Consider the following 71268-nt stretch of genomic DNA (forward strand, 5'->3'; position numbering starts at 1 on the left):
TGTGGGGTCAAAGCTGTGTGCTCAGAGGAGACGATGAGGCTGAACGGACCAATCGGGATGGAGGCGACGACTCAGGTCGAGCCCTGCCCCCTGGTGGTCATTTGGTGGCATCAGCTGGTTAAGCTGCAGATTAAAAAGCATGTTTGAGATAAACCGAAGCACGAGGTGAGTCGACACAGAGCTGCGGCTTTAACGTCATTCACGGACACGTTTAAACACGTCAACCTGACAGGAAGCTTTTTTTCAATTTCTAGTACTTTAAAAATATTAAATATTTTCTGATATTTTAAAATATTTTAAAAACTATTTTAAAAAATATGGTTGTTGTAATACTTCTGGAATAATTTAGTGGGGATAGTACAGATACAAGAAATTAAAGGTTTTCAGTACTAATTGTAAGACTAATGAAATGAATCAGTGTTGTTGGTATTATGCAGCGTCCACAGTCACATGATTTGATGGATGTGCAGGTTGTGTTTGACGTGTCAGCTGTTTTATACTCAAACCTATTGTAACATAATTACACATTTACAGCTGTTAAAGTCCTCTGATGTACAATAAAACAAACCTTACTTTAGAATAAAACAGTTAAAACTTATAAACCTGTTTAATGTTACGATGACCAAAGCAGCGCTGCTGGTTTCAGCTTCACTTTTCATCTACAAGCCTAAAAGTTCATTTAAAACCAAAAACTTAGTGTTGAAAAACAAAGATTCGATTATTTAAACAGGTTACAAGTTTGTCCTTCTTGCTCGGCAGTAAATATTTTTACAACTTGAGATCACGTCATGGAGCAGTGACTCCATCACATTCAGCTGTTTTGTGCAGTAACTTTAAGAAGATGTTTAAATGTTTACTTTCAAACGCTGAAAAGCATCTTTGGGCGTCGATCTGAAGCCTCGACCAGCGCGTCACTGAGCCGTGTGGATCCTGATCCAGCAGGGAGACCTTCCCTCTGCTGTGGCCTGTTCTAAGCAGCCCGATATGAACCTTCAAATTTTACCCAGAATGCACTTTGTGAAGTTTTCTCCGGTGAATCAAATCGATCAAACAGCGATGCTCGTTCCTAGGGATGGGTATCGTTTAGGTTTTATCCGATACCGGTGCCAAACCGGTACTTTTGAAACGGTGCCGGTGCTTAAAGAATGGAGAACACAAAATTGGTCCAAAAACTTCTCATGTTCAGCTGTTTTTTGTAAAAAGATAACAATGTTAGCCTTTTCTGCAGCTATGGGGCATATATGGTATCACTCTTGGCTGGAAGCAGTGCTTAAACAATGGAAAAAACACTAACTTTGTCCTAAACCTCTCATGTTCAGCTGTTTTCCACTTTTTCTTTGGTCATTTTAGCCTTTTTAGCCAGGGTGAAGGGAGTATCTGCCATCAAACAAGAAGACAGCCGCATGTAGCTATGATGATGTTTGCTAGTTCACCTTACATGCATTAATGTAATAACGTGGTTAGCCTACTCAACGTAAATTAGCAACTCACGCAGAGAAGAACGGCTGCTGCCGCCATCAAATACGGCGCATTTCTGGGCTTTTAAAAAAACGCTATGCGTCGCCAGGTGTTTCATCAGTTTCGAGGTGTTACCTCCTTTGACAGTATCACAGTATCAGCTTAAAGCACTTGTTGCTGCTGAGTTTGCATCTTTTGCTGTGAAGTACAGCCAGACTTTGACCGCTTCGCCTTGGGCATTTTTAATCTGTAGCTCTGCTCTAAAAGAATGTACGTACCTGGCCCCGCCTACTATCCTCGGAAACGTAAAATGATTGGCTAGAAGTGTATCACAGCTCAGGAAAATAAAGCACCAAAATGTGCGCTGCTTTTCGGTCTGGTTACTACCGTTTATGTCAGAACCGATGCCATGACACCGGTACCCATCCCTACTCATTCCTGCTCGGGTGTCGGGGGTCGGGGTTAACGCCTCCACGTAGCCGGAGAACCTGCAGCTGTTACATCAGCTGAGTTTACTGTACAAATAAATCAATCAGCTGATTTTCAGCGAGCACTGAGACGTGATGCTGACGCTAAACGGAGCACAGACTGACGACAAACAGACGCGTCAATGTTTCAGCGTAAAGGCCGACATTTTTGTTTATTCCAGCTTCCAAACAGTTCATCTCAAACATTTTACAGTTTTGGTTTTTTAGTAACAGGCGTCACAAAGTCCACAAACCTGAAGCATCCACGTTTCAAACGTCTCAGCGGGAGTTCAGGCCATGCCTCCGTACTGAGTGTCACAGTGGGGCGTGTCCTCTAACGAGCCACACAGGAAAATAATAATAAGCCATAAAAACCTCGTCAGTGGTCGAACTGAGCAAACCGGTGTTCAGCGGCTGTTTAGTCCGAAGTTCAGGAAACTCGATTCCACGACTGAAACCTTCCGCCGCTCGTTTATGATCGACCTCGGTTCTGATCCAGACCTCGGACTTGTGCTGACGGGCGCGTAAAGAAAAGAAGAATTAAAGAGCGGCGAAGTCCAGGATGCACAAACTGAGGAACTGAAACACGGGAGGGAGGCGGGGACGAGTCCTCGCTCGGTCGGGTTTAGCCCTCGTCCAGAGTCACAGTGTTCACACCGAGACCTCTTCATCATCGTCCTGCTCATCGGCCGAGCTGCAGCCGGATCAGCGCCATGATTAAAGCGTTCATCATCCCGACGTGCCCGCTGCGCTCAGGCCGAACACGTGCCCGTATCACGCCGGATCAGACCCGTCGGGCTGAGCTTCGTTTCCCCTCAGACTGAAACATGTTCTTCAACAACGCCAGCGCACGACCTGCTGTGACTCTGAGCCGCATCACAGAGAACAAAAGGCTGAAATCAAAGAGTCACAATGAACGTTTTAAATCAAACGTATTAATGTTTACATGTGTCGAGTTTGCACGAAGGACCGGAAACTGTCGCACAAAGTTAAACACAGGCAGGGAAACATGGACGCAGCTGCAGGGTCACAGTCAGGAAACACCTTCACCTGCATTCTACCTGAACGCCACCAGAGGGCGACAAATACTTCCAGTCCTACAGAAGTCTGAGGAACCAATGACCTCTGACCTCTGCTCATTTTGGGTCATACTGAATAAATCATCAAGCCTGTAAATTTTGGTCACACCAGGTTTGACAGCAGCCCCGCCCGTGAAACACGGCGTCCCCGCCTCGCTTCTGTTCCTCGGTGACATCGATCTGTAGCAGACAAACAGCCCGGAGCACCTTGAGCATGCTGACAGAAGGGAAAGCGTGAAACGGGCACGTCTGTAACGTGTTCCTCGCAGGAAGTTCAAGCTTCACGTCGCCTTTCACAGGAAAACCTTTATCGGCGCGTCAGCCTGAACAACAAGCTTCATCCAGACGCTGATCTGTGTCAGAGGAGGGAAATGAGGAGAGGCGGGGAGGGGGGCGTGTAAACGATGTCGGGGGGCGGGTCACCGTCTCTGCTGGCTGTAGACGGGGAAGGCCAGCGTGACGTTGAGCGAGTCGTTGTGCTGGACCAGCGACGTGTGCTGGTAGTGCAGCACCAGCTCCTTCAGCGAGCCGTACAGGTTGTAGGGCTCGGCGAAGCCGTAGCCGGTGCTCGTCTTGTTGATGACGCAGTGCTTCACCTCGCCATCCACCCTGTGGGGGAGAAAGAGAGGTGAGGCTGATGTGCAGCAAACGGGTGAAGAAGAGGAGCAGGAGGAAGATGGAGTGTTGCTTACACCACGGAGCAGGCGTAGCAGCCCGGCTTGCTGCTGTCCCGCACCAGGAAGGTGCCGTCCCTCTTCCCTCGCAGCAGAGACTCCGCCTGGCTGCGGTTGATGTTTCCGAGGCGCCACAGACGCTCGTCGTGATGAGGAAGGTCCTCCTCATCCTCCACCATGCTGTACTCGCTGAGAGGGCGGAGACAGAGGACTGTGAGGAAGCTGCTTTACTCGAGTACTTCTACTTTCTGCTCAGGCTGAGAGCTGCCTGCACTGTGTGGGCTGGTGCCCCCTTGTGTGACCTTTGACCTTTCAGGTAAATTTAACGAGGTTTCTGTGGCTACACAGCGTGACCTGCCATCATCGTTTTACAGTCACACTGAATGCTAAAGGCTGGACTTATTTGTGACTCCTCCTCCTTTGGGTGGAGCAGCTGACGGAGGCTTTGGGCACTAAAACAAACAGTTTGAGCCGCTGGTGCGGTCGGTACTTACTCCTCTGTGGTCTCGTTCTTCAGGCCGAGCCACTCGTTCAGCCTCCTCTGCCGAACGCCTTTCTGAGTCAGCCACCTGTGAACGCACACACAGTTATTAGTCTATCACACCGGGCGTCACAGTGCTGCGCTCTGGGCGTCACCTACATCAGGTACTGGTCCCTGGTCTTGCGGAGCTGGATCAGGTCCGGTTTGATGCTGTTCATCTTCTTGTCGATCTCTCGGTAGTCGGCCGCCTGCTTCTTCAGGTCCACCTCCAGGTGGCGCTTGCTGTCCACGATCTCGCTGATGCGGGACTTGAGCTTGTCGTAGTTCTCCATGATCCTGCGGAGACACAGCGGGAGTTCACTGTCACGTGACAAACACGCCGCTGCACGGCGAGCGCGCAGACTCGTCGTCTGGATATAAAAACATTCAGATCAAACTGAGCTGAAGCTCATTTCTGACTCCAAACTTCGTTTACCAGCAGGTGGCTTTCCCCCTGCAGTCTCTGCTGCCATGGCAACCGGCTTCCTTTTAGTGTGTGTAGATGTGCTTTCCCCTCAACGAGCTCCGTCACAGTTGCCATGGTAGCGGCTTACCTCTGGATCTCCTTGTCGTTTCCCTCCCGGCGAAACTTCTCGATGTACTCTTTGCTGAAGCGCTCCTGAGTCTGACACTGCTCCTCGAAGATCTTTATGGTCTCATTGAACGCCTCGATGGCCGTCCTCTTCATCTGGATCTCCTGATGATGATGAGGAGGAATGTTTTATTTACCATAATTTAAATGTAATCATTTTAATTAACTGTAGTCTCTCAGTCCTCTTCTACTCCAGTACTCAGAGTTCCCCGTTAACACCCTTAAATGATCGAGCACTAAAAGTAAAGAATCAGCTCTTTCTTAAAAACCCTGTAAGTATCCTGATCATCACTGTTTGTAGTTCTGTTTGACAAATCTGTAGTTTTATTAGAGAACTTCCTCCGAGCGTACCTGCGACGTTCTGGTGTACTCCTCGTACAGCCTGTCGTACTCTCGGTTCTTCTCCTGGTACTGCAGGTGATACTCGTGCAGCTTCTTCCCCACCGCCTCGATGCTGTCCTCCTTCACCACCTGATCCTGAACGACAACAACGCAGCGGTCAGACGCCGTCGTTAACCAGACGCAGACTCTCGGAGAGCGCGACCCACCTGCTGGTGCTTGGAGACCGGGTAGAGCAGCTTGACGTCCAGTTTGGGGTTGTACTGGGCCAGAGACTCGTGTCTGTAATGGTTGATCAGCTCCACCACCGAGCTGAAGGTCAGGGGGTCGGAGAAGCCGTACTTCCCCTCCCGATGGAAGATCTTTATCAGCTTGTTGTTGCCTCCTTTCCTGCAGGTGACGAGAGAACGGAGAGCTGGTCAACTCAGAGCCCGCGGCATCGTCCAGACACAAAGCAGACAGTCGTGCTGTGGACGTTTACTGCACAAACAAGACTGTAACTGTGCAAACCACGAAATCTGTAAATCGGCTGGAAGGCGTAGAGCCTTGGCCCCTGGTGGACAGTGAGGGCGCTGCAGGTGAGCAGCCACAGCTCACGTAGAGTAAATTATTTTTAGAGGATTTTAAAAATGTGAATTAACGAGTATAAAGTTGTTTAACTTTGTATGAATGTTTTATTCTTACAAGATTAGCAAAGGTTTCATCCTGTTCCACATTCTATTCAACTGTTAATGTCGACTTTCAGCTGAACGTTTCTCTCAGCTTTATTTGAGCCTCGTATCCACGAGTTTTGGCTCTTCCACCCGTCACACCTGTAGATCATTCAGTCTTTACATTTAAACATTATTTAAACGCTTCATTTCTGCTCACTGGATTTTAAACCTGTGTTTGAAAAGCCGGTGATGCACTGAGAGCTTTACCTCAGAGTCAGAGTGTAATCTCCGTGCATCTTGGTGGAGGCGTCTCGGACCAGAAACGTACCGTCGGCCGTGTCCCTCAGCTTCTCGTTCACCTCCTCCCTAAAACGGCAAAAACAGACTCTGCATCACTCAGTACATCCTGCATGTCCTCCCACGGTGTGTGTGTGTGTTACCTGGAAATGTCTCCCCAGTACCACTCGGCGTCCTGCAGAACCATGCTGTTGTTGAAACTGGTGGAAGGAGCCGGAGCCGAAGACTTCACAGGTTTAGGAGGTAAAGCTGAAACAGAGAGCGAGGAGGAGGAGTCACACCCGGAGACGGAGCAGTTGTCTTTTTGATGGATGAATAATCAGGCCCCATCTTATCTTAATGACCTTGTAGTACCATATCACCCTATTAGAGCACTTCGCTCTCGCTCTGCAGGCCTACTTGTTGTTCCTAGAGTATTTAAAAGTAGAATGGGAGGCAGAGCCTTCAGTTTTCAGACCCCTCTTCAGCCTGAAACTTTCCTTTTTGCTAAAGCATATAGTTAGGGCTGGACCAGGTGACCCTGGATCCTCCACTCCCTCATCCTGGTTTCTTTTAATAGTTTTCATCCTATCTGGTCTTTAAGTCTGACGTTATTAGCTGTGTCTGGGCCCAAAGTCAAATGAACACTGCGGCATCACTGAGAGTTACAAACTGTCTTTCATCTGTAATAAAATCATCAGCATTGCTGCTTTACCAGGTGTAACAATTGAGTTTAACATCCATGAAAACAGGATTTATGACATTTAACAGAGTTAGAAGTTAGCAGAAGGTTAGCTCGCTAGCTTCCACCTAAACATGATATAACATGTTCTGACTGAGAGACTTCTGAAAATTCAAACGTACAGCTCTGCTGTCACTTCCAACATAAATGCTGGAGGACGAACACTAACACTTTTCCACTCGATGAAAGTTAACGTGAAGGTTCCTGATGGTTAGAGACAAATGCAATCGATGGCAGGATGCTGTAAACGGACCAAACTTCAGTCAGGAGAACAGCTGAGATAATCCATCCACAGTACGAGGTTAGTCATTAATGTACTGCTGCTGGGCTGCAGTTACATCGTAAGGGTTTAAACACTGAGCTTTAAAACGATTAGCGGCAATAAAAACAGGGATCACTGACTGTTTTTAGGGGCTTTTTGAGATTAAATAGAACAAGATACAAAACATGTTAAAAACACAACAGCTTATTAAACGCAGAGTAGTTTGGGCCTGGAAGCAGGTTTCATCACGTCATCACTTAAAGAGCGGATTAAAGGAGTTCTTCCTTCCCACTGTCACCAAATGCTCCTGGGTGAGTTTCTCTCATGCTGCAGAGCAGCAGTGGGCAACTCCAGGCCTCGAGGGCCGCTGTCCTGCTGGTTTTAGCTCAATGATCTCACTTTGGGCCAACACACCTGAATCAAATGATGAGTTCATTACCAGCCTCTGGAGAACTTCAAGACATGTCGAGGAGGTGGTTTAGCCGTTTGACTCAGCTGTGCTGGATCTAAGAACTGCAGGACAGCGGCCCTCGAGGCCTGGAGTTATCTACCGCTGCTGTAGAGTCTGTACTACATGAAACACCGTGAGGTAAGTGCTGTTGGGAACCGGTGCTCTCCTCCTCACAGCGTCACCTGTTCTAAAGTCACACCACCAGGGGGCGCTAACAGGTGAGCATTTGAGTGAACAGAAAGTATTTAAACCTTTGTTAAAACAAACATCCTGCGACTTGATTTATAGGCGCTCACTGACTCTGACGTTCACCCTGATGTCAAAGGTATCTGCAGTCATGTGACACATCAGTGACTGATGAGGGGAGGGGGGAGGGATCACTTTGTTGTGCAGACTATATCGAAGAAACCACAACTAACCAGCAGTGTGACCCACAGAAAGAACAGTGGGACTGTGTGAGCGCGTGCGCTGGCGGGGCTTTTAAAGCTCCACGCCAGATTTAGGGACGCGTCTTCATCTGACAGCACAACCAACAGAAACCTCAGCGACGTGCCGGCAGCACGGAGGAGCCTCCTCACTGAGAACAGGCGCTGCACAAACACCTGTGCACCTGCTCCACACGTCACCGGCTGCAGCAAAGTGAGCTCCGTCTGACACCATGTTTAAATCAGGCAGCAACAGGGCGGAGTCTAAAGGGGGGCTCGGGGGGTACCAGACCACAACTGTTTCAAGGCTTTAGTAACTTTATTTTCAAGATTCACATAAATATGAACAAAATGTTTATTAAATTGTCTTAATAACTGAAAATTATTCTTAACATTGATTAAGTATTTATATTAACTATTAATTATTAACACCAGCAGGAAACGTTGCATCACAGCAGAGAGTAAAACTCTGAGAATGTCGATGTTCTTCAACACGCGCACACACACACACCTGTCAGAAATCCTTTCTTATCCAAATACTCGATTATTCGACTGAATACTCGAGTACTAAAATAACGGAGCATATTAGGACCGAGCTGTAGAGAAAGAGCGCCATTTCGTTTGTTAAAGAGGAAGTGAAACTGAGCTTTTGGTCACTCACAAATAAAAGTGACAGCACGCTGCGTTCAGCCCATCCGGCCTGAAAACAGCAGCCTCCAAATCGACTGTCTGCTTCACCAAAATAAAGTTTAACACGTTTCATGTTTCTCTGAGGAACACCTCGCCCTCTGACTGAAGCTTCACTTTCTGCTCAACTGAACAGCAAGTGAGTCTGAGCTTTTAGAGGAGGCGCACGGGGAGGAGGCGCACGGGGAGGAGGCGCACGCCATTGATAACAAGTGAAAACCAGAGCTTTGCAGCACAAAACACCTGAAACTAAACTAAGCGTCGGAGCAGTTTCTCGGAGCTCGCTGCGTCTCGTGGCCATTTTTAGGTCTGAACTTTGAGCTCAGATCAGGTTTGACACCATTTTTCTTTCTCACGCGTGGCAGGAAATCGCTTCAGACGCATCTGTGCTTCGGGAAACACTCCGACACTCGCTCTGGTGAAATCACCACGAGATGAAGATGTGCCGACTCCTGAAGCACACAGCGACGTCACATTTTTAACCTCGACTCCATCGCACATCTGCATTCACACGTGCACCGCCGGGTTGAGCCTGATCATGGTGACTTGGGTGGGATGACGAGAACATCAGGAATAACATGGAAACACATTTTGAGGCTTCACAGCAAACAAACTTCCAGCTCCTGATGCAGATGTTTAACCCGACACAGATGTTTAACCCGACACAGGTTTAGTCTCGCCGCTGCGGCCATCTGATCAGGCGCTGCTCCCTCCAGGTGGGGGTTTGACTCCTACCTGGGCTCTGCATGTTGATGTAGCAGAGGATCTTGTCTCGTCCCCTCAGCGCCTCGGCCCTGCCTCCCTCCTCTCGCTCCATGTCGGCCCCTAAACCGTCACCTGTCGAGTCCTCAGAAACGAACGGACGCCCGGCTCTCATGTCCCGCTGCTTTCAGCCCGTTCGGCCGCCAAAAATCTGACGTCATCTCAGCTACATCTTCATTTTCGGTCACCTCGCTCGACTCGGGCCTGCTGGACGTGGCTTCGCTCTGCACCTGCAGCTCTGCTCCGCCTCCACGGCCTCAAAACCTCCTTTTTTATTTTTCCAGCTCGCCGTCCGCGGCTCGGAGACGTTTCCAAACGACGCAACTTTCTCCCATCCGTCTCTCTCTCCCTCTCTCTCGCAGTCTCGGTTCAAAGCTCAGGAGAGCAGCTTGGAGATGTGTGACATCACCGATGGCTCCAGCCAATCCTGTGATGGCAGTGATATCACCAAGGCAACACCCCCCTCCTCCCTCCCCTCTTCGTCTGCTGCATCTCTCACTCTGTGGACGGGTGATGTCATCGTTTCAGCTGCTGACCGGCTGACTCAGAGCCGAGCAGAGTGGATGGATGAGTCGATGGATGAGTGACTAACGCAGTCAGAGCTGCTCGTTGACCCACTTAACTGACCCAGAGACAAACGCCAGCGAGCATGTGTGCTTTTTTTAAATCAGCTGATTCAGGCTTTAAATATTCCCTCCCGTCACATCTGAGAGGTTTGATCTGCTGAAACCTTCCATTTCTCTCCAAATCCATCTTTGCTCTGTTACCCACAGCACCCGATGCTTCAGCCAATCATCATCCTGAAATAACAAAACAAAGAAAAAAAAACTCCTTCCTTCCTTAATGGGACAGGAATGAGCTGCAGAATTCCTGAACCCCCAAAATGGCAAATGTATGACAGAAATCCTGCCGAAGAGCCAATCATCTGCTTTCTAACAGCCAATCACGTGTGCCGGTGCACACATGAGGACCAATGTTAACAACAGCTGCCAAAAACGATCCAGAGGAGTGAGGCCGTAATTACACCGTGACACATGATAAAGTAAGCATGAAATAATAATAATAACAATAATAAAGACAGAACAGACGTTCGGTGCTCTGGGTCATCCTCGCTGTGAAAAACATGAAACAGGAAGTTCTGGAACCACCCGTGAGCTGCGCTGCTTTCATCACGAGCATCATTTCAACCGTTTCCACCGTCTGCTGAACAAAAGTACCAGACTGTACCTCAGCACAGGCTGATCACTTCCTGTCACATCTTAACCCAAAGGCCTCACAGATGTTGCCAAAGTAACCGCGAGCTTAAACGGCGCCTGATTCTTCTGTACGACGTGTAAAATGTAAAAACAAACCTGTCGTTCGACAGTGTGAGGACGGCGCTCAGGCCTCATAACGCTCTAAACACTCTTGGATCTGCGTGATGTCAGAGAGGATGGATAAGCCCCACCTACTTCATGTTCACGAGGAGCAGCCAATCGGGAGAAAGGCATCCCTGATCATCTTAAAGGAGGAGGAGCCAAAACAACTTGAGTGTAAGAGAAAGGAGGAGGAGCCAAAACAACTTGAGTGTAAGAGAAAGGAGGATAATTTTTGGACTTCAGCAGAGTCCGAGAATAAAACTGTGGAGCTGGAAATGAGCCACAGTGGTCAGGCTGAGAGCTTCAGTACTTCCCTGAGTGAAACCAAAGCCTCGTGCAGTCTTTACCAATAAACCCCGTCATCAAATCTTTGTTGCTGCACTTTTTCAGACTCATCTTTCCACCGCCGTCTCATCTGAACCGTTCGATTGAGCAACAGCTGTGCGTGACAAACTAAACGTGACGGCTGAGAGCAACCATACGGGAGTTTCACACACATGCACATCAACGCTCAGCCACTCGAACACAGGCAGGTGTGTTACCTGGTGCGGCCTGGTTCATGTTGAGCTCGCTGGTTATCAGAACCTCCAGGACCTGAACCAGAGGATCCAGACCCGACTCAGACCTGAACACAGAGACAACATCATCAGTGCCGTTAACAAAATGGGTCAAAGGTTTTCTCTGCTTCATCTTATTAATCATCACACTTCCTGTGAGTGTGGCCTCAAATATGTGCATGTGCCAGGACCTGCGAGCAGCTCACGTCCTTCCTGCCATCAGTGACTCCCTGAACCAGAGCAGCGTGACCCATCGAAGCTAAGCTTCAGGCATCGGGGTTTGCAAGCCAGACAACACGACAACCTTACCTCTCCATGTTAGCTGCTCTTACGAGTCATAAAATGTGTTATGAAACATTCCTTCAACTTAGTATGGAAAAGAAAATAAAGTCTGTATAAATAACCCGTCACGTGTGTGTGTGTGTGTGTGTTAATAACCCGTCACGTGTGTGTGTTAATAACCCGTCACGTGTGTGTGTGTGTGTTAATAACCCGTCACGTGTGTGTGTGTGTATAAATAACCCGTCACGTGTGTGTGTGTGTATAAATAACCCGTCACGTGTGTGTGTGTGTGTGTTAATAACCCGTCACGTGTGTGTGTGTGTGTGTTAATAACCCGTCACGTGTGTGTGTGTGTGTGTTAATAACCCGTCACGTGTGTGTGTGTGTGTGTTAATAACCCGTCACGTGTGTGTGTGTGTGTGTGTGTTAATAACCCGTCACGTGTGTGTGTGTGTGTGTGTGTTAATAACCCGTCACGTGTGTGTGTGTGTGTGTGTTAATAACCCGTCACGTGTGTGTGTGTGTGTGTGTTAATAACCCGTCACGTGTGTGTGTGTGTGTGTGTTAATAACCCGTCACGTGTGTGTGTGTGTGTGTGTGTGTGTTAATAACCCGTCACGTGTGTGTGTGTGTGTGTGTGTGTGTTAATAACCCGTCACGTGTGTGTGTGTGTGTTAATAACCCGTCACGTGTGTGTGTGTGTAAATAACCCGTCACGTGTGTGTGTGTGTGTTAATAACCCGTCACGTGTGTGTGTGTGTGTTAATAACCCGTCACGTGTGTGTGTGTGTGTTAATAACCCGTCACGTGTGTGTGTGTGTGTTAATAACCCGTCACGTGTGTGTGTGTGTGTTAATAACCCGTCACGTGTGTGTGTGTGTTAATAACCCGTCACGTGTGTGTGTGTGTGTGTTAATAACCCGTCACGTGTGTGTGTGTGTGTTAATAACCCGTCACGTGTGTGTGTGTGTGTAAATAACCCGTCACGTGTGTGTGTGTGTGTTAATAACCCGTCACGTGTGTGTGTGTGTGTTAATAACCCGTCACGTGTGTGTGTGTGTGTGTTAATAACCCGTCACGTGTGTGTGTGTGTGTTAATAACCCGTCACGTGTGTGTGTGTGTGTTAATAACCCGTCACGTGTGTGTGTGTGTAAATAACCCGTCACGTGTGTGTGTGTGTGTTAATAACCCGTCACGTGTGTGTGTGTGTGTTAATAACCCGTCACGTGTGTGTGTGTGTGTTAATAACCCGTCACGTGTGTGTGTGTGTGTTAATAACCCGTCACGTGTGTGTGTGTGTGTTAATAACCCGTCACGTGTGTGTGTGTGTTAATAACCCGTCACGTGTGTGTGTGTGTGTGTTAATAACCCGTCACGTGTGTGTGTGTGTGTTAATAACCCGTCACGTGTGTGTGTGTGTGTTAATAACCCGTCACGTGTGTGTGTGTGTGTGTTAATAACCCGTCATGTGTGTATTAACAGCTGTAGATCACTGACCCGGCTGTCTGTCTGAACAGCAGCGGGCTGAAGCTCTCGGCGAGGTTTCGGGGGCTCAGCTGGTTCCTGGAGCCGTGCAGGCACAGTCGGGCCAGGTGTCTAACCACGCTGAGCAAGGTCAGCCCATACTGGGCGGGGCAAGTTGGCGAGCTGGCCACGCTCCGCAGCAACTGGGCGCACTCCTCTAGGTCTCTGACCTCTGAAAGCAGGAACAGGAAACAGGACAGAAGTGTGAACAAACTACCAGATGCGGTGTGAAAGAGGGAGACGGGGGCGGGATCGTGGGGCTTCTTCTGACCTTGAACGGCGTGGATCATGTCGGCCTGCAGCGAGGCTGGCAGGACGGGACCGGGGAGATCCTGCAGGAACCGCACCACCCCGTCACACAGGGACGGGGCCTCCAGCTGCTCCAGGTCTGAAAACAAACACATCAGTTTAAGCAGAGATTTCACGATGCAGTCGTTCTGTAATTCACAGGTGAAAACACGCCCTCCTCACCTGCGTCTGCGAGCTGCTGCGTGTCCACTCCGCCGCCGCTGAGGCTGCGATACAGGCCGGGGCTGTCCAAACCTGCAGCAACACACGCATGTTACAAACACCAGCTGAAGACTTCGTCAGATCAATATTTCAAACTTCACACTCAGTTTGCTTTATGTTCAACCTGACATGAGGAACATAGTTTAGAGAGAACTATTATGAGCTCCTAAACTGAAGCTGGATCTAATGAAGTGTCCACAAATGCATTTCTGAGAACTCTGCAGAACTGTGAACAAGTTCCTACAGACTGAAAGTCACGAAGCTTCAAATGTTCAGTTTAAATGCTGGAAAACACCAACGCAGTGACATCAGAGTGAAGGAAGAAAAGGTCAGAATAAAGCTGTGAATGCATCTGAAGGGTTAGTGTGCCGTTTGCAGATGTAGGCGTCTCGAAGCTTCAGAAGAACAACAAAGATAAACTTTGAAACCAGACACAGAGACGGGAACTGGTTGGAAATCCACGTCAGTGTGTTCGGTACCTTTGGTCTCTATGGCCTCCATCAGTCTGCTGAGGAGGGGCGGGGCCGTGTCCGGGGGTCCGAACTGCTCGGGGAGGTCCGGCAGCACGAGACCTGAAGAAGAACAAACAGCACACGCAAGATTTCAACTCAAAAGTCAAAGTAATAAGATTCATAACGAGACATTGATCTCCCTCCCTTAACCTTTATGATGTCATAAAGTATACAAGTAAACCGGGGGGGGGGGGGGGGGGACTAAAATTATGGAGGAGGAAATGAGAGCATATAACAGCTTTTACTTTGAAAGGATGTAGGCAACAGGAAGCTGAGTGAGCAAAACAGTTCTGTGAAACACGCAGGTAACAACAATAATCAGGATTCTGCTGCCAGCAGCTTTAACCACAGCGCGCACAAACACACACACACACAGCGCGCGCACACACACTTCCTGTGCTCTGTGAGGCGGGTGGCAGCAGATCTGTTCACTCAGCAACCGCAGCCCTGACTCAACCCGAGCTGTGTGTGTGTGTCTGTTAGTGTGTGTGTGTGCGTGTCTGTTAGTGTGTGTGTGTCTGTTAGTGTGTGTGTGTCTGTTAGTGTGTGTGCGTGTCTGTTAGTGTGCGTGCGTGTCTGTTAGTGTGCGTGTGTGTGTGTGTGTGTGTGTGTGCGTGTGTGTCTCTCTGAGGAGTGTATCAGGACGTGAGCGTCTCTAATCTGCTCGAGTCTTCTCAGGCTCTAGCTTGCAGGTGCAGGGTCGTCACACACACAGGTGTGTGCTGTTGCTCTGTTGAGGAAGCAGCTGAAGGAACCTGAATCACTGAGCGAGCGATCGGGCTGAAACCTTTCAGTTTCTTCAGGGCAGAGCGACAAAAACAAGTTTCAGTGTCGGTTTACAGATTTCACGGCTCCCTCTTTCAGGCTTTCGGCTGGTCCCAGATCAGAATCTGTTCTGGCTCCATGTGACGGCGAGCATCACGTCTACCTCTAACTGAAGGTTTAAGGAAGCTAACGTGTTCCGTGACTGTGGCGTTTGGATGTTGTGCAGAGTGGTTGCTGTGGTAACAGCTGACAGGGATCAGGCTGTTTCAGATTCTTAGTTGTTGAGTTTGCAGTTGTGAGATCACGAAGCTGGGATCGGAGCACTGCACCCGCAGGAGGCGACGCCTGTGTGACGCTTCCCTGCCGACCTCCTCGACCCGCCCGAGGAAACAATATAAACAAGAAATAGCAATAATTTACATTTTTATTTACTCGCTTTATTATTTACTGTCTTCATTCTCTTGCCGTCTTCCCGTGCATCGTTTTAATCAGATCTGCTGCACAGCTGATCGTCTCTGAATCTGCATTTTTACACCAGCTTTTCTTCTTCTTCTATAAAATCAGCAGAAAACACATGATGTGTTTGTTTTAGCAGCCTGATGTTTCTCATCTACATCGCTGTGCTCACTGGTTCATAAACTGGGGAACTGGTTTCTGCTGCTGTGCTGGGATGTTGGGACGGCTGACACTCGAGCTCAGTCTGCTTTTAAAACATAAGCACTTCCTCTCAGAGCGCTTTTATACAACCCTGTGTGACACCAGGAGGACGGCTCCACATCGTGTCATGCAGGCACGTCGGCCTCTTTATTTGGCCTGACGTATATGACAAAATTCAATAACATGTTTAAAAAATGGAAAAGGGTGGAGTGCCCACTCCGGGTCGGGGATGAGTTCCTGCCCCAAGTGGAGGAGTTCAAGTATCTCGGGGTCTTGTTCGCGAGTGATGGGAGAAGGGAGCCGGAGATCGACAGACGGATTGGGGCTGCAGCTGCAGTAATGCGGACGCTGCACCGGTCCGTCGTGGTGAAGAGGGAGCTGAGTGTAAAAGCGAAGCTCTCAATTTACCGGTCGATCTACGTCCCTACCCTCACCTATGGCCACGAGCTGTGGGTAGTGACCGAAAGAACGAGATCGCGGATACAAGCGGCAGAAATGAGCTTCCTCCGAAGGGTGGCTGGCCTCTCCCTTAGAGATAGGGTGAGAGGTTCGGCCATCCGGGAGGGGCTCAGAGTAGAGCCGCTGCTGCTCCACATCGAAAGGAGCCAGCTGAGGTGGTTCGGGCATCTGACAAGGATGCCCCCTGGGCGCCTCCTGGGTGAGGTGTTCCAGGCATGTCCCACCGGGAGGAGGCCCCGGGGCAGACCCAGGACACGCTGGAGAGATTATATCTGTCGGCTGGCCTGGGAGCGCCTTGGTATTCCCCCGGATAAGCTGGAGGAGGTGGCTGGGGAGAGGGAGGTCTGGGCCTCTTTGCTTAGGCTGCTGCCCCCGCGACCCGGCCTCGGATAAAGTGGATGAAGATGGATGATGTTTAAAAAACACGTTTAACAGTTTCAAAAAAACAAAAAACAACTCTAGAAGCAAACGAGCTGGTTTGAAGCAAACTAGTCACACAGTTGAACCAAAGTGGAGTCGAAACCTGTAATCTACGACTTCTGTTTGCAGCTTCGTCACTCGTATCAAACACCAGACAAGTCCTGTGTGAACGACTACATGACAGATAATTAGGATGGTCCATGGTTGCTGTTCAGGTTTTAAAAGTTGGACAAGTTTCAGCAGGATTGGACGTGGGTAACAAACTACAAGCATCTGAGCGACTTTACTCACCCTCTGACTCCGAGTCGGCCCTCACCGACGCTGCAGATGGGGGCCTGGGTGGGCGGGGCTTCGGGGTGGGTGGAGACATCCGCTTCCTGCCGACAAACTCCACATACGTTCCCGGGAAGTCGCCTTTTTCCTGTCGTACACGAATCGAAGATCGCAGATGTGAGAATCATATAAAGTCAGTAACGATCATTTTTTGGAGGCTAGTTTGGGTCACACAGCAGAAACGCTACGAGCGTTCCCGTTAATCCCACCATCATTCTAACAGACTGGACCGAACGTGAAGGTCAGAAAACCTGAGCTCCTCGCTCTGACCCCACACCGAGGGGCTCCTCGGTGTGGGGTCAGAGCGAGGAGGATGTGGGATGCAGAGCTGTTTGTGGAGTTTCGTGATGACGGAGCCGTGCAGCTACGCCGCTCCTCCACTTTTACTTCAGCTTCGTTTTCTCTTTGCATCACCGAAAAGAAGCCGAGAGGAAACGCAAGTAAAATATCTCACTTTGACGAGTCAACACGGAGCATTTCCTCCATCACATGTGCTAATAGAGCGAGTGCTTCACTGACTGCAGGATTTATTGGAAGCGCTGCTGCAGGAGTTGTGACTGAACGAGCTGCACCAGGGTTCAGTCTGCACAGCAGCTTTTAAATGAACAAAGACGCCCAGACTGAGCTCTGCCTCACATCTCTGTGTGTTAGAGGTTATTAGCCTATCACAGAGCTTCCACTGCTGTAACCTTTGATGTCACCACATCAGCTCTTTCACAGAGACGGCCAGCAGAGCCAAAAAGACTCCAAAATAAAGACTAAGAACTTCTATTACTTTCTTCTGCTAAAAGAAGAGCTTCCTGTGACGGGAGAGGTTCGTGCGGTCTGAAAGCACTTCCTGTCTCTGCTGCGGCATCGTACCTGTGTGGTTTCGTTGAAACCAGGCAGCCAGCCGATTTCCGACGGCCGTTCTTCGGCTCCGTTGGTGCAGCCGAGCGCCAGCAGCGCCCCCTTAGTGACCAGCAGCACGTCCCCGACGTGCAGGTCGATGTCCTCCTCCCTCTCCTTCTTGTAGTCGTAGAGCGCTCGGTACTGAAAGCCCTCCGAGCTCATCCTGACTCAAGTATGGCTTCACGAAAACTAACAAAACAGCTCTGAGTGAAAAAATATGAACATAGGTTTGAGTCCGTGTCCTGAGGGGTCTAAAGAGGAGAATCCATGTGGACGCGCGTCTCCCCTGTCTCCATGTTGGTCCGCCACAGTCCTGTCATCCCTCCAGGCCGAGCCGCAGCCGCTCGATCAGCGCGTCCTCGCGGTTCATGAACAGCAGTCTCAGCAGAGGTAGCGGCCACATCTGTGGAGGCGACGGGTCACCTGAGAGACGAGAGGTCAAAGGTTACATATGAGTGTGAGGAACGCGATGCGGCAGAAGACGCTTTCATCATTTAACGAGCAAAAGCTCCAAAACAAAAATGCTTTTTCTACACAGTCTGTACCTAATAAACTGCTCCCCGAGCGTTTATTTAACCTTTAAAACGAGGAAGAACCAACTTCCTGTCAGTTTATTCGTTGGTTCTGCTGCAGTGCTGGGTTTCCCCCAGGAAGCAGCTCAGCCACCACAGCGAGCCGCTGTCATTCCCGCTGCCTCGGATCTCAGAGTCCGTCGGAAAACATCAGCACTTAAACACAAAGCTTCAGATCTTCATGAATATCCTCGTGTCTTCATGATGCTCTCCGTTAGTGCGCAGCCAGGAGAACTCACTGTGGGTTATTTTAATAACCAACCGTTTAAATCAGGGCTGTCAAACATGCAGAAACAGGACACACATGAAGTGACTTCCTGTCCTTTAAATGACTTCATATGAAGGCAACATGAACAGTGTTACAGACGTGTGAGGGATGTCAAACTAATGCGCACACGCATGTCTGCAGTTTGTTACACAGGAACACACTGACAGCAGCAGCGCTGCCACGTGTGCGCAGAGAGTGTGTGTCTGATGGTTCAATGAAAGGATTCAGTCAAGTTTGCAGTTTTGCTTTTCATACAATATTAGAAATTTAAAAAAAAACCAAAACTACATTTCCTGGAGTTTCCCTGTTTGGTTTGTACTGCTTGAACACTGAGCTGTGCTCACATGACACCACAGTGCGAGCAGCGGCTCACAGCTCGTTTACGTTATGATCTACACGGTTGTTTTTTGGGTGTTTTATTTAAAAATATAATTTATGTTTTTATGATGTAAATAATATAATATGCAAGTTATTCCAATCCTATTAATAAAAGAAAACGGTACAAAGACAATGAGACATTTTTAAGTTCTGTAACACGTTTCACCGAAGCTGTGAGCATCAGACGTGACTCCACGCCACGAGCCTCAGAAACCTCCGAGTGCTTCAGCGAGTCACGGCCGGCTGCAGTTTTGTGCTTAAACACAGACTCTCTCTGAAAAAGACGCCAGAGCAGGTCGAGCGTCACCTGCCTCCTCACACCGGCACCGCCTGATGGAGCAGATGGTTCAGCTTTAATGAGGCCTTCACCCAACCCCCACCCCGTCAGGGACGCTGGCTGTGAACTGAGTGCTGATGACCTGCAGCATCCATCACTTCCACCCAGACCTCAGACTTTGATTGGTCAGACTGGAGGACAGGTGCATCGGCTGCGGTCAGAGAAGGCGGCGCCATGCGTGAACACCATCATTAAGGCCATCACCAGACCATCAAAATAAAAGCTTTCAGATAAAAGCTGCTGCTGACAGCTCCTGTTATAACTCAGACACTCCAGGTCTTCATCAGGCGCCTCATCATCATCATCATCATCATCATCATCGCTATAATAAATTCTTTTTTTCGAGGATTTCACAACATTTCTCATTTCTGAAGAATGTGGATGTATAACAGTAAAAATGAGACAACATTGTTATTATGCAAACAAAGCCTCATTTTCCACAGTGGTTCACCTTTATATTTATTTATGAATCGCGTGACAAAAATCATCTGAGGAATACTATTATTATTATTATTATTATTATTATTATTATTATTATTGTTGTTGTTAAGCTGTAAATAACTGTAGCTTAAATCCAACCACAGAAATGAAACGTGTTTAGTTTTTGATCATTTAAATGTAAAAATCGCCTCCAGTTAATCCACAAACTGCGTTCTGTTCACAGACGTTTATAATGATCACGTGATTCGGAGCTGGAGAGCTCAAATTTTAATTTTGAACTTCGGAATTTGTGAAAAATATTTCTGGCATTAAATCCTAACATAAAACATGAAAATAAGAACTGAGAATAATAAACTGGGACAACAATGAGTTACACGCCTGTGGATGCTGCACAACACTTTAACAACATCAGCAGAATAAGTCCCTGCTGACGTTTAACAGTCAGACACTGAACCAATAATCAGAAACAGATTTGATGTCTTTAGTTTCCCGTGTGGCTGAAAAAGGCTCACTCCGAAAACACAAAGCCCGAAACTGAGGAGCTGGAATCTGAATTTCGCCAATTTCTCTTCAATCATTAATCGACCGATAAATTTTTTTTAAAAAAGTCGTTTAACGAATTTTAATTAGTTCAGGTTCAAGCGGACATGCGTTAAGATTTAATTTAAATAAACTGGAATTTCTGGATAAATTGACGTATAAATGAAAAAGCGACGACATTTAAAAATGCTAATAATTATAAAATACACACAATATACAAAAATACAAACATACACACCAAACAGAGAACATTTGTCGGGTTTTAAAGGTACTTTCGTCACTCAAAGAGCAGAAAAGGAAGAAAAACCCACTTTAAGGGGACTTTCCACCTCGCGGGGTTTATCCCACAGAGCCTAAAACCAAACACTTTGACTTTATTTTAGCCACATGAAATCTTAATCGATACAGAGTTTAAGTAAAGCTCCCAGAAGCTGTAAAACAGCATCAGGAGCAGCTTTCAGACGATGGATCCCCTCAGGAAACGGGAAACGACAATGCATGCCAGCGCTAGCTTAGCCACCTAGCTTCAGACGCTCAAACGTCTCACCTTTATTTCTTGATGTTTCACCAATAAAAGCCTCCAACAGCACGAGCAGCGGGCGCCATGACGAAGCAGTGAGGGCACACGACCTCCTGATGGAGTTCAAAGCTGAGACGTGCCGCTGTTTTATCGATTATTTCCCAGATGAAGACACTCGTGCTTCGTCCGTCTGTATTACAGCAGGGAGACAGGTGTCAAGTGCGCGTGACAGACAGAGGTTCCGGTACGGGCTTTCAAAATAAAAGGGACTTTTAATTTTACAGCGCGAAGCATCGGCGTAAAAGTTCAATTTAACCGTAAATGCTTCGTTTTCAGGATAATAGTGTTTATCAGAATCCAAAATCTAAATGTTAAAGTTATTTATTTTCTGCTTAATGTATCAAATATGTGTGTTTCTTTTAAATAAAACAAGCGATCAAAATGTTACATTTCCGAATGTCTTTCACAATAAACCTGAGGATACGAACGTGCTTAAAAATCAATAGTGCTAATTTCAAGCAAGTGAGACGTTAAGCAAACCGAAGATAGTCACGTATTCTGCGTTTCCTTTATTATTGCATCATATATTTGAGGCGTTAATGAGTCAGAAACACGGATTGAAGATCTGACAAGCGATTAAAGCTGAAAACGGGGGCTGGGTGCTTACGTCACATCCGGTAACCCAGAATTTTTTTTTAACGCAGTGTGCAGAGAGCCCACAGCAACAAAAGAGTGCGTGTGAGAGGGATGGGGGTTGTACTGTATTCATGCTGCACTCATTCATTCAGGCTGCTCGGTGTGTGTGTGTGTGTGTGTGTGTGTGTGTGTGTGTGTGTGTGAGAGAGAGAGAGTGAGAGACTCCAGCATCATGTGACTGCTGCAGCTTTTCCAGAACAGTCACATCACATCACATGCAGCAACTCCAGACACTTATTACAAATATTAAAAAAGCTTTATTGGCATCAGAGAAGGATGACAAACATCAGTATGAAAACACTTTACAAACGCACACACAACACACAAATCCAGCTGGAGCACCCCCCTCCCCCCAGCTCATGAATAGTTCAGTAGATTTGAATAAAATATAAATGGGTTTCTGCCCTTGAAGCATTTGATGAAGAGGAAAAACAGCTTTAGCTTAACTTAGATATATTTTTACATCCTGTGTGGACGCAGCGCACAGCTGCAACAGCTCCTGATCACATATTACTGTTTGACACAGGTCAGGCTTACTGGTGGAAACTGGGTTTGATCTGCTCATAAAGCCAGTATGGCAGAACACTTGATGAATAATCGCCTTGTTTCCTTCAGAGAAAGCCTGAACGGTGGATAAATGGCAGCGTGGATTTGCTGTTTGATGAGCATATTTCATTCACTATCACACAGCCTCGCTCTCAGTGTGCACTCTGTAACACCAACTGTTCTTTTTAATGTGCTCTGTGAGGGTTTTGTTAACGGACGCTGGTTTATTTGAAGACAGAGCAGAATGCTAACTTGATTTTTCTTGGAGCTTCTTCGTCTTCATCAACAGTTTCCAGCTACAACCTGATGTGAACAGCTGATAAACATCAGCTGGATTATGTCTGCATCTCTAAAACAAGAATGTTAGCTATGGCAGAAAGCTTGCTGTAACACAGCGCGTCTCCCTGAGTGGGTCTGATCGTTTCACTCTCACTGTTGCTTCCTTTTATCACTTTTACGGTGCTGATTCTTATCAGGACTCACACTGTGACTCACACTGATGCCGGCCGGGCCGAGCTGCAGGTTAAACCACAGTGACAAAGAATAAGACCGAAGCTGCCCCCGCAGATGTCACTGCAGCCTCCGTCTAAGCTGCGACGTCTGCAGAAACCCAAGCGAGTGCAGCAGGGGGCGCTCTACATGCTGAAGACGTTTCCTAGCCGGCGCACCGACAGGTCGATCCTCCCCGACAGCCGCAGCTCCTCCTTCAGGAAGCGCCCCACCTGCTCGGAGTGCAGCACGTCGCAGAACACCCAGATCTCGCCGCGCTCGCGCTGGATGTTGGCGTTACACGACGGCAGGCAGGAAGTTCGCGCCAAGCGGCTCAGAGTTCGCCACACCTGCGGGGAGAAGGAGCAAACTCCACGTAAACAGTGTGACAACATCAAACAGCTGTTTGTATTTTCCGTCTCTGTTGCTGAGCAGACTTATTTCTGTGGGACGTTAAAATGTGACGAGCTGTGGAAACAAGGTGAAGGTCGGACACTCCGATAAGGATCAGCAGACACAGCACGCAGGAAGAAAGCACACGCCGGCGCCGTCCACGCTGGCGCCGTCCACAGGTAACATTAACCAGGAGCAGACTCACAGTCCTCGTGCCCGCTTTAACATTTAAAGCGTGAAAATTGTGGAGGCTTAGAAACTGCATCTCTGATAAAGCACGTCTGACTCACACACTCGTTATTTCATGGCGAGACGTCAGTGGAAAACCTGGAAGCTGCGAATCTTTGGCGTTTTTCTCTGAGAGCCAACAAATTATTAACTTTGACCAGCAAATAAAGTTTTCTTTCTGTGGCTTCGTTCTAATATTTAACGTGTGTGTGACACTCACACCTGGTGATTACCACGAACGGTCCCGATGATTAAATATTCCACAGTCACTGATTATTAAAGCCTGTTTGTGTTTGGTTGTTTTTGTAACGCACTGTTATGGCTGAAGGTGGCAGCGATGCACCTACAAGCTGTCTGAACAGCAAGAATGCGAGAGAAGTACTCGGACTCGTGACGATTTATCAATCGCCGCCGCCGCCAGCATTCGTACGTGTGAGGTTTCCCGTGCGTGCTGTGAACGCAGGTGCAGCAGATGTGATGTCACAGCTGCAGATTCACAGATGTTTCAGACGGACACGCTGCTGGAAGCGACCGCTCCCACTGTAACTTCATCTGCACCCACACACTGCAGCGTTTATTTCTACCATGCAACACCTGAAGTTCAGAGGAAGACTGCAATGAGTCCAGTAGAACACGCAACAACCAATACAGCGAGTGTGAAGTCACGGCGCCGCCATCATTAAAGAAACGTCTCTGAGGAAGAGTCGAGGAGTTCTCGTTACACATCGCCCTGCGCTTCTACTCGAAACCACCTGTAAACACAAACATCAACATCCTGCAGTTCCTCTAACACCCAGCAGGGGCAGCAGTGAGTCAGTCCCCATAGACTCCCATGTTAAAACTTCACAGTGTGTTTCCAGCCTGATAAACAAACTGGTCTCTGTGGATAATTTCCTCCTTCACAACAGCTGTAGAGGTGAGCATGCTTTAATAACAGACCTGTTCTAGTAAGACTTAAACATTTTATTATTTTATGTTAATAATATTATATTATTAAGACAAAACGCCAAAACACAGACTTAACAATGTGGTGTATGCTGTACAGTGCAGTGAGGAATGCCCAGACCTCTACATTGGAGAGACCAAACAGCCACTTCACAAGCACATGGCACAACACAGAAGAGCCACCTCCACAGGACAAGACTCAGCAGTCCATCTGCATCTTAAGGATAAAGGACACTCTTTCGAGGATGCCAATGTTCACATTTTGGACAGAGAGGACAGATGGTTTGAAAGAGGAGTGAAAGAAGCATCTATGTCCACTGTGAGCGACCATCTTTGAACAGAGGCGGGGTTTACGACACCAACTCTCTGCCATCTATAATCCAGTTTTGAGATCCTTCCCAGACGCCTTAACGCCCACTCACATCCTGGGCCATCTGACCTCAGGACATCACATGATAAGGTGGGGCCAGGTTTCACAATGAACACACCCGAAACTCTGGCTGATTGGGACCCACACCCAGTTTCACACCTTGACTCAGGCGATTAGAGGATCATCAGGGGTCCTTTTGTCCCTCTGTGGGGGGAAACTCCCACTAGGTTTATATCTGAGACTCCCCACCATTTGACCTTAGAACTGAAGAAGCTTCTCGGATGAGAGGTGAAACGTCTTCAAGCAACTTAAAGAAGTCCAGACGCTTTTCTTTGCAGCTCCTTTGACTACGATGACCTGGATGACTGAGAACCTTCACAGACATATTATATTGTTGTTTTGTTTACTTTTATGTTCCCTGCTGCTAAACTAATCTCCCCTTGTGGGACAATAAAGAATTTGAATTGAATTGACTGTGTGCACGTTAGCATATGCTACGTCCGGTGTGGAAACTCCTGTGGGGAGCTTTGTTTCCGGTGTCCTATTCGCGCCTGGTTTACGGTCCAAAACAAGTTAAGCAAATGAATGAATCAAGCGGCGATTTACATTTCTATAGATGTCTCGGGCATTTACCCAACATATCTGTAAATGATGTTCATCGACTTGTCGATATTTTCCCCCGCGCCTCAGAGCAAAAGAGAAAAAGGATTCAAATGTTATATTTCTCAGCGGTCCCTCGTTTATCGCGGGTGTTATGTTCTAAAAATAACCAGCGAGAGGTGAAATCAAGGAGCCGATTTTATTTTTGACGGTGCAAAACGTTTGGTGGACATCGTGGACATACAGCACTGCACTGCAGAGTCACACTGCTAGCATCGATGCAGCGATTCTGGACTGTACAGGAGAGACGGAGGAGGTCGTCTGCAGCGATCAGGACGCAGGACACAATGTGCTGTAAAAATAAGCAGCAAACTTGCACTAAAAAAATCTGAAACAGCGAGGTGAAAGGTGAAGCGCGTTATAGCGAGGGACCGCTGTAATTTTGAAGGTAAGTCACAACATACCCTTCCTACATACTAATGTATAGAAACCGTTACAATCATTCGTTTTTTGTGTGGCTTTTTTCACGGTTTGTTAACATGCTGTGTAGGTGTGTACTGGACGAGCTGATATCAACATAACGGGAAACATCTGGTTTGACTGTTCTTCACCTGTAGTTTGAATGCTGAACATTTGCCTGTTTGAATCATGAGACCAGTCACTACACAGAGATGTGCTTCTGAATGTGGACGATGTGTCTTCTGCTGCAGTGATGCAGTTCTGCTTGTGTTGAGTGATGTAAACAGCTGATGATCTAAACGCTTTAAACGTCAAAATTGATCATTAGATTTTTTATGACACAACAGCGGTGAGTGTTCCCACCTCCTGCTCTTTGTAACTTAACGCCATCTTTCCGTTTTCAAGTTTTGGACATGATTGTGGAGGATATATCTTTGCAGTAGTGATTGACCGCAAAGTAAAGCTACCGGAAATGTACAACCCCACATCCGGTCTCAAACCAGGAAGTTAGCATTGTCTCGTGCACAGGGTCTATTGGGGGCGTGGCCTCTTTGACTGACAGCTAGCTGTCTGCTAGCTTCACCTGAACTGGGCCTCTGCAATGTGTTTGTTTGCTTAATGACATCATGTGACCAATAACATGGCTGCTGTGAGGTCAGTGCACTGACCCCAGGAAGGCTGGCTGAGTTTTACTCAGAGACATTCTGGGACTTTGAGTGAATGTTACTGAGCGCTGATTAGCAGGTGTGTGCCTGTGCACTCCACCGTCTCACGTCTGGCTCCAGTCTGTGGTTTTTCCTCACTCTTAACATCTTCATCAGCCTTCAAACAAAATTTTAAAACATTGTAAAGCTTCACAGTTTCTACAACATTCCACCGACCTCCTCGATGTCTCTCGCTGCTCCGCAGTTCAGCTCACCGATCACCCATTTGGCCCTCTGGCGGAGGTGGAGCCCGTGGACGGAGACGGCGTGGTGAAACTGTTTGGACAACGACTGCGAGCTCTGCTGCAGGACGCCTCTCTGCGTGAAGACGCTCCACCTGCTCCGCCTGACCTCCGAGCCAGTGCAAAGGGCACCATCTTTGTCCTTGTGTGGCTGCTTCTCAGGTCTGTTGTTAGGAGACACAGGGTGGAGATCACAGTGGGTTTCTGGGTCACCATCTCTGGGTCTCACCTCTGCTGCTGGTGAATCATCCAAACACGTGACGACAGGAGCTGGTCTCGCAGGTCTGATGGGCAGGCGGCAGTCTCCGGTGAGCGTGGGGAACCACGGCGTGAAGGCCGGAGGAGCACGGAGAGGGAACGGCTCCAGGAGCTTCTGCGTAGTCTCCAACAGTGAGCCGAGCTCATCAGCTGATCCAGGCTGATAGTGCAGGACTACATCCCCCATACAGGCGGACGGGGTCAGGGGACCGGCGGCAACACCCTCCTCCTCACCATCATCATCTTCCTCTTTGTGACGTCAGTCCAGGCAGACATGAAGCACGTTTCATTCAGACCGACAGCCCGTTAACGTCATCAAGTGGTGAAAGGATTAACTGTTAAAAATGCTCAGCAGAAACTATACTGCGCATGCTCCAGAGTTCACATTTCTACACACGCTGACAGAAGCATTCACACTACACAGCATCCCGACCGGAAATGTCACATTCAAACAAATCTTTACCGACTCCGTGACTTTTGACGTTTGTGGCTTTAAAGTCAACTCAGGCTCAGCTCGCGCTCAGGTACCAAACTTCCCTCGAGCACCGGGGGCTAATGTTTTTAGCCTCTGCTGCTAGCTCACGTTAGCTACCGGGCTGACCGGCGAGCAGAGCCGGTATTTACCGGCGGGCCTCTCCGAGCTCACAGGTGATGACTCTAGCCCACCTCCACACCTCAGACCCGCGCGCCTCCATCAAGCAGCCGCGAACCACTCCAGGAAGCTAACATGGACGGTGTCGAGCAAATATCGCTCCAACTCTCGCGATATTGATGTAACGCTGATACGGAAGTCATTTTAAGTTGAAAACGTGTCTTTTTTACAGTCGTTGATTTTCATCAAAGTTTGATATCATAAACAGTAACATCTGGAAACATCTGCTCATCATCCACAAAGGCAGAAACATCCAAAGAAGAGCTTCAGGGAGCCCGGAGAAGTTTGTGCTGTGAGCTGCGCAGAGCTCGCAGCATTTCCATGTATCTATTCGCATTTTCCTGCAAACGATGGAGAAACGATGGTTGTTCAGTTGCATAAAAATAGCAAAGAGTGGAAAAAACTTTTTAAACTTTTGCCATAAATTCAAAAATAAATTATCACTATCAAATTTGTCTTTCAGGCTTTTTCTCATTCTTAATTGTAAAACTCGCTCTGCAGAAATCATTTAAAGAAAAGGTTCCTGCTGATTTCTACACTACACATCAACCAGTTCATGATCACCTGATTTCAGAACAGCTGTGATTCACTTTACGTGACATCACTCATACTTGCCGGTGAGCTCCGGTTACCGTTTCCAGCAGTAGATGCAGGTCTGAAGCTACAGGCTGCTCAGCACTGTGATGTTAGTCTTTCATCAAACACAAATAAAAACATCCTGCAAAGTACAAAGTAGTCTCATTTAACACTTTTAAACATTTCAGATTTCCTTCTGAATCTCTGCCTTAAAATATGTAAATAAAAAATATATACATTTCCTGCCAGCATTCTCTGACTTGACCTTAGAGCACACGTGTCAAACTCCAGGCCTCGGGGGCCGGTGTCCTGCAGGCTTTAGATGTGTCCTTGATCCAACACGGCTGATTTAAATGACTAAGTGACCTCCAGAGGCCTGGTAATGAATCATTTGATTCAGGTTTGTTGGCCCAGGGTGAGACCTAAAACCTGCAGGACACAGACCCTCGAGGGCTGGAGTTGCCCACCCCTGGGCTTAAGTAACAAGCTGAACATGTGTTCTGAGCACGCTCAGAAAACAACAGAACTGGAGCACAAAGTTCGAACCTCCAGGTGAAGCAGGAGAAGAACGAGGTCGACTCACACAGGAAGTTCATCAATAGGACATTTTATTTCATACGTCTGTTGTCTTTATTCAAATTACAGTAATATACTTGCTGAGATGACCACCGGCTGCAGCCCGGACAGCTAAAACTCACAGCTGTACTACTAGAAGCAAACTTAAATCAGTTTTTAAAATTATTTCGCAACAGGGGGGAAAAAAAAAAAAAAAAAAAAAAAAAAAAAAAAAAAGCAGGTATGCCAGGAGACGTGTGGTGTTGGCGGTGACGTCAGGTCTGTTTTAGTGCTGTGGTCTTTAAAAAGAAAAAAAGAGAAAGGAAACAGAAGAGGAAGGAGGAAGCCTGCGTTTGCGTTGTACATGTGGTAAAGGAGCAGAATTATGGCACATTTGGTCCACGTTGGTAGGTTTATTCTCTCGATTTCAAACATGTAAGAAACAAAAAGAAGAACAGATCAGAGTTTACATGTTTCTGCAGCACAGCATTAAAGACAGCATACTGAAAACACGACTGTAGGGGGCGCCCTCTTTAAAATCTGGATTCAGCCAATCGTTTGTCTCTATTCATCATCATCATCATCATTATCAGAAGAAGGATTAGAATGGTCTTTCCATCCAAAATGACTGGGGGGGAGGTGGGGGTGGGTGGAGCTTCGTGGATGATGGACGGGGATGCTTCGGACATTCACAGGAAGTAGTCGGGAGTGCGTCTGGTCACATGGGGCTCACCACGGCGAGGGGCGGGGTCAAACTGAAGGCTGAGGAGACAGAAGAAACCTCGTTAGTGACGACTTCCTTTAAGTCGAGTGAGGTTAGATCAGTTAAACCTTAGCTTCTGTATCCATGGTAACCAAGACAGTCATGTAATTTTAGCAGATGAGACCTAGACTCAGACTGTACATAAAAGATGGTCAGAGTGATGTAAAGCCTTGACCTGGCGTTTTAAAATCAGATGATAAGGAGCGAGCCGTGGAGCTGCTTGTCTGTCACAATGAAGCCCCGCCCCTAAGCCCTCCCCCTTTATGGATGTTTCAACTGTAACAGGACCAAAACTTCCAGAATAACTACATTTTATTCAGACCAAAAACTCATCAGGTGAGTTTACTGAGCTCAGCTCATGTCAACCTTCAGGAGTCGCCCCCTGCTGGCAGCTGTCAGTGTGTCCCTGAATGAAACTGAATGTGTGCTCTGATGTTTCTGACTCGTTACGCAGAAGCACAGTCTGAGTATTCATGCTAAACTTATTATATGAAAGAAGAGAAACATTAAAAGGAATCTGGGGATTCGTGATGTTTAGTGTCCAACCCTCAGGGTCCCCACACGGCTCCGTGTGTTTTACATGGATGTATTCATATTTAACCTCAGCACCGTTCGGCCTCTCATATGATGTGAACGCATTCTTCGTACTTACAAAGAATATTTCAGAGTGTCGTCCAGTTCCATGATGGCCGCCTGGTTTCCACAGCGGTAGCAGTAGTTTGGAGCACTGAAGATGGTCACCACGTTCTTGTCATGGCCCCAGTTGTAGCCCTGCAGGAACAAACATGTCAGTTAGACTGGGACACCTCTGATCAACAGGGGGCGCTACTGAGCTGAACGAGCAGGGCTCCATGGGCTCAAGAACAAGTTTCATTTCTTTGTTTTTGACGTTTCACCGCTGCGGTCGTGAAATGTTTTTGAGTGAGAATCAGCCAGTCTTTAACCGACCAATCAGCACAGAGTAGCAGAGATATTTTACTCTGAAGGACGAAATAGTCTGTGAGAAGAAGAAAAAAGGACTACAAAGTTATATTTCACTTCAGACACATGAAATTGTCAAGTTAACCGTGAACTGAATGGCGTGCTAACATCAACAGGAACGGCTCTCGCAGATCAGTTCAGGAAAACTGACGAGAACTTCGTCATTTTAACATTTCCAGTGAGAATAACGGTCAAACCAGCTCGATCTGTGGGCGCGGCACGTCCTCAGCCGCCTGTGATCGGAGCTTTCCTTCAGCTGCAGATGAAGTTCGTGCAGCTGCTTGGCGAATCTTCTGAACAGTGAACTGAACCTCCGTGGGAGTGAAACTGGGACACCAGGGAGGAGATGAGGAGCCTGCTCCAACTTCATGTTGTTGCCATGGAAACCAGAGGATTTTTATAGGACCCTTCAGTCCACTGGCTGTGTGAACACGTGTGCCAGGTTTAACATAAAAATAACAGGACATGTGAGCGCCGGTCTGTGGGCTCATCACGACAAACCTGCAGCAGCGTGGGTTTCTGAAGCTCATCATCATGACATCAGAGGACAAACAGGTCACCTGACCAGGATAACGAGGTCACCTGACCCAAAATAAAGTGTTTTGTTTTTTTCCTTCTAATCTGAATCATCTCTGCATATAAACAGGCTGCTAACAGGTTGGATTTCCTTCTTTTACGCAGCCAGATTTGTTTTTTTTAAAGCGAACCCCCGAGGAGATTTTCTACAAACAAATATTCATACTCATTCTTTGGTTAAACAGCACAATATTTTCACATAAAAGTGACACCGTGCTGTGAAAAAGTGTCCAAAATACCTCCATGACCAGCTGATGGGCGCGAGACACCAGAGTGAGTCCGTTGGCATGATTGAAGGTTTCAGAGATGTCCTGACCGAAGGTGTAGCCGGCACCTCGGGGAGAGATCCCCCACCCGCCGCGGTCATCGGGGTCCGACCACAGCAGGTCACACATCGGGCCCTGAAACAGAAGCCAACAGCTCAGGTAAACTGCACAGTTCAGAATGCTAAATATAAACCTGATAAATGACGCTTAGAGTTTAAACTAGAAGCACAGATCGTAACTGCACTGCACGCACAAACTCATGATGGACACCAGATGTTATTGAAGGTTTGACTGGTGTTGCAGAGCTTTGCAGAGCACTGATTGTTTTTAATAAACTGCTCTCCTGTTCTTGCTTTGGTGACAATTTTGTACATAAAGCAGTAAAATTACTACGTGTGAACAGATGAGTTGTGTCTGTAGTTTTTAATGACACAATCAGGTCTAAGCCTCGGCTCTGGCTCCTCTGAAGCTCACGAATGAGTGTCAGCATCGAGCCGGCCGACGCGTTTGTTCTGCCCATTTATCACCACAAACTGCTGTGGTGCCAAACATGGATCAGTGTGAAAATAAAAGCTCCACAGAGGCCGTCTCTCAAACAACCGACGGGCTTTTGTTTAAAAAGTATTTCTGTTTCCATCCCTGACAATCTGAAAGCTGACCTGTGTGTGTGTGTGTGTGTGTGTGTGTGTGTGTGTGTGTGTGTGTGTGTGTGTGTGTGTGTGTGTGTACCTCATGTGGAACTTCTTGCAGGCGGTCCAGAGCTCGTATGTGATCCAGAGTGTCTATGGAAGGAGACAAGCCTCCGTGGAGACAGAAGATCTGAAACAAAGAACAACAAAACCTGCAGTTAAATAATTAATGAACAGATTCACCAACAAACAGTTAAAAACATCTTTATTCAGCTTCAAACTCAGGCGGGAGTGTGTGGACGCTCAAATATTCACTCATGAAGAAAGAAAAACCCAAATAAAACTGACAGGATGTGGCTGAAAAATAGGGTAAATGTTTAAGAGGCGGACAGACCGCAGACACGAGAAACAGGCGATTAAAAATAATAAGAATCATGATCTATACTGACCGTTTTTAATGTCAGATTCATGCTTAAGAAAAAGATTTGCCACATTTGCCAAAAACAATATGATCACCATTCTTTCATGTGTTCAGGTTTCTTTAATCAGCTACAGTTCACAGCAGATCTCTGCACTCATCTTTTATTCTAGTCTATCAAAAAGCACGACGTGAGGAGATTTATCATCTATGGAACAATCATGAAGTCATTTAAATAGAGTCGTTTCTCCCGTTTCTACTCTCAGCTAAAAACATGCCAGCATCACCAGCAGGGGGCAGTGATGCAGCTACAAAACGTTTTCCAACCAACAAACAAAAACAAGTGTGTGCAAGTAACCATCTGTGGGTTATGATAATAAACACAATGTCATACCTGAAAAAAGGAGCACTGATTTAACCTTACACGCAGGGATGGGATACGAGAACCGGTTCTTATGGTAGAAGAACCGGTTATTGGAATTCTAGTAGTCTACGTGCTTGGAATTGTTAGTCTGCCTGCCTATAGATCCTTGCACACTTGGCTACGATCAGCTGATTTCAGTTTGCGTGTTGGAGGAGGAAAGTAGTGGCGCCGTCTCCAGCGTGGACGCAATGATAATATGGAGACTCCTCCAGGACAGAAGCGCCTGCATCATACTGTTAACACACGCTCTTTAACAGCATGCTAATGTTAAGCTAGCCAAGAGCCCAGAGTGACGCTAAAGCTGAGTGAATCCCAACACCACACCGCGCTGCGATAAAGTGACCAGCCAGGCTGAGGTAGAATCACCATGGCAACCACTTTACAGTCTCTCTGCTGGTTTCAGCTCTGCTCATACCTAAACACTAAGAACGATCGCGTGTCCTCATCAGCACAGGGATCTGTGTCGGTGTATGCAGCTGTAGCCTCAGGTTTATAATGTTAAACAGTAACTGACTCAGTGTCAGGGTTCATACGCCTATTTCAGGGTCAAATTCAAGCACTTTTTAAGCACTTTCAAGGTCACTTTTCAAGCTTTTCCAGCACATCCCCCCCACCGCCCAACACAAAGAATGCATGTTTCAATTCGCATCACGTCAGTAAGACCATGTGAAAATGAAAACAAATCATCCTGGGTGAACTTAAACACCTTTGTTCCCCTTTTGTTGAGACATATAAAAACGCACCAAACAAAAATACTGCAAAAGGAAACGGTCGCCTTATACACATCGTGTAAACTCAAAATGCACATTTCACTTAAAAATTAAGATGTGAAAATGTGAACAAATCAACTTGTTAGAGATGTTCTAAAATAAACAACAACAACAACAACAACAACAAAAACCCCACAAAAAGAAACCAATGAGTCTTCTCATCAGATATTGATGCTTCTTTCCTGTGTGACAAAAAATAGGAGACAGATGTTTGTTTGTTTTTTAAGTTAATTCCCAATAAAACTGTTTTTTGCTAACTACGTTGCTGTCTGTATTATTGCTGAAATCCTGAACGATCACCTTTAAAGTGTTTGTGCTAATAACATCATGTCAGACAGGCACGGAGAACAGCACTGACTGGGAGGCTTTGAACACATCACATAGTTCAATTCAACATATAAGACTTTAAGAAAGCACAAGCATCTACTTAAAATCTATTGAATTTATCATCTGTGATATTATGTACAATTCCGATGTACTTTGTTCATCTGCCTTAGATAAACAGGCAGCCTCAAACTATGAAATATTCATATACAAACACACATAACTGTGTGTACTGTGTGAGTGGCTGATTGTGCGCCACAGGCCTCAGTGTGAGCTTGAAGACATTTATAATGTTTAAGTAGTTTAAAGTGTCGGTGCTGATACACAGTTTGAATGAAAGCCGGGGAACTTTGGTAGCACAGAAACTAACATTTTTACTTGACTATGAGTATTGACCCAACACCGATCACAACAAACAGGAAACACCTCCAACATGCACAAATAACTGACCACACAACATGAAATTAATCTGCATGAACTGATATGCTGCTCAGTGACGGTGGCCACTCTCAAAGCAGAGCCAATGAGAATCAATAAGAGAATTCATAAGGAATCAAATCGATAAGTAATATTAATAATGGAATCTGAATAACTAAATTCTTATTGATTCCCATTCTAACTGCAGGTCTGATCAGATGAAAACGTCACAGTGAAACTGGGCGTGGCGCGTCCTACCTGTCCGTCAACCAGCGCGGTGAGCGGCAGGTAGTCGAACAGGTCTGTGAAGTACTTCCACACGTTAGCGTTGCCGTACTTCCTCAGGCACTCGTCGTAGAAGCCGTAGACCTGTGTGATCTGCCGAGACTCGTGGTTCCCTCGCAGGATGGTGATTCGCTCCTGGAAACGAACCTGAACGACAATTTAAAAATACATAATAACGTTAAAGACGATCTAAAGCCGGGTCAGACCCCCAGAGAGCAGCATGCTGACTCAGCTACATGTTTAATGACTCTTCTGTCAGACTTCATGATGTAAAATAGAAACGATTAGCTAAAGGAAGCCATCACGCTGTGATACCGAGACGGGAAAGAAGAAGCACTCAGACCAAAGTGTGACTCTGCTGGCAGCCTCTAGAACAGAAACAGGACCACCGCTCCCCACCGGGGGAGGAGTCTGACGGCAGGACGAGACATACCGGAAGAACCTTCGAGACAGGAAGCTAGCTGGATGGCATTAACTATACTTTCAAAATAAAAGCAAAGAGGTTGTAAACTACTAAAGCAGCAGCGCTGTTCTTTCAAACAGGTTAAAAAAAAAATTATAACAACCAGGTAAACATGTGTGAAACATGCAAGTACAACAATAACCACAGTGATGCAATTTTCTAAATAAAGTTTCTTTGCATCATTTTTATTTGTCTGTGTATCATTTTAACTACAATACACTAAACTTTAAGAATAAATAACTTTGTCTGAAGGGCCGATCACGCCTGGTTGTTCCTGTGAACAACCATGTTTCTGTAAACTCGAAGCTCACAGCCTGTGAATCCTGCAACAAACCTGATATCTAACCAGAATCACACGTCAGAGTCCAGGTCTGACACGTGTTGTGGTTAGAAAACAAAAAGGTCATTAAAGTCTGTCAGTTTCCTTGAGATTTACACACTGCAGCTGTACTGTGAACACAATCAGAGTCAAACTAGTTCACATCATTTTCACATCATGTGGTTGCTTCTGTTCAGACCACATTTATCCCCCGACTGCTCCTCTGTGTGCAGCAGAAACATTGGCCATCTCCTCAGTCAGCTGATTTCCCCTCACATGCCACCACTTCATGTTTTTATAAAACGTGTTTATGATGCTCTAAAACTTTACAGAACCATCAGTCCTCAGATTAAACGTCTGCTCAGCTGAGCTGATGTTGATCTGTTTGTTTGAAGCTCAGACGAACTGCAGATGATTTTTGGAAGCTTTCAGACTGACGGAGCAAACAAGTTCAGTCTGCTTCTTATCAGAACAAACAAACAGTCTGTCAGCCTGTGGCCACCGAGAGGGCCGCTGTGATCCTAACAGGAAGTAAACTCAGAGAACATCAGCTGACATCAGAGCGCTTCCACGCAGCACACGTGAACGCCACACAGAAACACAGAGGTTTACCTTTAACGTGACGAGCAGCGTGACCGTCTCCACAGAGTAGTAGCCTCTGTCGACGTAGTCCCCCATGAACAGGTAGTTGGTGTCGGGAGACTTTCCTCCGATCTTAAAGAGCTCCATCAGGTCGTGGAACTGACCGTGGACATCGCCGCACACCGTCACCGGGCATCGCACCTGAGGGGACAAACACAGAGTCACATGGTCAGCGCCACAGAAACTGAAGCTCATTCGTTTTGTTTTTTTACACCAAGCCAAAAGGAAGCCAGCGGGGTTTTTTATCTTCCTGCTCTAACAATCCGCTCCAAGGCCTGAGTTTAGATAAAAGCACAAATATAGTTGTTAGATACTGGCTCCGATGACTGATGATCAAATAGGATCCAACTGTTGGGTCATTAAATAAATTACATTTCTATTAGGATACAAAACTGAAGGAAAAGTCGGGGATTTTCTTTAACCCTGAACAACCTGCTTTTATGTTGACATGACTCATGTTTGTGTCTGCAGCAGAGGAACGTCAATATTTAGGCTGATAACAAATGAACACACGCGCACGCGCACACACACACACACACACACACACACACACACACACACGGAGCTGAGCCACAGTACGTGAATATTTAATGCTGGGTTTTATTTGGGATGCACTGACCTGATCTTTGAATCAGAAATTTGATCTCAACTCAAAAGGTTGAACTGGGTATCCATGACAACAGGCTGATATATTCTAGTCAGTTCTAGTTTTTACTGTTTGTTAGCCTTTTGGACACAAAAACATCAAACCTGCAGGAATCAGATCGGCTAGAAAGACGATGAAAATGATAATCGGTGTAACACTGTTCGACCTTCACCTGACTCACCTGTGCTCACTAATTACCAGGAATGTGTGCGACTCATCAATTAGATGTTTAACAGCTGCTGCACTCGACAGTTACATAACTACTCTGTGGTTAAACTGAGCAGTATTTCATTAATCTACAACCACAGTTTCCTGTAAAGCTAGCACAGTTTATCGGTGGGCCAATATCAGCGTCAGTATATAATCATGTCAATAAGAAACAAAAAAGATGTTAGAGACGTCCATTTGTTTTGTTTCTGAAAGAAAAAAAAAAAAAAAACATTCCCAGCTGATCTGTTGGAATATCACTAAATATCCACACTGCTGTTAAAACTCCTGCATGTGTTTCCTGGCACACTAAGATAAAACCACGGGACCAAGGCGCCCACATCATGCACATGATGGCTGCAGGTGCTAGCACTGCTAACGTTAGCCTCACCGTGCTGAGTACACTGGCATGTTTGTGCAACATCACACTGAGCGCACCAATTACTGCCAAGGCACAACACCGAGTGAAGTAACGTTTCAACAACCTGCGAGGGAAACGTCTTCATGTCACCTGTAGCAGCATCAAGCTCTCTTCATGATAAGCTCACTGGATCATAACTGGTCTTATCAGACACTCTGGTTCAGATCCAGCTTCCTTTTAGAGGAGGTTTCACTGAAAGCTGTCGACACCTCGGCACACCTGATGTCGTCAGGCAGCTTTCACTGTCGTTTCTCTCGACTGCGTTTTTCTTCAGGTCATTTCTCCAAACGTCAAAGGGATCAGTTTTACCTCTTCACCATCAATCAGCCCTTTCATGTGTTCACACACAGTAAATGTAACTTTCACTCGTTCCTTTTAGCACACCTGAGTCTCAAAGAACCCCCTACTTCAGAACGTCAGCGTTTGCTTACTTCAGGGTTTAAAGAGGTTCTAAGCTGCTGACAGAAATCCTCATTTTTGTTATTGTTTACAAATAATAAAAAAATGAAGGCACCAAAAAATGTTTAAGAACTGCATTAAAACAAAAGAAATCTGATCCGATCTGGCAACTGCTCTGTTGACAGGAAGTCAATATGATCAATTAAAGTTCTTTAAGGCCGAACACACAGGAGGAACAGTTTCCTCAAATCACTTCCACCTTCCTCACTGCAGGTGAATCAGTAACAAGCAGCTGACAGGAGCGGCTGGAAATAGGACGTTCACCGACGGCTGAATGTTTGGATCAGTTTTGTGCTTTTGAGGGAAAACCGTTTCCATAAAAACATGGCGGTGGGCATGTGTGCGAGCCCACGCCTCAGCTGTAGGCCGTGTAAACAGGGTGTGAGATTGCTCAAACACCCCACAGGGAACAAACCGCACACTGAAATCTGTTCCTCAAATCTTTTCCACACTTTGATACAAATGAAAGAAAGAATTTGGACAAACAGGAACCTTTCTTCACCTGTGCCCTGCAGAAACACCATCAGCGGGTGGAGAGCTCATTTAAAAACAGGCTGGTGCTCACCTACACGTGCTGATACCTGGGACCTGGAAACTGTCCATCATTTCACAGCGTGTTTCTTCATGCTGCTTTTATGGGTTTTTGTAAGAGCAGCCTGGAGGTGTTTATGAGGAGAAAGGAGCCTGTCACAGTTTACAACTCCACTATCTAGAAGGCTCCCTGGGCTGGACCTACTTCAAATATTGTCAAAGGTAGAGTCCTAGTACCGTGGCTCTGTGAGCAGTGCAGCTCAGGTTAACACAGAACTACGGATGCATGTAAAATGTTAACCTGAGCTCCGCTCCACCCGAGTCACAGAGCCACATCTTCACTCTGAAACACATAAAGGTGGTGGTCAGAGGGCCCGGTGGCGCCAGTGTCCGGCAGCCTCGCCTCTGTCAGTGCGCCCCAGGGTGGCTGTGGCTACAATGTAGCTGCCATCACCAGTGTGTGAATGGGTGGATGACTGGATATGTAAAGCGCTTTGGGGTCCTTAGGGACTAGAAAAGCGCTATATAAATACAGGCCATTTACCATTTATAAAGGACCGATGACCCATAAACGGCTGACTTGGATTAGAATCTAATCGTTTGATATCAGCTCTGGTTTTATCTTCTGCTTTTCTTTTTCCTCGTGACTTTCATATTTTCCATGAATAATCAATAATGAGTTCGGAAAACTCACCTCCTGAACGTTGGACTCCTTGGTCAGGATCTCCTTGGCCTGTAGAGGAAACAGATTTAATGAGTGTCTTTGGGGGTTTTTTCTAAAGGACTCACAGCTCAGACAGTGGGGGGGGATCATGTGACGAGCTGACAGGAGGTGAAATCAAACTCAGCTCCTACATGCCCAGAGTCACACACACGACTGTTTTTGGTTTGTTTGTTTTTTCCTTCTTAAGATTTCAGGCCCACGTGACCTCAGAGGACACTGTACTGTTTGGAAACCTGCTCTCCTCAGCCCCACAGCTCTTTTAAATTAGTGAGAAAATAAAGTTGATCTTATTTTAGAGTTTTAACCATCAATCACTCAGCAGCTAAACTTCCCTCCTTCACATCAGAATTCACAGGATACACAGGCTACAGCTGGGACTGCCTCATTTTTGACCAGCTAAACACGTCACACACATGTGACATTTAAGCTGTCATTTTTTAAAATTCTCTTACTGATAAAGTATTATTAATTTATTTTACTGGAAACAGCTAACCGGGCAAAATGCTAAATATCTTTTTTATGCTGTACCAACAGCGTCCTCCAACCAGAACCCTTCAGAACAGCAGGTTATAGTTCCCTCTATTCGAAATAACGCCATCTTTGTTAGTCAAAATGTCAGAAATATCCAAACCTTACACAGCCCTTTGTTAGGCACAGTAAACTCATCAACACTGAGTCATCAGCTACACGTGGACTCGCTGTGTGAGGCTCATTTAGAGCAGGAAAAACTTGCTGCAATGAATCATGCAACAGCTTCAATACGTGGAAATATAAAATCAATAACCTTTAAAAATGTACCCACCTAAGGAAAAAGTCCATAAACATGTTGCTGGTTTTTATTCAAATTTACTGCAAACAGCAATGTGTAGGAAGAGCAAAAGAAAGACTTATCAGTACTTTTTACATCACTTCAGCTCCACTCATAGCTGAAAGATGACAGCATGTACCTACAACAGGCCAAACCTCATTCATCTCATGAATGTTGCTGTTATTAACTGTAATAAGAGCCCCCTTCAGTAATTGATTAGTTCATATGAAGTCAGCTGGCAGAACCTGGCTGCGCTCAAACCTCCTCACCCACCTGACCAATACCACCTGCATACTTTCATTCCCTCTCAGATTACTGCAATAATCTCCTAATGGAGATCAATCAGATATGAGCCAGTCTGTGCCATGTTCATCATACCTCCATTATATTCTTCTGTCCTTCAAATTTCACGCCATGTTTATCCAGTTTTTACTTTGAGACTTTCATCTTTTTATTATACTGAAAATCTAAGAAGACAAAACGGGGACACCAGAACCTGTACTATAAGTCTCTTTATTTATTTATTTTTAACATCTAAACCATCTCTGACTCTGCTGATTAGCTAGAAACAAATAAATGACTGATTAGTACAGACGGTTTCAGCCCTCATTTAGATGTTAAATGGCACCAACAATGGATTCCTCTTCATGCAGAGAGCATAATAAATCAGGTTACAGACATTTTACGCTCTGCTGTCTCGGACGTGGATTTTCAGTTTGATGGGTATTTTCTCTGAACATCGCTGCTCATTTAGTCAACGCACACTTCTAAAAGTACGCAACGAAGAATATTTCGGGTTTAATCGCTTCGACAGAGGACGAGAGCCGCCACACGGCTGAACAAACGGCTCATCTTTAATGGTGCAACCAACCTGCCGTTTATGCAATCAAATGGTTGATCAATACATTAAGGGCGCGGTACTAATCGATCAATCGCGACACACATTAACAGATGATTCGCCTTAAGAGAGAATTAAGAATAAAGCCCCCTACAGTGAATGGCTGAATCAGGCTGAATCCCGGCCTGTGCGCAAAAGACAGCGCAGGTAATAACCGGGCAGTAAAATGGGCTGCGTCTATTTCTTGGCACTGGGCTAGAGATGCGATTTTTCGGCCCGTGTGTAATGAGTCGACGATAGTCGGACAACAGTTCACAGTGGGGATTATTTAATAGAAATACACACATATATATCACACCTGAAAGGGAATTCTGACTCAGAATGCGTAGGAAAATTGGGCGCAAACAGCCGCCTCGTCGCTCCTTCATTCCGGAAATTAGCCGAAGCCACTTTCGCAACACAGGCCGCGCTGGGCTGAGCCAGGCCTGCCGGGAAATCATGTCAAAAACTTTGGAACTTACCTTCTCACAGAGCGTCCGGACTTGGTTTTCCGATAGCTGCTTGCACTCGTTTAGCTGTTCGATCCATTGGTCTAACTCTTTAGTGAAGGATTTGTCTTCCATGACAGCCGCGGTAGCTCGCTAAGCTAGCTGTGTTAGCTACCTGAAGAAACAAGCGGGCCTGTGTCTCTACGCTAGCTGCTAATTTAGCCTTTAGCTCTTCGTATTGTTAACCCACCGGACCGGTTGGAAAAAAATCACCGCACCAGTTTAAAACAACGACCTGTTTAATCAACTTCTATCATGATAAATGACCGATGTTAAGATACCAACGTTAAAAACACGGGTCTATCGGCCGGGGGAGTGAAAAGGATCAAAAGTCCCCGATGCGGCAGAGCGTAGCGGCAGAATACTGCGGCGTCGCAGCGGCTAGCCGATTTGCTAAAGGAGCTAGCCACAATAACATCCGGGGATTTAACCAGCGTGTGGACTCAGCACAGCAGTGACACCGTGTGGACAGACCTTGAATTACGGCGCGAATGCGCGCCACAACACTACTAGTACTACTAACACAGTACAAGTACAGAACTACTGCTGCTACACTACTACATTACTGCTGCTACAGCTTCATTACTGCTACTTTCACAGTACACCTACATTACTGCAATACTATAACTACGCTATTACTACACTATCAATACTGTTAATGAGGAGGTTCAAAGGAAAGTTGAAATTGTTATCCTCATGAAATCAACCGGTCAGAATGCAAAATAAAACAGCCATCAATCTGTTGCAGTATATCAGAGTTATATAGCATAACTTAAAGGGAGACATAAGCTGTGTCCCAAAACGTAGGCTGCATCCTCCTGAGGCCGCATTTGTAGGCCGATTACGTCACAGCGGCGCAACGAAGGCTGTCCCAATTCGTAGACTCCTCCGAAGCCGGCCGACAAATACGTCCTCCTTTTCCCCAGATTTGAAGGGTGGGTCGGGTGTGTCCTTCGTGGCCCTGAAGATGCTTCTCGGATGAGAGGTGAAACGTTTTCAAGCAACTTAAAGAAGTCCAGGCGCTTTTCTTTCCAAGCTCCTCAGACTACGATGACCTGGATGACTGAGGACATTCACAGACATGCTCTTATTAATCTTTCTGGGTCACAAAATAAACTTTTAACATATATTCAGGCGAGAATGTAGCTGTGTAAACTTCAAATATCTGCTCGGTTTATCAAGACATCACATATTTGCAAAAGTGCTCCGACATTTTCAGAGACATCTGTTACCCACCAGCTTGATAGCTGACCGGGGGTTCAAGGGTCACTCGAGCCGGCGAGAACACCAGACCCCCGGCACATGGTTAATCGTTCAACCCCCGCGGTCTTTCGCTACTCAGGTTAAACATGATATATAAGTCACTCAGATAACTTAAGATGTTATTGATTTGCTTTTTTCAGTCTTTTATTTGTTGGGGAGTAAATCAGTTTGGCTGAGATTAAAGTTCTTAGATTTGATTAAATAAAACGTTATTAATCCCTCGGGTGGGTTCCTCCGGAGCTGGCTGAGATCGTCGACTTTGCAGTTACTGAACGACACGGAGATGCAGCTGGTCAGAACGCTCTCTATGGTGCTCCTGTAGAACACGGTGAGGAGGGAGGTTGGCCCGTTTCAGGCGTCTCAGGAAGTGGAGGCGCTTTTGGTGACGGAGGTGACGGAGGTGATGGATGTGACGGAGGTGATGTTGAACTTAGGAATAAAGGTTTAAACTCAGGAGACCAACTCAAACTCACGTCAGCTGCTGCCCCAGCTGTAAGTGAGTGCAGTCCTTATATAATGTGTGCCAGGTGAGTGCAATTAAGGGCAAACTCTAGAGCCAATCGAAGGTGAGAAAAGGAAACAAGGTAAGTCAGGTAAGGTTAGGGCGAGTGAGGAAGAAAAACAAAAATCTTTGCAACAACTACTACTCGTATACTACAGGGTGGCCATTTATATGGATACACCGTAATAACATGGGAATGGTTGGTGATATTAAAGTCCTGTTTGTGGCACATTAGTATATGTGAGGGGGCAAACTCCTCAAGATGGGTGGTGACCAGTGTTGGTCAAGTTACTTGAAAAAAAGTAATCAGTAACTAATTACTGATTACTTCCCCAAAAAAGTAATCCCGTTACTTTACTGATTACTTATTTTCAAAAGTAATTAATTACTTAGTTACTTAGTTACTTTTTAAAAACACGATTTACACCCTGAATAGGTGATAAAGCGATAGATCTTTCAGCCCAATTCTACTTTTTCTGCATAATCCATCATACAAAATGTAATCAAATGGAAAAGTCTCTTTTTAAAAGTTTTATTAGTTTTATTAATTTTAATCTTTTAACTTTATGCATAAAGCAAAAATTTAATTATCTGCAACATTCTCTGACTGGAAGAAATTAGTTTAACATTTAAACCTATTTTCTGCACATTCCAGCACATAAAATCTTTTTTTTTTGTGTGTTTACACTCAGTCTTTCAAATAGATGCAAGTAAAACACAGCAGAAAATAAATAAAATCAAAGACTAGCGGTCCTGTTGCTCTATTTTCACCTGTAAAGCAGGAGTTGGGTAGGCGGAGGTTTACCCTGGTGCAGGTGTGCCGCAGCGGTCAGTGGAAGGATACGGCAGTTTCTCTGTGAATTTCCCATTACGTCGTAGCGCACTCGGAGCTTGCTCGGAAGTTTAGGGGTTTTTTTCGCTGTAAAAAGAAGTTTTCTTCCCACGCACAATGCTAATGGACGCTAATGTTTTTGTCACTTTTTATGGAATCAAACTTAAAGTAAGGTCAGTACTTCCACGCTTTAAACGCTGCACGCTCATACTCTCTCCCATACTCCATATATGATCCATTGTTGATCTGCACACAGCTGTTGTCACGACCGTCGCACTCGCTTACGTCACTGTCGTGAGACATTCTCGCAAAAAAATCACGGTTTTAGTAACGCAGTAACGCAGCGTTCCTACGGGAAAGTAACGGTAATCTAATTACCGTTTTTGCAATAGTAATCCCTTACTTTACTCGTTACTTGAAAAAAGTAATCGGATTACAGTAACGCGTTACAAGTAACGCGTTACTGCCCATCTCTGGTGGTGGCCATGGTGGCCATTTAGAAGTCGGCCATCTTGGATACAACTTTTGTTTTTTCAATAGGAAGAGGGTCATGTGACACATCAAACTTATTGGTAATGTCACAAGAAAAACAATGGTGTGCTTGGTTTCAACGTAACTTTATTATGACACAAAAAATGACACAAAGCTGGAGTTATTCTGTGTCTTTACGCTGCACAGCTGCCTCTTCTTCCTTCATTCTCCCCCTCCCTCTGCTGTTCCTACTTCAATCATGAAACTGATCAATGATCAGCTGATTGGCTTTTCTCTCTTGTTTATTTATCGCCCACTTTGTGCCAGAAAGAGGAAACCAGATCAGCTGTTGTTAGAGTTTATTTAATATTAATTTCTAGTATCAGCTGATGTTTGCTGGAGCCACAGCTGTAAAGCTGCTGGTCATGATGTCGGTTTGGATATGTGGTGAGAGGGAAACATGAAGATGAAACCAGGAGATGTCCTTACTGAATCATCAGAGCTGAACAGTGATGGAGAAGCAGGTTTACCTTTTAGATGACATGAATGAGCTGAAGGGAAGTTTTGTGGGAGACCTCCCAGCCCATTGGTCCTTCAGTGGGCTGGTTTCAGTCATTATGCAAATGTGCTGTTTATAAGGTTGGAGAAACCTGCAGTCAGCTGAGACTGAAGAAGTCACCTGGATGATGACGAAACGTTTCTCCCACAAAACGCTACGTCCAGATGAACAGAATCAACTTTTTGGAGCTTTACTTTCCTGGATGACTGAGAATGCATCAAGACAAAGTTATGAACTGTTTCTGAGAGACAAATAACACCAGGATCCTTTTCTAAGTAGCTGGTAACTGTGCAGGGGCGGGTCTAGCAAAGTTATGCCAGGGGGCCACAATTTTAATTATAAGCTAGATATATTTCTACTAATGAAATGAGTTTGCTATCAGGAACAGGGAGGAGTCAGTGAATGAGTCAGTTGGGCTTGTGAATCATGATTCACGAGTCAGGAAAGTGATTCTCGAGTATTGAACGATAGGTTCATGATTCGCACATCACTAGTGCCTACTGCTTTAGCCTTTGTTTGTAAGCAGGCATAAGGAAGATGGTGGCATGGTGCGATTTTCCAATTCCAGTGTGCTGAGAAACCGTCCTACTTTGGCATATCGTCCTACTTGTATTAGAATTTGCCAGAGACTTCTGACTAATCCAACCCCTAACCCTAACCATAAGAAATATTCACAATGGATTAAAAAAATATGTAAATTAGGGGTTTGGGTTACGAGCATGCGCAGCGTTTGTGCAGAAACAAACGGTAGGATGGTTTGTGAGGTAGGATAGATTCCCAGAACACCGGTGAGGTGGGCTGCCGTGCTGGATGCTCTGACCCAACTTTTCCACTTTTTGCTGATTTTTGTTACTTTCTTCTCTGCCTTAATAATAATAATAATAATAATAATAATAATAATAATACATTTTATTTGAAAGCGCCTTTCAGAACACTCAAGGACACTGTACATGGTAGAATAATAAAAGCAACATGAAAGCCAGCAGTTTACACAATCATAAAAGCATAAGACATAAAACAAATTTAAAATAGCAGAGTGGAGAGGTTATGTGGGATAAGCTGTTTTGAACAAGTGAGTTTTGAGTTGGGACTTAAAGAGAGACAAGGAAGAGATATTTCTTAAATCAGGAGGTCGGGAATTCCAGAGTCGAGGAGCAGCTGAAAGCTCCCCATGGTGGCAAGACGGAGGGGACATAGAGAGAAAGGGAAGAAGAAGATCTGAGACACCGAGATGGGGCGGTGATCCGAACCAGGTCAGAGAGATATGGAGGAGAGAGATGATGAACAGCCTTAAATGTGTACAAGAGTATTTTGAAATTGATATGATATTTGACTGGAAGCCAATGAAGCTGCTGCAGGACAGGAGTGATGTGGTGGACAGAAGGGGTCCTGGAGATGATACGGGCAGCAGAGTTCTGGACGCGTTGGAGCTTGTGGATGGATGTTTGAGTAAGACCAAAAAGAAGTGAATTACAATAATCAATCCAGGAAGTAACAAGGCTGTGGACAAGAATGGCAGCAGCATGTGGGGAGAGGAAAGGACGGAGACGATTAATGTTGCGCAATTGAAAATATGCAGACCGAGTGTCGTTATTAATGTGTGAAGTGAAAGATAGAGTACTGTCGAGGATGACACCCAAGCTTTTCACAGAGGAAGAAACGAAGACCGGCGAGTTATTGATAGTAACAGAGAAACTGTTGGTTCTGGATAATGTAGATTTAGAGCCGACCAAGAGGAGCTCGGATTTATTACTGTTGAGTTTAAGAAAATTAGAAGAGAACCATGAATTTAGTTCAGCTAAGCAGAGGGTGAGGGAGGAGAGCAGAATCAGGTTTGGTGGACAGATAAAGCTGGGTGTCATCAGCATAACAGTGAAACTGGATATTGTATTTACGAAAAACGTGTCCAAGCGGTAGAAGGTAGATAGTGAAAAGAAGGGGCCCAGGACAGATCCCTGGGGCACGCCAGTGCTCAGAGGAAAGGGCTGAGAAGTAAAGGATTTGAGTTGAATGAACTGAGTGCGATCAGACAGGTACGATTTAAACCAGGCTAGTGGTGTATGGGAGAGACCGATGGAGGCTAGCCTACTGAGGAGAACAGAGTGAGAAATAGTGTCGAAAGCAGCGCTCAGATCGAGGAGAATAAGGATGGAAATGAATACACAGACTCAGTCTGTGGATTTATCAGGAAATGCGTGGAAGATGTCGTCCCATCCAGAACAGTCAAATCCTTCCCAAATCAAAAACCCTGGATTAACGGAGATGTTCGTGCGGCACTGGCGGCACGGAACACCGCCTTTGCCTCCGCGAACACATCGGACTACAAACACGCACATTACCAACTCCGGAAGACGATCAAAGCAGCCAAACGTGAGTACAGGGACAGGGTGGAGCAACAGTTTGACAACCCTCGGAGTATGTGGCAGGGACTAAACACGATCACAGACTTTAGAGGGAAAACCAGCACACCGCAGACCACGGCCTCTCTGTGTGAGGATCTAAACGTATTCTACGCTAGATTCGACACAGCGAACACCATGAGACCGGACAGTGTGCGCACCGCGGATGACGTCAGTGCGCACACTGTGTCTGAGGAGGATGTGCGGAAGTGCTTCAGGAAGGTGAACGCACGCAAAGCTACTGGTCCGGACGGGATTCCCGGCCGCGTCCTCAGGTCATGCGCGGCTCAGCTGGCTGGAGTGTTCACGCACATCTTCAACCTTTCCCTCTCTCTGTCTGTAGTCCCAGCCTGCTTCAAAATGGCCACCATCGTCCCTGTACCCAAATCCTCCACCATCTCCTCATTGAACGACTGGCGACCTGTAGCCCTGACCCCCATCGTAAGCAAATGCTTCAAGAAGCTGGTCAGGGACTTCATCTGCTCTGCACTACCCGACTGACTGGACCCTCTACAGTTTGCATACCGCCACAACAGGTCCACTGATGATGCCATAGCCCTGACACTACACACTGCCCTGTCACACCTGGAGAAGAGAGACACGTATGTGAGAATGCTGTTTGTAGATTACAGCTCAGCATTCAATACCATCGTTCCCTCGAAGCTGGACAGGAAACTGCAGGATCTAGGACTGAGCAGCTCCCTCTGCAGCTGGATCCTTAGCTTCCTGTCTGACAGACGCCAAGTGGTCAGACTGGGCAGCATCACCTCATCCCCCATCACACTGAACACTGGTGCTCCACAGGGGTGTGTACTGAGCCCTCTCCTGTACTCACTCTACACCTACGACTGCACAGCCACTAACAGCTCCAACATCATTGTGAAGTTTGCGGACGACACTACAGTGGTGGGTCTTATCACCAACGGTGATGAGACGGCTTACAGGGAGGAGGTCAGCGCCCTGACCCACTGGTGTCAAGACAACCATCTCACCCTCAACGTCGCAAAGACAAAGGAGTTGATAGTGGACTTCCGGAGGTGCAGAGAAGTACACACCCCCATCACCATCAACGGCGCTGCTGTGGAGAGAGTGAGCAGCTTCCGGTTCCTTGGAGTACATCTGGCTGAGGATCTTACGTGGTCAGTACACACAAACAAAACAGTGAAGAAGGCGCAGCAGCGCCTCTTCTTTCTCAGGAGACTGAAAAGATTCGGCATGAGCCCCCGCATCCTCAGGACCTTCTATCACTGTGCCATTGAGAGCATCCTCACTGGATGCATCACCACCTGGTATGGCAACAGCACCGCCTACAACTGCAAAGCTCTCCAGCGAGTAGTGCGGTGCTCTGAACGGATAATTGGAGGTGAGCTTCCCTCCCTCCAAGACATCTACAGGAAGCGCTGCCTGAGGAAAGCGGGGAGGATCATCAAGGACTCCAGTCACCCCAGCCATAAACTGTTCAGACTGCTTCCATCAGGAAGGAGGTTCTGCAGCATCCGGTCCCGTACCAGCAGACTGAGAGACAGCTTCTTCCACCAGGCCATCAGACTGCTGAACACGTCATAGACACCTCAGCTTCACTACTGGAACTTCAACATTATGCACTCCACACTGTACAGTAATGCCACTGTTTTGCACATGTCTCAACTCTGTATATTTTATATATTTTATTATTATTATTATTATTATTATTTTATTTTTTTACTATTTAATTTGTAAAAATGTGTATACACACACACACACACACACACACACACACACACACACACACACACAAATGTTACACCCTGAAAAGGGGCTGAAAAGGGGATAAGTCAATGACGACGCTCAGACACGATGCTTCTCTTTCAGCAGCTTCATTGCGAATGATTCAGAAATATAAACATACATACAAAAGTATTAAACATCCTAACAACGATGTACAGTCTCTGTTAGTTGTAAGACAATATACCTCAAGACTGTTTTCTTTCCTTTTCTATAAGTTACAGATTAAATTGAATGTAAGAATTTACAAAAACAGGTTATGAATCAATAGACAAACTTAGATCATTAAACTGAAATGTACAGAAAATAAACAAAATATTCATATAAAAACACTAATAGGCATTTGTCTCTTCATACAAAATAAACATGTTCTTCGTCCAGATCAAATGCAAAATGCACACAATGTATGTTTCATACACAGTCTGGCACGATAATGCTTCATGCTAGCCACCAACAGAGCGCTTAGCTTAGCTTGCTGCTTATAGCTTATCCTAACATCACAGTTAACACAGGTCATCTAAGTATTCCTAGTAACCTCTTGGTACATTTGGAAACACGGTCAGTACAACTCAACATACATATTTGTAAAGTCCAACAGCAGAATTGCACAATTATTACCTGAAAAGGGGATAAGTCAATGACGACGCTCAGACACGATGCTTCTCTTTCAGCAGCTTCATTGCGAATGAGGCATCGTGGCCAGAGCTCCCCCTTCCGGCAACAGCAGGCATAACTAATCAATCATGATCACTAAATCACATGGATTATTTCCCAGGCTCGACAAGTAGATCACAGATTGAATGTTACACAGGTTGTAGTCACATTAAGGATTATTATCCGGTTGAACATAGTCATGAACTCTTTTAACTATTTTAGCCTGTGTTACATTACGTCTCTTAATGGGACTTCTTTTACCCTTGTTTATACATTTACATATTTGAAATAAATTGAATAATATATTGGGTAACTTTTAACCACAACTTTTTACTCCATTATGGACTTCAACAAATAATCAATCTATCACACACTCCCCCACAAAATTAGATGTCGTCCCGACATCACAACTCTTATGAACTAAAACTTAACAAAATGTCACAAAATCCAGTTGTTTTTAATCTTAGTTTCCTCTTTTGTACTGAGTCTTAAGTCTGTTCTTTGTTCAGTATCCTTGCATGAATAGTGGCTGACAAATTTGGAATGAATTAGGCCACATGGTTATTGGTTGAATGTCTCTGTGTTGTATGGGTTGATACTGGTAGGGCATTTCGTTTGTACACACTGTACTGTAGCATGTTGGAGTACCCAGCTGATCATAGGTGAAAACCTTAGGGGCTCGTCTCTCCCTCCTTGGCAAACTATAGGTCCCTCCTCTGTTGCTTTCAGGCAAGCATGGGCGTGGAGATGCTAGAGTGTCATCCATTACCTCTCCACCTACTTGTCCATCTTCCTCTTGATGGTCTTCTTCCTGTGGCCTATTTCCGTCCTGTGTCGCAGGCTCCTCTGTGTACGACATGAGCCTTTCTTCACCCAGTGGTCCATTACCACCGGCCTCTGGTTTCTCCTGGTCATCACCATGCTCTGTGACCCTCTCTGTACTGGGCACTTGAGTCTGTGTTACGGGCCCATAATAATACCCCCATTCCTCCTCGTCATCTTCTACTTCCTGGTTCACCTGTTCTGCGTCTTTTTCCCTCACTCTTCTTTTCTTTTGTTTCGGTGATACTTCTGGTGGCCTTTCCAGGGGTAAGTAATCACATGGCAGCAGCAGGTTGCGGTGCATGATTCTTGACCTTCCCCTCCCTTGCTCTGGTTTCACCTCATACACGGGGAGGCCTTCTGCAACTTGACGGATGACAACATTGATGTCCTGTTCCCAGTGATTACGAAGCTTCCCCGTTCCTCCTCTAGGGGTCAGATTTCGGACAAGAACACGATCGCCAGGGTATAACACAGAGCTTCTCACTTTCCCATCATAATGTTTTTTACTCCTGTCTGCTGACTTCTTTGCATTCTCCCGTGCTATGTCATATGCCTCTTGCATTTCTCGTGTCCATTTCTCCATGTAGGTTCGGTGGTCTGTTTTCCCTGTCTCAGAGGTGAGACCAAATAGCAGATCAATAGGTAACCTTGGGGACCTTCCAAAGAGAAGGTAGAAAGGAGAAAACCCAGTTACCTCACTTCGTGTGCAGTTATAGGCGTAGATAAGCTTGTTCAAGGACTCTTTCCAACTTGTCTTCTGCCTATCAGTAAGTGTCCTCAACATTTGTAGTAACGTCCGGTTGAACCGTTCAACTTGTCCATTCCCTTGTGGGTGGTATGGTGTAGTTCGGGATCCCAATATGCCACAGTTCTTTTTCAGCTGGGCAAAGAGCTGGTTCTCAAATTCGCCACCTTGGTCATGGTGTATCCGTGCTGGCAGTCCAAACTTCAAGGCGTAGTCATTAAAGATGCGATCAGCAACCGTTTTGCCAGACTTGGAGGTGGTGGCATAAGCCTGTGCAAAACGAGTAAAGTGGTCAACAATCACCAAAATATACTCGTAACCACCCTTACACTTGTCCAAGTGGAGAAAATCTATTGACACCAGTTCAAACGGCTGTGTGGTAACAATACTGGTGAGCGGTGCCCTCGCTTCTTTACATGGTATCTTTTGTTTCAGGCAAGTGCAGGTCTTTGTCACATAATGTTCAATGTCTCGTTGCATGTAAGGCCAAAAGAATCTATCTCTGATCAATGATGTTGTTCGATCAGTGCCCTGATGACCCATCTCATCATGCAATTCTCTCAGTACAGTTTCTTTGTACTTTTCAGGCAACACAAGCTGTCTCTTGGTTGTGGTTTTTCTGCAAAGAATACCATCTTCATCAATATGAAGTCTTTCCCATTCACGCAGGAGACACTTGCTTTGGGCACTTAGTGTATTAAGTTCATGCCTTGTTGGCTTTTCATTCCTCATTTTGCACTGCATTATTGGGCCAATATTTCCATCATCTTGCTGTGCTTGTTTGACCTCTGTAACCGAAAATTGGTTGTGTGGTTCTTCACTCACTGATGTACACTGGAGACGGGTGAGTATGGGGCAGACCATTGGTGAGTTGAAATCTGGAGTCTCCACAACTTGGGTTATTGCTGCCACACAATCTGAACCCATTTCCTCTGTACACTGTTCCATCATTTCCTCTATCTCAAAAGGCATTCTTGAAAGACTGTCAGCATCCACATTCTCTCTACCTGGGCGATATCGGATGGTGAAATGGAAGTCTGCAAGCTCTGCCACCCATCTATATCCAGTTGCATTTAGCTTGGCACTTGAAAGGATGTAGGTGAGGGGGTTATTGTCAGTGAACACAGTGAAAGTAGGCGCATAATAAAGATAATCTCTGAATTTCTCTGTGACGGCCCACTTCAGTGCGAGAAACTCCAGTTTTCCTGTGTGAAGATGATAGTTTCGTTCAGCTGCAGTCAATGTCCGGGAGCCATAAGCGATCACACGGAGTTTATTATCTTGTTGTTGGTATAGGACTGCTCCGAGGCCTTGGGCTGAGGCATCGGTATGGAGGATGAATGGTTTAGAAAAATCTGGGAACCCGAGGACTGGTGGCTCAACTAGGCAGTCTATTAGTCGTTCCAATATGCGCTGATGTTCTTCAGTCCACACAATTGACTTGTGTGATGGAACCCCTTTACTCTTTCTTGTGACTTGTTTTGTGTTTGTCTGGTTTTGGGATACATTGTTATCTTCCGCTGTGCCCTTCAACAAGCTATACAGTGGACCTGCAATACGGGAGAAGTCCCGTATGTACTGCCTATAGTAACTTAACAAGCCCAAGACAGTTCGCAGCTCTCCCACATTGCTTGGTCTCCTGTCCTTCAAGGCAGTCACTGCATTGGTGTCAGCTGGATCAATTTTGCTACCTTCGGCTGAAACAATTCTCCCTAGATAGCGAACCTCGTGTTTGAATAATTCACATTTACTGGGTTTAAGCTTGATCCCATACTTCCTCAGTAGTTGAAGCACTTTTCTGACATGATTGACATGATCATCAAATGAATGACTGTACACTAGAGTGTCATCAAGGTAGGGTACACAGATGTTGTCTCGCACCTCTTCCAGACACTCTTCCATGCAGCGTTGGAAGGCTGCAGGTGCATTCATCAGCCCGAATGGAATCCTTATCCATTCGTACAGGCCCCATGGTGTCACAAAAGCAGTTAAAGGTCGGCTGCCTTCATCCATAAAGCCCTGATGGTAGGCCTTGCCTTGGTCTAACAATGAAAACCATGAGTTGCCGCCAAGACTGTCGAGAATGTCCTGCACTCGAGGGATTGGTTGTCTGTCTGGATGAGTCTTTTTGTTTAGTTCTCTGTAATCTATACAGAGACGTAAGCTGCCGTCCTTCTTTCTCACACAGACAACTGGTGAGGCATAAGATGAGTTGGATTTCGTGACCCATCCTTGTGCAATAAAGTTGTGCAGATACTCTTTCATCTCTTTGTATAGCGGCTTTGGTACCGACAGGTAAGTGCGTGCTACAGGATCCATATCCTTCAATGATATCTTCAGTTTCAACTTGTCGATACATCCAATATCATCATCTGATTTGGAAAAGGAAGAGCATTCCTCACGGAGCATCTTTTGCACCACCCCCCTTTCAGATTCACTCAGGTGCGTAAGGTCAATTGGTGGTTCCCATGAGGTGTCAGGAATTTGCTCGCTCTCTGCATTCACTTGATTCACCAATAATGGGGAGCACTGGTCAGATTTCTCTAAAACTGTCGCTGGGTACACAGCTTGAATTTGCTCTAAGGTGCCCACAACAGTTTTTCCTGACAGCTCAATGTCGTGATCAGTGGGATTTTGCACATCAAGAACAATATAGGGGGGGACCCCCCTTCTGAGTCCTACTAGTGTCTCACAAAACTCCAGACCTTCAGCCCACTGAGGGTTTATGTCAGGCTCAAAGAGAAGTGTAGTGTCTTTCTTCAGCGGGCGGGTCTGCACCTTACAGTCAATCTGAACAGAAGTGTGTTTGGGTACAATGACTTTCTCTTTTGTTGTTCTCACAACAAAATCATGTGATTGTTTAGCAGTCACTAAATCAATAAAGGTTATGACATTTTCTCTTTTAAGGCAAGGGAAAGCCCCTCTTAATGCCTCGTGCAGCTGCTCAGTTCTTTCAGCATCCATTTGCTCTATAGTACTAGTTTTCAGTATTTGCTCAATGACATTAAAGCCTAGAATGGGCTGCGAAAGACTTCCGCCTTCCATCACTAACATGGGGACTACAAGTTCTTTAGGGTTTGCTCCCTCAGCAGCTAGACCAAAAGTGACTTCAATGAAACCCTTGTAAGGGATGTTTTGACCATTAGCAGCTGAGATTTTTAAATCGTCAGGTGCATCAAGTAACTCAGAAACATCTCTTAATTTCTCATGTGGTAAATACTTCTTTTTCCACTCTTCATTAACAATACACACTTGGGAGCCTGTATCCCATAAGGCTTGAGTTTGGTGGCCTTGTATATAACAGTCAACTATACACTGTTTCCCAACAAGAGCAACAAGATGGGACTGGCTGTCCACCCTTTTGGGGTGAATAACACTTGCCTTTGGGTGCGTGTGCTGATTTACTTGAGGCTGAGAGTGTTTGTTGCATTGTTTTCTGTGTCTGGGCCAGTGCTCAGCTTGGCACATCTTAGAACAATAAGTGCTTTTTTTACAAGCTGCACACCTTCTGAGTCTTTTGAGTTTTCCCAGAACACCACAGTAATAGCAAAGCTGTTGGGACGTTACACTATTATTGGTTACTCCCTGTCCCGTGGGGGCAACCACTGTCCGTTTAAAGGTTGATCTTTGTCTGGTCTAGTTAGTTTCGCCCTGCAACCTGCGAGAAAGTGTTCACTGCTACCACATCGATAGCAATGGTTGCAGTACTCAGTCCCACTTTGCTGGCAGCCAAAGCATTTCCTTAGGCGTGCTCGGTTTACAGCAGGATACTGACGTTGTGGTGCAAACCTCTGTTGATACTGAGCTGTATCACCTCTCCGTCCAGGTCCCACAGGAGGCCAGTAGTTTTGTGGCAGATGCTCAAGATGAGAAAAGGGAACACATTCTGGTGCTGCAAGTGAGGCAGAATACTGTGTTTGTGCTGGACTAGGCTGTTGAATTATTTCTTTGATTTGTGCAACTTCAGCACCAAGATTTTTCAATAATGCCATGTCAGAACGGATTTCTTTAAGTTCATTTAGTAGGTCAGGCTGAGCTTTGCTGATGGATTCAGGTTTTAGGTATTTCCCTTTTTTATCTGCAGGGGTGTCAGACTGAAGTGAATGCACAGTGGTTGGCCGCTGCTGGGAGAGTAACTTCTTTTTATTTTGTCTCTCTGCTTCATTTGCACAGGCAACATTGAGTTTCTCAAGGAGGAGCTCATCACTGGTTGTGGTTTCCTGTAGGTAGGGCTGGAGGTCACTCTTAATGTTATCATTTTGCAGGCCTGTCAGAACTGTATGAAGGAACATGCTCTGTACAAGCACAGGGTCATATCTTAAGCCAGATTCAGCTTCTTGCGATGCAAACAGAATTTTCTGTCTTAAGTCTAGGGCACGGATTAAGAAAGTTTGTGGGGTTTCTTTAATGCTTTGGACCTCTGACGTGAGTTGTTTGTAAAGTTCTGTTGCCCCTCGTTCTTGGTAGTGGGACCTTAGAATCCTCCTCAGGGTAGGCAACGTAAGGTTGGTTTTGCCCTCTAGGTAGCTACGCAATTGTAAGCCTGGTGCTATTGCCCTAATTACTGCATCAACTATTTCTATTTCAGGGACTCCTTTGCTGATGCCTTGTTCAATCTGATGAGCTAGGCTGGAGAAAGTTAGTTTATCCTTTTGGCCAGGCTCACCAATCTGACCTGCTATTTTGAATTCTCTGCCCCACGGTAGTGTCAGAAAAGGTGGAGGGGTTTGTTTAGCACTATTGTCCCCCACACTCATCGACAGTTTGGCTGTACTAGGTTGCTTCACCTTGTTCTGTCGTGATAATGCAAGAGCCAACTGAAGCGCCTCTATTTCCTTTATCAGTTGTTCTTCTTCTGAGGCCTCACCAACCTGTTCCTGCACCTCATCTGTCTGGTTAGTATCTGAGGTTTTGTGTCCCGATGTACCGTTCTGAGCAGCCTGTTGCAACTCAAAAATTTTATCTTTCAAAAACAGTAGCTCAGACATTCCCTCATCTTCAAGCTCACCCAGCTCCTCTCTTTCTAAGTGCTGTATTATATAGGAAATGAGAGAGGAACGACTTTTACCCGATACCCTTTCGAGTTTTGAACCAGCAATATTTAGGAAATCACAAACTTCGATCAAAATGTCTCTTGTCACTGTATACAATGTACCAGCAACTTCTAACTTCAGGTCCTCTAGCCCTGAAGACTCCATTTCAGTCTGTGGCTTGTGGAAAAGATTAGTGTGATGTAAGACCTCTTTGCAGAAGAGTCAGTGCAGCTTCCCTGGCACCAGTAGTTAACCTCAGGTTGCATGCAGGTCCCTCTGCGTAACTGTCGAAACCAGCACACTGTATCTCCCACCGTGGTATTTGATGTGAGGGGTTGAATGATGACTGGGGCGTCTATCTGGGACAGCGGGCCCTCATCACATCCATCCCAGCGGTGCCTCCAAAATGTTACACCCTGAAAAGGGGCTGAAAAGGGGATAAGTCAATGACGACGCTCAGACACGATGCTTCTCTTTCAGCAGCTTCATTGCGAATGATTCAGAAATATAAACATACATACAAAAGTATTAAACATCCTAACAACGATGTACAGTCTCTGTTAGTTGTAAGACAATATACCTCAAGACTGTTTTCTTTCCTTTTCTATAAGTTACAGATTAAATTGAATGTAAGAATTTACAAAAACAGGTTATGAATCAATAGACAAACTTAGATCATTAAACTGAAATGTACAGAAAATAAACAAAATATTCATATAAAAACACTAATAGGCATTTGTCTCTTCATACAAAATAAACATGTTCTTCGTCCAGATCAAATGCAAAATGCACACAATGTATGTTTCATACACAGTCTGGCACGATAATGCTTCATGCTAGCCACCAACAGAGCGCTTAGCTTAGCTTGCTGCTTATAGCTTATCCTAACATCACAGTTAACACAGGTCATCTAAGTATTCCTAGTAACCTCTTGGTACATTTGGAAACACGGTCAGTACAACTCAACATACATATTTGTAAAGTCCAACAGCAGAATTGCACAATTATTACCTGAAAAGGGGATAAGTCAATGACGACGCTCAGACACGATGCTTCTCTTTCAGCAGCTTCATTGCGAATGAGGCATCGTGGCCAGAGCTCCCCCTTCCGGCAACAGCAGGCATAACTAATCAATCATGATCACTAAATCACATGGATTATTTCCCAGGCTCGACAAGTAGATCACAGATTGAATGTTACACAGGTTGTAGTCACATTAAGGATTATTATCCGGTTGAACATAGTCATGAACTCTTTTAACTATTTTAGCCTGTGTTACATTACGTCTCTTAATGGGACTTCTTTTACCCTTGTTTATACATTTACATATTTGAAATAAATTGAATAATATATTGGGTAACTTTTAACCACAACTTTTTACTCCATTATGGACTTCAACAAATAATCAATCTATCACACACACACACACACACACACACGTAGGAAAATATTTAGTATACACATCCAGAAATGCATACACTATTATATATTGTACATATATTTATTAGTTTCAGGTTGGCCATTCTTGTATTTTGCTCGTTTGTGTTGTTGTGTTTGCACATCTCTGTTGCTTGTGGGGCTCGCACACAAGAATTTCACTCGCATGTGCTGTGCCAGTGTGCCTGCACATGTGATGTGACAATAAAAGTGATTTGATTTGATTTGATTTGAAAGTAAACCAGAGTCAGCTGCTATAAGAAGATCATTGGTTATTTTTATAAGTGCTGTTTCAGTGCTGTGGGACTGGAACTGTTCATACAGATTATTATTAGTTAAATGTGAGTGGAGTTGTGTGCAACTATTTTCTCAAGAATTTTTGAGAGGAATGGTAGATTGGAAATAGGCCAAAAATTCTCAAAATTACTGGGATCTAGACCAGTTTTTTTCAATATTGGGGTGATGGCAGAAATTAGAGGGAAGCAGGAACAGTTCCAGTGGTAAGTGAAGAGCAGATGATAGCAGATATGAGGGGAAGCAAAGAAGGCAGACATGCTTTAACCAAAACTGTAGGAATGGGGTCTAGCTGACAGGTTGAAGGTTTTGACTTACAGATGAGATCTGAAATATCAGTAACAGAGGGGAGCTGGAAAGCAGAAAAACAGTGTGATGGGAGATGAATTACACAGGAAGAGCTTAATGGAACATCGGAAACCAGGTCTTGGTGAATTTCCTTGATGAAAAATAACATTAGAGAATCACAGAAGGAAGACGAGTAAAGGTGAGCAGGTAAAAAATCTTGTGACCTGAAAGAAGAGTTGAACAGTGAAAACAGTATCTTGGTCTTTTGAACAGATAATGGTGGAGTAGTAAGAAGATTTACACTCCTTATAATGGCCTGTACTTGTATTGCACTTTACTAGTCCCTAAGGACCCCAAAGCGCTTTACATATCCAGTCATCCACCCATTCACGCACACATTCATGCACTGGTGATGGCAGCTACATTGTAGCCACAGCCACCCTGGGGCGCACTGACAGAGGCGAGGCTGCCGGACACTGGCGCCACCGGGCCCTCTGACCACCACCAGTAGGCAACGGGTGAAGTGTCTCGCCCAAGGACACAACGACCGAGACTGTTGGAGCCGGGGCTCGAACCGGCAACCTTCCGATTACAATACGAACTGCCAACTCATGAGCCACGATCGCCCCAATACGTAATATGATTATTAAACATTTCCTTGTGGATATTCAGACCAGTTTTCTTATAAAGGCGTTCAAGTCGTCGTCCTTTTGCTTTCAGGAGCCTGAGTTCAGCTGTGAACCAGGGTGCTGACTGAGAGAATGATACAGATTTGGTTTTGAGTGGGGCAACAGAGTTTAGAATACTATTGAGACTAGAGTTATAATAGGAAACTAAGTCCTCTTGAGTAAGCAGGTTATGAAAATGCAAATGACTAGAGAAAGCAAAAGAAAGAGTATCAGGATTTTCTTAATATTCCGAAAAGAAAATGGTACGAGGGTTCTTGGTTATAGAAAAGGTCATTTTGACATTAAAAGAAAGAAGCAAGTGATCAGAAATTAGCAGTTCATCAGCTTTGCAGTTAAAAGGAGTAAGTCCAGAGCAACAAACTAGGTCCAAAGAATGGCCCTTAATATGAGTAGGAAAGTTTAAAACTATCGAGGCAGGATGAGAAGTCTTTGGTGAGTGGATGATCTCTGTTCTCCATATGAATATTAAAGTCTCCCAGGAGTATTATATTAGGGGAAACAGTAGCTATGTGAGTCAGGAGATCAACAAAGTCACTTATGAAGACAGAATTAGACTTTGGAGGGCGGTAAATAACAGCTATGACAGTTGGAACAGGTCCTGAGAGTTGACAAAGAACAGATTCAAAGGAGCTGTAGACAGGTACAGACAACGGCGTGACTTTCCAGTTCTCGCGATAGATTACCGCGAGACCTCCACCACGGCCGGACATACGGGGTTGGCAGGTGTAAACAAACCCCGGAGGGGTGGAGTTGTTGGGCTGTTGCGACGTCTCGGTCAAACAGATAAAGTCAAACTTACGATCCGTGAGTAGATCCCGAACTAGATGACCCTTGCTTGTAAGCAGTGTTGGTCAAGTTACTTGAAAAAAGTAATCAGTAACTAATTACTGATTACTTCCCCAAAAAAGTAATCCCGCTACTTTACTGATTACTTATTTTCAAAAGTAATTAATTACTTAGTTACTTAGTTACTTTTTAAAAACACGATTTACAACCTGAAGAGGTGATAAAGCGATAGATCTTTCAGCCCAATTCTAATTTTTCTACATAATCCATCATACAAAATGTAATCAAATGGAAAAGTCTCTTTTTAAAACTTGTTTTATTAGTTTTAATCTTTTAACTTTATGCATCAAGCAAACATTTAATTATCTGCAACATTCTCTGACTGGAAGAAATTAGTTTAACATTTAAACCTATTTTCTGCACATTCCAGCTCATAAAATAAAATATTTTGTGTGTTTACACTCAGTCTTTCAAATAGATGCAAGTAAAACACAGCAGAAAATAAATAAAGTCAAAGACTCAGCGGTCCTGTTGCTCTATTTTCACCTGTAAAGCAGGAGTGGGGCAGGCGGAGGTTTACCCTGGTGCAGGTGTGCCGCGGTCAGTGGAAGAATCCGCGAGTTTCTCTGTGAGTTTCCCATTACGTCGTAGCCACTCGGTGCTTGTTGGAAGTTTAGGGGTTTTTTTCACTGTAAAAAGAAGTTTTCTTCCCACGCACAGCGGACACTAATGTTTTTGTCACTTTTTATGGAATCAAACTCAAAGTAAGGTCAGTACTTCCACGCTTTAAACGCTGCACGCTCATACTCTCTCCCACACTCGATATATGATCCATTGTTGATCTGCACACAGCTGTTGTCACGAACGTCGCACTCGCTTACGTCACTGTCATGAGACATTCTCGCAAAAAAACACGGTTTTAGTAACGCAGTAACGCAGCGTTCCTACGGGAAAGTAACGGTAATCTAATTACCGTTTTTGCAATAGTAATCCCTTACTTTACTCGTTACTTGAAAAAAGTAATCATCTCTGCCCATCTCTGCTCGTAAGCGAGCGGATGTTAAGGAGGCCGAAGTTGACATCGGTGCTGTCAGTGTCATGGTCCGGGTGTGTGCCAGTGTGTCTCCCTCCGAGCCGGCGTCTCCACCCCTGGGAGGGGCCTCAGTGTTTTTGCTGATCGTTGACATCTGTGGGTAATTAGCCGGGGGACTCATAAGGCCAGCGTTCTCAATCTCTCTTCGCCAGATTCTCTGCTAAACATCACTACACCTAACTGTTAAACCTCTGGCGAAGAGCTTCTACTTGGATGCTGGACCTTCTGGCAGTCCCTCAGGCTACCACCAAAACTACCTACCTGCCTCTCTGCCTCCACGCCAGGAGTTTTTGGATTTACACACCCGGATTACTCCCCCTCTATGTTATCTCCGACCTCCGTTGTGACCCCGACCTTTCCCTGGACCTTTTGTGACTTGCTTTCCAGTCCAATCCCCGGACCCGGACCAGATCATTATTTAGTTAACGTCTACGCTCACCTTTTGTTTATGAATATTTTGTGTGCACATTAAACATTATTCTTAAAATATATTTACGAGCTGTTCGGCGTCTTGCGTTTGAGTCCTGTCACTCGTCTGAAACGGTCCCGGCCGTAACAGTAGAATCTGGCCAGCAGTTATGGACTCAGCAGACGCGGAACGGTCAGCCATTCAGAGGCAGGGGGCGATATTAGGAAGTCATGAACAATCTATTCAGTTCCTGTTAGCCCAGCAGCAGACTCTTAGAGATGGTCAAAGTAAAATACTGGAGACCCTCCAGGCTCTACAAACTGATATTTCTACTGCTGCTGGTTCCGCCTCGGGCCCCGCGGGCCAAGACTCCGGTACACCAGCTCCTCTGCCTCAACCTGTTGCCGTTGCATCTCCACCTACATCAGCTTTCCGTGATGCTACGTCCCCGGAGCCCGAACCATTCTCAGGGGATCCAGGGAGTTGTAGCGGGTTTTTGCTTCAGGTTGACCTTGTTTTCGGTCGTTCTCCGCGCACATTTGTTGCGGATTCTAATAAGATATCTTATTTGGTGGGTAAACTGCGTAATCGTGCACTTAAATGGGCGGAGGCGTATCTATCGAAGAATCCTTTGTTAACCTGTTCTTATGAGGTGTTTTTGGGGGAATTCCAGAAAACGTTTGCGCACCCCATTTCTGAGGGTAGTTCTGCGCAGAGGCTGCTGGATCTTCGCCAGGGCCGTCAGAGGGTTGCTGATTTTTTGATTGATTTTCGTACTGCTGCCGCCGAAACCGGTTGGCCTGACGACGCTCTGCGTGGGGTGTTTTTCCGGGCATTGAACGAGGGTATGAAAGACCAGCTTGCCTCCCGTGATGAGCCAAAATCTTTTGAGGAACTGGCGTCCCTCTCCCTTCGCATTGACAACAGGTTGCGTGACAGGGAGAGGGACAGGAACTACAAATCCCAGCGCCGTTTACCGCGCTCGTTTCCGGGTACGTCACCGTCGCCGCCTCCGACTGTGGACTCGCATGAGTTTGTCGCCTCGGCTTACGTCACTGATCCCGAGCCGGAGCCTATGCAGATTGGCCGGTCACGGTTGACACCGGAGGAGAGGGAGCGGCGGCGTCGGGCTCATGCCTGTTTTTACTGTGGCTCGCTGGAACACTTGATTGCTGCATGCCCGAAGGAGGGAAAAGGTGTCGCCCGCCGGTAGAATCGGGGATACGGGTGGGCGGTTCGAATTCTGGTCAGAAACCCCGTTTACAACTCCCTGTCACCTTGGAGATGCTACAGAGTACTCATTCGTGCACAGCCTTATTAGATTCTGGTTCTGAACAGAATTTAATCAGTCTCGATCTCGCTGAACGATTAGGCGTTCCGCTCGTGCGCCTTGAGCCGCCCATTCCAGTTAGAGCGATTAATAACCAGGTTTTCACTAGAATTTCTTTTCGCACTGGTCCAGTGTCACTGTGCACTTCGGGGAATCATAGGGAAAAACTCACCTTTTTTGTCCTCGATTCACCTGATACTCCGCTCACTTTGGGTTATCCCTGGCTGTGCTTACACAATCCGCACTTGGATTGGGAGGGGCAAAGGGTTGTCAGCTGGAGCCCTTTTTGCCACTCCAATTGTCTGACTTCCGCCCGTTTTCCCGGCCCGGGGGAGGCTACGGGGACTGACGAATATGTCCCCGATCTCTCAGGAGTGCCGCCTGAGTATCATGATTTGCGGGAGGTATTCAGTAAGATCAAAGCGCAGTCCCTACCGCCCCATCGCCCTTATGACTGTGCGATTGATTTGCTCCCCGGAGCGTCCCTGCCCAAGAGCCGGTTATATAGTATCTCTAGGCCTGAACGTGCTGCGATGGAGGAGTATATTAGGGATTCATTAGCGGCTGGGTTAATCCGTCCGTCTTCGTCCCCCGTGGCGGCGGGGTTTTTTTTTGTAGACAAGAAGGATGGGTCTCTTCGGCCGTGTATTGATTTCAGGGGCTTGAATGACGTCACTGTTAAAAATAAGTATCCCTTGCCACTCGTTAGCTCCGCTGTTGAATCGCTACAGGGTGCCACGGTGTTCACTAAGTTAGATCTTCGCAATGCTTATCATTTGGTGCGAGTCCGTCAGGGAGACGAGTGGAAGACCGCGTTTAACACCCCCCTGGGTCATTTCGAGTATCTCGTTATGCCTTTCGGTTTAACGAACGCTCCAGCGGTGTTTCAGGCCCTAATAAATGACGTCCTGCGGGATTTCCTCGACCGTTTTGTGTTCGTCTATTTAGATGACATTCTTATTTTTTCTAAGTCTTTGGCTGAGCATCATTCACATGTCCGTGCTGTCCTTCAACGCCTCTTGGAAAACAGACTGTATGCCAAGGCTGAGAAATGTGAGTTTCATTTGACATCGGTCTCTTTCCTGGGATACATCTTGGCAGGGGGGCAGGTGAAGACAGATCCAGCTAAGGTGAAGGCGGTCACTGACTGGCCTGTGCCTTCTACTCGCAAGCAACTCCAGGGGTTTTTGGGATTTGCGAATTTCTATCGTCGGTTTATAAGGAACTACAGTCTAGTGGCGGCTCCGCTTACACGCCTTACCTCTACGAAGCTTCCGTTCGGCTGGTCCGCCGAAGCTGACAGCGCATTCACGGAGCTGAAACATCTGTTTTCTACTGCGCCCATCCTCGCTCAACCCGATCCGTCTAAGGCTTTTATTGTGGAGGTGGATGCTTCTGATGTGGGGGTGGGGGCTGTGCTTTCACAACGTGCCGGCCCCTCCTCTAAGCTGCGGCCGTGCGCCTTTTTCTCTCAGCGGCTTTCACCAGCGGAACGGAACTATGATGTGGGGGACCGGGAGCTGCTTGCCGTTAAGTTGGCGTTGGAGGAGTGGCGTCATCATCTGGAAGGCGCGGCGCTACCGTTCCTGGTGTGGACGGATCATAAGAACTTGACGTACCTGCGCGGTGCGAAGAGGTTGAATGCACGTCAAGCTCGTTGGTCGCTGTTTTTCGCACGTTTTAACTTTTCCATTTCTTATCGCCCGGGTTCCAGAAACACCAAACCGGATGCCCTCTCTCGGCAGTTTGACTCTGACACGGGTCCGGCGGAGTTTTCCACCATTCTTCCGGCCGGCTGTACGGTGGGAGCTATTACCTGGGAGGTGGAGGACGCCATCGACCGGGGCCTCCGGACGGAACCGGATCCGGGCACGGGACCGCCTAACCGGCGTTTTGTTCCCGCGGCTGCTCGCTCCAAGGTACTGGAATGGGTGCACGCTTCGAGGTTTGCGTGTCACCCGGGCAGGGGCAGGACGACTTCTATGGTTAAGAGACATTTTTGGTGGGCCACTCTGGATAAAGATGTTCGGGAGTATGTGGCTGCGTGCCCTGTGTGTGCCAGGTGTAAGTCGCGTACTCACCGTCCTGCTGGGCTGTTGCAGCCGTTGTCTACGCCTCATCGCCCTTGGTCCCACATCGCCCTGGATTTTGTTACGGGACTCCCGGTTTCGGCTGGGAAGACCACTATTCTCTCGGTCGTGGATCGGTTTTCTAAGGCTGCTCATTTCGTCGCTTTGGAGAAGTTGCCCACTGCGGCTGAGACGTCTACGTTGTTGTTGGACCATGTTTTTCGGCTTCATGGCATTCCTGTGGAAATAGTTTCGGACAGGGGTCCGCAGTTCTCGTCCCAGGTTTGGGGTTCTTTTTGCGCTGCTTTGGGGGCCAGGCCTTGTCTGAGCTCTGGTTACCATCCTCAGACGAATGGCCAGACGGAACGTTTAAATCAGGAGCTGGAGGCCGCGCTCCGCTGTGTGACCTGTCATAACCCTGCGACTTGGGCCTCGTATCTGCCGTGGGTGGAATATGCCCACAACTCCTTGGTTTCGTCTGCTACTGGGTTGTCACCTTTTGAGGCCTCTTTGGGTTATCAGCCGCCCCTGTTTCCGGTGGAGGAGGCTGATCTTGCTGTCCCCTCGGTCCAGCATCATCTACAGCGCTGCCGTCGGGTCTGGTCTCGTACGCGGGAGGCGCTGTTGCGAGCTGTGGCTCGCCAACGTAGCTGTGCCGACCGTCGCCGGTCTCCTGCGCCTGTTTACTCACCTGGACAGAAGGTGTGGCTCGCTGCGAAAGACATCCCTCTCAGGGCATCCTCCCGCAAGTTGTCTCCTCGTTACATCGGCCCCTATTCTGTGGACAGGGTCCTCAGCCCTTCGGCTGTCAAGCTCCGTTTGCCTGCTGCCTTGAGGGTTCACCCGGTCTTTCACGTTTCTCAGGTGAAGCCGGTGGTGTCTAGTCATCTGTGCCCGCCTCCGGTGCCCCCGCCTCCCGCCCGGCTCATTGACGGGCATCCTGCGTTTTCTGTCCGGCGCATTCTGGATGTGCGGCGGCGGGGTAGGGGGCTGCAGTTTTTGGTGGACTGGGAGGGTTATGGGCCGGAGGAGCGTTCTTGGGTTCCTCGTTCTTTGATGCTTGACTCTGTGATGGTTTCTGATTTTTTTAGGTCACGTCGTGGGGCGGGTGCTGGTCGGCCGCCGGGTGGCGTCCCTTGAGGGGGGGGGTACTGTCATGGTCCGGGTGTGTGCCAGTGTGTCTCCCTCCGAGCCGGCGTCTCCACCCCTGGGAGGGGCCTCAGTGTTTTTGCTGATCGTTGACATCTGTGGGTAATTAGCCGGGGGACTCATAAGGCCAGCGTTCTCAATCTCTCTTCGCCAGATTCTCTGCTAAACATCACTACACCTAACTGTTAAACCTCTGGCGAAGAGCTTCTACTTGGATGCTGGACCTTCTGGCAGTCCCTCAGGCTACCACCAAAACTACCTACCTGCCTCTCTGCCTCCACGCCAGGAGTTTTTGGATTTACACACCCGGATTACTCCCCCTCTATGTTATCTCCGACCTCCGTTGTGACCCCGACCTTTCCCTGGACCTTTTGTGACTTGCTTTCCAGTCCAATCCCCGGACCCGGACCAGATCATTATTTAGTTAACGTCTACGCTCACCTTTTGTTTATGAATATTTTGTGTGCACATTAAACATTATTCTTAAAATATATTTACGAGCTGTTCGGCGTCTTGCGTTTGAGTCCTGTCACTCGTCTGAAACGGTCCCGGCCGTAACAGTCAGACTTTACAAACATATTTGGATGTCTTACAATGTTTTCATCTTATCTATTTTAACTCTTTTTATCTGATTATATTATCCCTCTGTTCAGCACTTGGCCGACACTCGATGTCCTTTAAATGTGCTATAAAAAGAAAGATGACAACTTATTTTCTGAAAACTTGAATTTAGAAACAACAGACATCTTAGTTGCTGTTACAAATGCTTTGCACACACAGAGAAGTCAGGAGGAAAGCATGTAATGACAATGAGTCTAAGACAAGCTTCTCCCAGAGGACAAAACCTTTTATTCATGCTGCTGTTAACTGTGAAATTAACAGCTGGGACCTGTGCCTATCTCAAGAAACAAACACAAAAACCTGAAGCTGTCACTCAACCTCATGCATTCACATACTTTGGACGTGATTCCTCTTTTCCAAAGAATCTGTTTTTGATTCCACTGACACTGCCTACGAACTACAAAGAGTGCATGATGAGAGTAAAATAGTAAAAAGAATATATTTTCTGGATCCTGCGTATCAAATCGTATATCCTGATTGTTTGTGGTTCAAAGACAGAAAACATTGATTTTTCATTCAAAGAAAGACCTTTGTGCTTTTTGTGATTAATTTCTAATGACATTTGCAAAATTGTGTATTTCCTCTACAGTTGAGTCATAAGCAATACTTAACACCTGTGTTTGACAGCAGACAACAGGCATGTCAGGTGGAAACACTGAGCTGCACCATGGAGGGCTGCAGCTGGACCTTTCATGCCTGCATTTCCTCTGTAGTGGTCACTTGAATTAAAACGTTGATAATTGGAGTCATTTCTTCAAACAAGCAGGGCTAACATCCTCATCCACCTCTGTGTTGATCGGCCCATCACTGTCTTTATCAATATGAGCTGAATGGTCCAGCTGTATGTTGGTGGGAATGGTCCTGTCACCTTTGAAGTACCTGCTCAAAGCTTTGATTGTGAGCAGGTGAGCTATCAGTGTGTGAGTGACAGAGAGTGAATGAGGCTTTTGGTAGAGAGTGGTGTGAGTCCTCAAATAGAGTAGAGAGGTGCTATTTGAGGATCAGTCCATGAAGCTTTCTTTATGGTTTCATGTTCTTTTCATATGCAGCTGTAGAAAAGAGCTCACACTCTCTACCTGCTGCTTGATGTTGTGAAATCAGCTGCAGGTCGTTGCTGAGAACGAAGCGTGGTACAGTCAGCTGTCCGTGACCTGATCCAGCCTCCTGATGAACATTCCTGTTCTATCGAAGTCCTTATCAGTTGTATAGAAGCTCTGCCCAGACATGCTGGATGTGGGTTTGTTTTTCTGATCCTCCACCGGTACATGCAGGGTGGGGGTGGGGGGCTTTGAAAACCTGCCCTTTTCTTGAGGCAGTTTTTTTTTCATGTGTGCCTGTGCTCCTCTACAATAACATTTAACTATTAATCACCGTTTTGCTAAATAAAAGGATCAGTCACATGACCACCATCAGTGTTGGGGAGTAACGGGAGTAACCGCTGCCTAAGCGAAAACCTGTAGTGATCCCGTACGTGTCAGGAGTATCGAGGAGTTGAGACGCATTTTTTCTAAACACCGGGTCTCTGTGGCTTTTAAAGCCCAAAACACGCTGCGCCAAAAACTGGTCCACCCCAAGGATCGGGTCCCCGACACAAACAGAGTAACATGGTGTACGTTAAAGATACACGAAAGGACTATGAAATGTGCCATCTGTATGAACTGATATGTACTGACAGTCCATTGATCTGTTTCTTTGTAATTGTACTATTATTTCATGTCATGGTCCAGGTGAGTGCTGCGGTTTTCCACCGGAGCACGGTCGCCACCAGTGTTGGTCAAGTTACTTGAAAAAAGTAATCAGTAACTAATTACTGATTACTTCCCCCCCCAAAAAAGTAATCCCGCTACTTTACTGATTACTTATTTTCAAAAGTAATTAATTACTTAGTTACTTAGTTACTTTTTAAAAACACGATTTACAACCTGAAGAGGTGATAAAGCGATAGATCTTTCAGCCCAATTCTACTTCCTGCATAATCCATCATACAAAATGTAATCAAATGGAAAAGTCTCTTTTTAAAACTTGTTTTATTAGTTTTAATCTTTTAACTTTATGCATCAAGCAAAAATTTAATTATCTGCAACATTCTCTGACTGGAAGAAATTAGTTTAACATTTAAACCTTTTTTCTGCACATTCCAGCACATAAAATAAAATATTTTTTGTGTTTACACTCAGTCTTTCAAATAGATGCAAGTAAAACACAGCAGAAAATAAATAAAGTCAAAGACTCAGCGGTCCTGTTGCTCTATTTTCACCTGTAAAGCAGAAGTGTGGGCAGGCGGAGGTTTACCCTGGTGCAGGTGTGCCGCGGTCAGTGGAAGAATCCGCGAGTTTCTCTGTGAGTTTCCCATTACGTCGTAGCTACTCGGTGCTTGTTGGAAGTTTAGGGGATTTTTCGCTGTAAAAAGAAGTTTTCTTCCCACGCACAGCGGACACTAATGTTTTTGTCACTTTTTATGGAATCAAACTCAAAGTAAGGTCAGTACTTCCACGCTTTAAACGCTGCACGTGTCACGGCTGCCGAGGCGAGCCGTGTGGATATAGAAGGAGGACCCAAGATGCAGGCAGTGGATGAGATACCGGTGGTTTTATTTACAGAGGTGTAGTGGCAAACAAACAGTGGGGCATAACAAACAACTAAAGACACCTAAACTGGGAGAACTAAAATAACAGACCTGGGAGCATATGACAACGGATGATGAATAGCAGAGAGACGCAGACGAGGAACAGGACTCCGTGGAACACAGGGTAACAGACTGACACAGAGTTACACAGACTGACACGGAGGAACACAGACGAACCGGCAACAGGCAGGAGAACACACAGGGCTTAAATACACACACCAGTAATCAGGGGATGAGAGACAGGAGGGCAACACAGCTGGGAGGAATCTGGGCTGACGGGACAGGGGAAACGTAAACTGATCACACTCACATACGACGCGGACCTTGTAACAGCAGTCTGGCGAGGAAGGAGCGGCTAGCCGGTCCAGCGGGCATGTGGTGTGGAGGTTAGCCGGATAACACGGAACCAGTCGGTTAAATCCAATAACAGACCTTTATTCGCCGTCAGCAACATTACACTTTATAAGCCAGGTCTCCTCGGCTGTACTCGTCCGAACCTACATGCGCGGGGATTGGTACCACCAGCGCCAGCTTGTCACAACAGTAAGTAAGGTGCTTTCTTGGAGCATGGAACATGAGCAGCATGAAATGGCTGCCGCTAACAACTCACACACCCACTAGGAGACCCCCACAGCTACTACAATAGTTGGGCAACCCCCCCTAGTGGTGCTATAACCCAAAAGGTTTGTTACAACCTTCACAATAAAACAGGAAACTCAGATACATGGAACCAGACAAGACATTGAACTAAACAGACAGATTCAGATGCAGACTCAGAGGCAGATCGAAAATATAACACACAGAACTCAAACAATAATAATCATCATCATCATAAACTAGAAAATGATAACTAAAAGCGCTGGGTCACCGACCCAGGACCATGACAGCACGCTCATACTCCATTGTTGCTCTGCACACAGCTGTTGTCACGAACGTCGCACTTGCTTACGTCACTGTCGTGAGACATTCTCGCAAAAAAATCACGGTTTTAGTAATGCAGTAACGCAGCGTTCCTACGGGAAAGTAACGGTAATCTAATTACCGTTTTTGCTATAGTAATCCCTTACTTTACTCGTTACTTGAAAAAAGTAATCCGATTACTTTTTTCTCATCTCTGGTCGCCTCTCATCTCTGGTCGCCACCCCTGGGCGGAGTCACCGTGCACTGGCATTTCCACACGCCTGCGGGCGATTGAGCTGCTGACATTTAAGACCAGCATTCACCGCCAAGTGATCTGCCACCCTCAGTCAGTGCTGGCCATCACAATTCTTGTTAAAGTTTAGAGTTTGTCGTAGTAACCATCTCAGCTTTTGTTCTCCTCCATAGCCTCCTGACTTTCACACACCACCATTGCTTATACTCTCCATAAGTCCAGTTTCTCACAAAAATCCTAGTAATTACATTTACCTGGAGAACAGGAGCTTTATGTTTTTCTTCTAGGCTCTGTGCATCATTAGTTCATCGCTCACATTCAGTTGTCTTTGTGAAAATGGTGTAAATAAAGTCTTGTAGTCACGCTCTCCACAGTCTCTGTGTGCGCTCCACTTGTGAGTCTTTTACCAGGTTTGGCCGTGACCATTTCATTTACTCGATGACAGAAATGACAGGACGCTGTTCAAGATGAAAGGAGAAGGTCGCTGTTAATATCGTTACTTTTACAGTTAAGTAATTAAATAGTGAAGATGTTTACTAATTGTGCCTATTTAAGCTTAACTTCTAATTATAAACTACAAATGAAAGACACCAAATATTAAAACTTCCAGTGTGACTCTCACAGAAACACTTGAGTAAACCTGTTCAGCCTTGAACATGTGAAGAAACAATACCAACCATCAAACGTGTGCCACATGGGCACAGCCGGCCTGTGGGAGCCAGAACTGTGGCTGGGTCGTAAGGGAGGACATGAAACATGACATGGAAATAAAATTAAAAGAAACTATCATAAAAACAAGAGACTGTTCATTTATTTGGAAGAGAGCGAAGCTACTAATTCCTGGACTGTATAACCTCTTTACATTTTGACTACAGTGTATTCACTGATATAAGCAAACATATTTGACATAAAACACAAACATCAGAAATAATTTTCTGGCACATTACCTGAACACTGGGTTTATTCAGCTCTGTGCTGCTTTCACTTCATTCCTAGAATCAACTAAGTTTCATTTTTAGAGTTTAACAGAAAGTCCTGACCCCGCTTTCCTGGAACCCACTTCCTTTCTCATGGAGGAAAGTTTGCATGCACTATGTCTGATGTGAAAGCACATGTGATTAGAGGAGCAACAGAGGGTCCATGACCCTCTTGGGGACATTCTCATAGGGCCTAAAAGTTGCTCTTAGAACTGAAGAAGCTTCTTGCATGAAACATCCAGTCCAGACGCTTTTCTTTCCAAGCTCCTTAGACTACGATGACCTGGATGACTGAGAACCTTCACAGACACAAAGCACCACAACATTACAGGTTATAGCAATATTCAAACATCTCAGTATGTAACTGAGATGTTTGAATATTATAAAACATCTTATCTATATAAATATTTATGTTT

At 46.1% G+C, this 71268-nt stretch overlaps 3 protein-coding genes across 4 annotated transcripts; all 3 read right to left on the minus strand.

The window, feature by feature from the left end:
* Positions 1-2067: 2067 nt before the first annotated feature.
* Positions 2068-20938, minus strand: LOC308404851 (phosphatidylinositol 3-kinase regulatory subunit alpha-like). The gene is made up of 17 exons (XM_080895120.1): positions 20740-20938; positions 17627-18079; positions 16724-16853; positions 14099-14191; positions 13581-13652; positions 13381-13497; positions 13083-13281; positions 11288-11370; positions 6223-6328; positions 6050-6148; positions 5339-5519; positions 5142-5267; positions 4753-4895; positions 4319-4495; positions 4173-4247; positions 3697-3867; positions 2068-3613 (listed from the first exon to the last, which is right to left on the minus strand). Exons 2-17 carry the CDS (start codon positions 17816-17818, stop codon positions 3424-3426), a joined length of 2154 nt encoding a protein of 717 aa, XP_080751246.1. The 5' UTR covers positions 17819-18079; positions 20740-20938; the 3' UTR covers positions 2068-3423.
* A 713-nt stretch (positions 20939-21651) lies between these two features.
* shld3 (shieldin complex subunit 3) lies at positions 21652-27754 on the minus strand. 2 transcript variants are annotated; one of them, XM_080894810.1, is made up of 3 exons: positions 26614-27754; positions 26320-26548; positions 21652-22793 (listed from the first exon to the last, which is right to left on the minus strand). In XM_080894810.1, exons 1-3 carry the CDS (start codon positions 26787-26789, stop codon positions 22590-22592), a joined length of 609 nt encoding a protein of 202 aa, XP_080750936.1. In that variant the 5' UTR covers positions 26790-27754; the 3' UTR covers positions 21652-22589. The 2 variants fall into 2 exon arrangements, with proteins under 2 accessions (XP_080750936.1, XP_080750935.1); XM_080894809.1 differs by having other exon boundaries at positions 21653-22793; positions 26320-27748.
* Positions 27755-28652: 898 nt separating this feature from the next.
* Positions 28653-41265, minus strand: LOC308404660 (serine/threonine-protein phosphatase 2A catalytic subunit beta isoform). The gene is made up of 8 exons (XM_080894808.1): positions 40858-41265; positions 38661-38699; positions 35673-35843; positions 34252-34425; positions 31741-31830; positions 30985-31146; positions 29841-29959; positions 28653-29187 (listed from the first exon to the last, which is right to left on the minus strand). The coding sequence occupies exons 1-8, from the start codon at positions 40957-40959 to the stop codon at positions 29115-29117; spliced, it is 930 nt and encodes a 309-aa protein (XP_080750934.1). The 5' UTR covers positions 40960-41265; the 3' UTR covers positions 28653-29114.
* Positions 41266-71268: the final 30003 nt, after the last annotated feature.

This window comes from Rhamphochromis sp. 'chilingali' (assembly GCF_963969265.1).
Source record: "Rhamphochromis sp. 'chilingali' genome assembly, chromosome: 10".
Classification (NCBI taxonomy): domain Eukaryota; kingdom Metazoa; phylum Chordata; class Actinopteri; order Cichliformes; family Cichlidae; genus Rhamphochromis; species Rhamphochromis sp. 'chilingali'.

Bases quoted from the DNA above. Each gene is read 5' to 3' on its own strand.
- LOC308404851 (XM_080895120.1), bottom strand. From the start codon at position 17,818: ATGAGCTCGGAGGGCTTTCAGTACCGAGCGCTCTACGACTACAAGAAG. The intron at 13,498-13,580 runs GTGAGGAGGGCG...GTTTGTTTTCAG, and splicing joins GCAGCAGCTCGCAGACGCAG to ACCTGGAGCAGCTGGAGGCC. The intron at 4,896-5,141 runs GTACGCTCGGAG...CATCATCATCAG, and splicing joins AGTACACCAGAACGTCGCAG to GAGATCCAGATGAAGAGGAC.
- shld3 (XM_080894809.1), bottom strand. From the start codon at position 26,829: ATGGGGGATGTAGTCCTGCACTATCAGCCTGGATCAGCTGATGAGCTC. The intron at 22,794-26,319 runs GTCGGTGGAATG...TTCTCCCCGCAG, and splicing joins CAGCGAGAGACATCGAGGAG to GTGTGGCGAACTCTGAGCCG.
- LOC308404660 (XM_080894808.1), bottom strand. From the start codon at position 40,959: ATGGAAGACAAATCCTTCACTAAAGAGTTAGACCAATGGATCGAACAG. The intron at 34,426-35,672 runs GTAAACCTCTGT...ATTGTCGTTCAG, and splicing joins CGCTGCTCGTCACGTTAAAG to GTTCGTTTCCAGGAGCGAAT. The intron at 31,147-31,740 runs GTACACACACAC...CTTCTGTTTCAG, and splicing joins TGCAAGAAGTTCCACATGAG to GGCCCGATGTGTGACCTGCT.